Source organism: Prinia subflava, chromosome 5 (genome assembly GCF_021018805.1).
Source record: "Prinia subflava isolate CZ2003 ecotype Zambia chromosome 5, Cam_Psub_1.2, whole genome shotgun sequence".
Classification (NCBI taxonomy): Eukaryota; Metazoa; Chordata; class Aves; order Passeriformes; family Cisticolidae; genus Prinia; species Prinia subflava.
In genome coordinates, this window is record NC_086251.1 from 37,920,952 (window position 1) to 37,993,040 (window position 72,089).

Sequence of the window (72,089 nt, forward strand, 5' to 3'; positions counted from 1 at the left end):
CACCACCCTACCAGCTTGAGCACAGAGTGGCAGAGTCATGGCAGGGCAACACAGGACACAGAACTCCACCACAGTCCTGCCCTGCATACATCTTTCCTGGCTGGCAGTGCCAGGGATACACTGACTTGCATGGGTGTGAGCACAGCGCAAAATTTCCAAGTACACTTCGGGCCATTAAGGTTAAAATCAAGTTGCTTAAAATATGAAAATTCATATTACCAGAAATCATACCCTGAAAACAATTTCCCCAAACTCCATAAATATTAAGTTCAACATTGGCTTAGTAACAAGTTTAAAAAGAAGAATAAAAAGCTCAAAAATGCTTGCATTGCTTTAAAGGCATGGTGCTGAGGTGTGGATTGCCTCGAACATGATTGCCTCAGCTACATGATGCTGCAATGAGACACAGACTTAGTCACCTAAGGTAATGCATTTATTTCCATTACCTAAATTCATGTCCCAATGCAGACAAGAGGAGTTTTCTTGAAACTGAATGAAACCACTACAATATTATAGACCTTTGCTTTGACCATGAACACAAATCTTCCTTTTTTACACAGACTACATAGGGAAAGATATCTCCCTGTAGTCAACACATCACCCTAAAAAGTGGGAAAACCAAAGTGCCTCCTTTGAGGGATTATTGTTTTGGCTCAATATACCTTTTCCTCATCTATTTTGGTCAGGTCCAGAGGACGATAAAACATTTGAGAGAGCGATAAATAAATGGATCTAACAAAACAATAACTTGTAATTCCCTAAAAGTGTGTTGTGATATTACTTAGTAGCACTACTGAGTAACGATACTGCTGCTGTTAGCAGCTCTATTAGCATCAGTAGTAACGTGTTGTAATATTATCACTTCTACATCCCCCAGTAGTGATAGCAGTGTTACGAGGATAAGTTCAAAGTACTGCTGGATTTTCCTGTGCTTATGAAAGTGCACTTAGCTGGGAATGTTTGCTTCCAACTTCCTTGACCCTCTCTGCTTGCTTCTACCCATTTTGGTCACTGACAGACTCATTTTTTTATTTGTGTACAAGATTCCACACTGTCTGAGGTTAGAAAATTAGGCACTTTGGAGTCTTTATGTTAGAGTATTATTTGTCAGTTGACCTTGTAATACTATCATTTGATAACTGCATATGACACCAGCATTTAATACTCTGTCTGGGCTGACAGATAAAATTCAAGGCACAAATCAGTAACTGTCCAAGGGCCTGATCACCACAAAGATGGCTTGCCTTTTCATGCCATGCCCAAACTAATGCTGCCCAAAGAAATCTGCATCAGCTACCAGGAGCGGTTCATCATGGTGGGTCACTGGCTCTCAAAACTAGTTACTTTACAATTTGCCACACTAGGAACTTGACAGCCTTGTAAGGAGCATGCAAGGAATTTTTCTTTAGTTATCTCAAATAGCTGATAAATGCTGTGATGTCATATGTCAGATATAACACTTTTTTTGATGATATGGGTGGGTCTGGGAACCCCTGCTCCATACTGTAAGAATATGTTCAGACCAAGGCTCAAAGAGTATTTAAGTGCTGATGACTAACTCAAAACAGCAGGATAGTATTAAAAATAATGATAATAAAGATGAACGGTAGCAGAGTCTTATTCATAATTGTTCATTACAACTGAAATCTGATTAGCTCTTCAAAGACATCCCATCCATACACCTGACAGCCCTCTGCTGAGCTATAAAGGTGAGTGGCACGTGCTCAGTGAGGCTGACCCATACAGTGAAATTGCTGATGAGAAATGACGAGCTATGATGAGAATACAAAACTTGATAATGGGTTTATTTATTGATTGCAAATAAAATTCATGAACTGTGAAGCTGGAAACTGCACCAGAGGGAATTGGTCCAAGAGGACATTACGGGGGGAATGGGAAAGGGAGAAAGAGAATGTATTACATGTAAACTAAGTTAAAGGTTGCCTAAGGGCTTTTGATTCCACAAGCAGAGCCTCTGAGGATAGGATCTGAAAGCCTTTAATGCTACTAAGGCTTTGTCAGTAAGATATTTGCATATTTTGCCTAAAAACCCAAAACGCTGTATTAATTCATTTTTATTTACCTTTCTGCACTTCTAAAAGAAACCTTGCAGGAAGCTATTAATGACACCGCTTCATAAGAGATAATTTTCAGAAAGGCTTTGCAGGTAGTGACTGAAGGGGGGGAAAATGTGTGTCAAATTTAGGTTATTAACAATATAATCCTTAAACAGACAGTACCTCAAAGACTAATTCATCTTCAAATTTGTCTGTAAAAACTGCATAATCCTTCACTCTATGTGCACATGAATTTATATGGCATGTCTTTTTTCTATCATGTTTACTAGAGAGGGAAGAAGGAGAGTTTTGCAGCGCTGGGCTGCAGGCTGGAAAACAGTTTTGCTATGGCAGCTTCATGCTACAACACCTTCCATTCAAATTCAGGTCCCTTTCTCCACAGTCCACCAGCAAAACCAACAGACAAGAATCTTTCTCTCACAGACCATGTGCAAAGCAACAGGGTAGCAACAGGGATGAGGCTGATGTATTTTGTTGTAAGCTACACAATTTTTTTTGCTTAGTGCAATACCAGGTTCTTGCTGGACAAAACTTCAGACAAAGTAAATGAGAAGCAATTGCTCTTAAATCTGTGGCTACAAGAAATCAGGAGTCCCATTTAATACAATTTTAACAACATGATTTTTTAACCATAGTATGGCAAAAGGAGTCTTGACCTTTTCCCTACTTAAGCATAAAGTACTGAAACCTTTGTGTCTTCCCACACTGAGAGAGGTAAAGACCTTTTTCTCATGTGAATTTATAATATTCATTACAAGCTTCTTTTAAACTTTCCTATTGTTGGAGGTACATTTTTCCTCCCTCTACTCAGATCCTTTTAAGATATAATTTATTAGAGGTTTACTCTTCCTTCCTGTACTTTTCTGCTCTGGATGTTCTATTTATAGTCTTTGTAATGTCAAAATTATCTCTGAGGAAGAAGACAGAGTCATATATGTAGGCAACATAAATGACCCCATTCCAGAGCCCTTCTGGGTGCCTCCACAGGCCATGGGCCAGCAGGGAGGCAGGCAGGGAGGGCAAAAGGCAGCTGTGGCAGCAAGGACACACTGAGTGGAGAGGCCTCCGCTCACAGCAGAGCCTTACCTGTGCTCTAGGAAGGTTTTCACGGCTCTGTACTGAAAGGCTACAGGGAACTGCAGTTATATTGGTTCCTCGCAGGTGCTGTTTTGATTTCCTGGGGCTTTTCCACACAAAGTGAGGAAACACTGCATCTGGAAAATTACAAGTTCTGCTCATGCCAGTAGCTATTGCTGGAGCAGCAGTCCTGTGACACCATGAACACAGTTAATGAGTAGCAAACCCCAAAGATGTTTCTTAGATCACAGCACAGAGAGATAGTAAAGTAAGAAAAAGAAAACTCTGGGTAGGGGTCTTCAAAATGGGATATCCCCTAAAGAAATTATTATGAGGGAATAAAAATAAATAACTAATTTTTAGCAAAGATCAGCAATATAAGGATGTCACACAAGCACAGAATATACTGAGTTGGAAGTGACCCACAAGAATCATCAAGTCCAAATCCTGGCCCTGCAAAGGACCATCCCCAAGAGTCACACCACATGCCTGAGAGCATTGTCCAAATCTTCTCAAACTCTGCTAACACAGACTTTGTGCTATGACCACTTCCCTGGGGAGCCTGTTCCAGTGCTCAGTCACCCTCAGGGTAAGGAACCTTTTTCCTAATATCTAATCTAACCTTCCCCTGACACAATTTCAGGCCCATTCCCTCGTGTCCTGTCACTGTCACAACAGAGAAGAGATCAGTGGCTGCCCCTCCTCTTCCCCTCACGAGGAATTTGGAACTGCAGTGGGGTCTCCCCTCCGTCTCCTCCAGGCTGAACAGACCAAGTGACCTCAGCCACCTTCATATGGTTCCCCCTCAAGGCCCTTCACCATCTTTGTTGCTTCCTCTAGCACAAGGGCTTGAGATTCCTTTGAAAACTTGCAGCAGCTCTGTGTGACAGCATCCTTTCCTGCCCTGTGTTACCCTCGGGACATGGCAGGACAAGATGCCACAGTGGTGAAATCTCATGTGTGGAAACAGGCTTCTCCAATGTACCTGTCCACTGAGCGTGCAGGAGTAGTGTCTAGAAAGGTCTTTTGTGTTCACATTCATGCCCTGTAGTTCTAATACAACAATTATTTTATAATCCTTTAATATATTTTTTCCTAATTTAAAGTTCAGTGCTGAAAGAAGATTAGCCATACAGCTCAATTACTTAAATGCTTAAGACTCTTCTTAAACACCAAAAAGAAGTTTAGGTTTCATCTTTCATGCCCCATGATAATTTTCCCCCTTCCTTCAAAAACAGCTGCAAAACAAATAAATTAAGAGAAACATTCAGGGCCAGAAACCTTCTCTTTGCTGCTCTTCAGAGGTCATTATCAAGGTTTAATCATCATTTGCAGTCCAGTAAGACAAGCAAACCACAGGCATGCTTTAGTGGCAAACGCAGTGGTGCTGGTTGAACTCTGTGACCTTAGAGGTCTTTTCCAACTTAAATGGCTCTGATTCTTTGACCTCCAGATACCTGGAAAGGTTAGTCTGGAAGACCATGTACCTAATTCTGTTGCCATGCAAGTCAGTAGCTGCAAACCCAACCGTTCACCCCCTCGTCCCTGATGGATTGAGTGCATCTGCTTCCAGAGGCACACAGGTCAGCAGGACTGGGATGGGTCCAGAGGATGATCCTGGCCCTTGGCATGCTGCATGCTACATCTGTCACCTACTGCCTTGAAAAAGCAGGACATGTCTTTGCTGCTAGTGCACTGCCTATTGGTCATGATCGTTTCAATTTGGGCAAATTGCCTCCAAATTTGTTCTCACCCCACTATAGCTCTATAATACTTGACCTAACACTTTGATCAACAAAGTATGCACAATCTGCTCAAAAATATATACTTGAGCTTTTTGGTTTTCCTTTACTGTTTTATTTCTATTTTTTTCAACAAGATACAGAGATTCACTAGAGAGATTTAACAACTGCAGAACAGGCACTGTATCTATACCATAAGGAAAAGTAGAAACAACTAGAAAGCTTCCTGGACTTTGGAAAATGTTAATAAAAATAAGATGGTTCTAACTAGTTGTCTCATTGTCAAATAACTTGCTTAAAACTATTCTTTGTTGATGAACAGAATGATAGTTGAAGTCAGAGTTGTCCAGTGGCTCCTTTGTGTTTCATTTTTATATGTTTCTATAACAGTTTCTATTTAAATGTCTCTCTTCAGTAAGAGAAAGAATTCAACAGAGGGGCGAAAAAGTATATTTTTTTACTAATATAGATGCAACAGATATACAACAGACATAGGCATCTACAAACTCTGTCTTAATATTTGGCCTCTTCCATCTGCAAAACCTCATGGGAAAAGAAAAAAGAACTTAATTCTGCTATAATATTTTCCAAAATAATTACTTCATCTACTAGCGAATTTATTATATTAAATTATCTGCTTATTTATTTCTATTAATTGTTTATTAAAGGAGCAGTAGTAAAAATAAGAAGTGGAAGAACTATATGCAATTGTGATGTCTAAAGAGGAGACATCATGTTGGAAAATAATTAGCTATTCAAAAATGATCATGTTAAACTTACTCTGTATAGCACACTAAAATGTAAGCCATTTTAGGCAAATCCCCCTGCTCCTGTTAAGGAATATTTTATATAGATACAATCCTAATTTTAATCCTTTCCCTCTGGGTAACAATGCTAGGTGTTATTGAGGTTAACATCACCCTTTGCATTTATTTTAATTCTCTTTATAATGTCAAAAAATAAAATTGAAATATACTCACACTTGTAAGAGCTTTGGAAATCATGCAGCAAGATTTTTGGAGACCTTTTCTCCTGCTAAATTTCAACAACACACATTTACTAATTCCCTTCTAGTGGTTCTTTCAGAGGATCAGCTGCATTAATTTAACTCCTCTGCTGTGATTTGTAGTTAACGAAGATCACACCTGGGGATAAAAGGAGCTGGGTGACTGATTCTGCCTTTTGCTATCATTTGCTTGGTCTGAAGATAATGGAGATAATGGTGGCAACACTGACAATGTTAAAAAAATAATGAGTACTTCAGGTTTGCACCCTAAGAAACACATTATACAGAGAAAGGAAGAATTGTTGAGGAAAAAAGCTGAGAAAAGATGCCAGCTTTGAAAAAGCATATTTTTTACCTAATTATTTTCATTGGGCTCCTGTTCCAGATGTTTGACTAATCCAAGCAGCCAATCCAGCACTGCACTATCACCACTGTCTATATTAGGGCCCACCACAACTTTCTCCACGCTCCTGCACCACCCTCATCTTCCCACCCACCAGCAGAAAGGACAGCTCAGGTTGCTGGTGCCAGAGGCCACATTGCACAGGAAGCAGAGGGGTATGAGACCTGCAGAGCCTCTGCACCCCTGGCACATGCTGGGATTGAAATATGCCTGTCCAGAGATGGGACCTGTGTGTGCATGTGCACAAGTCTCTACATCACCCCCTATTACTGCCTTTTGCTGCCTCGTGCCCCAAGTGCCTCTGGGGAGCCCTGCTCCCATGGAGAGACATCTCTCAAGAGTGTTATGTGTGCCTCACAACATAAATAGCAAAGAAGCAGCTCAGTCTAGTTTCCAGAAAAGTTTATTTTCTTTTTTTTTCTTTTTTTTTTCTTTTTTTTTTAATAACCTAGGCTTTTTAAACAGCAGGGAAGCAAAGGGCATTATTCAGCTCCTGCACAGTGATGAAAAATATGTGGCTAAAGTGCAAAGTACTTAATACTTTAGCTGAAAAACAAAACACCTCAGCACACACATAAGCATCATTAAAAAATCACGGATGATTTCAAAAGTGCCCAAATTCTTCAGGATGGGTTGCAATAAAAATGTCAGAGGAGGGCTGGGAAATTCCTCAGCCAGTCTTCAAGACCTGAGGGACACATTCTGCTGCAGAGCCACTCTCTCTGCTCACATGTGAGGCTGAGGAGGGGAGATATCCCACATCCCAAAAAGGCAGGGGACTGCAGTGAAGACTGCTGGAACAGTCCCACACATCCAGAAGGCTCTTTGTATTTGCCTCTCCACTGCCTGCATCTCCAGAAGCAGCTGAAAGAGGCATGTCATACATTCTCTGACTCCATGGAGAAGGGTGCAAGCATCATCCTTTAACATCATGGGAAGTAAAATAAATCACACACCACTCCCCCCCAAAAAAATAAACAAAGCAAAAAGGAATCTTTTTATAAAACATCAGAGCATTACAGACACATCGCTGTGATCTAGAAGTTATGAGCCATTGCCTAATACAGCTTGTACCACTTGGTGGCAACACTTCCATGTTTGATTTATTGAACTTTTCTCATAATCTTTTTTCTGATACTTAAAAGGACAAGTGTAGGCTCTGGTATGTGCAATTCATTACTGCAGAGAATAAAAATAAAAGGTCTGAATGGCTTTGGTACTACTTTCTGTCCAGGACTTATACTAAATTATTTTAAAGATTATGTTGTTTTATGTCCTGACATTTCTAATAGGAAAATTTCACATTCCTCAGGCATCAGTGAGAAGCCCTGTACAGTAATTTCATCTTAAATACTGGCAGAAAATAATTCCTTTCAATGTGCAACCACAACCATGACAGAAAGTGTTGACCAGCTGCTGCCAGAGCACCAGGTGCTCAGAAAAGACAAGTTAGATGGCTACCACTGTACAGGTTTCTCCACTGCAAGTCTATTTTAAGACTGCAGGTGAAAAACTGAAGGGTATCCAAGCTGTAGTCTTGCATGGTGCACAAGCAACAACCATGTCATGGCTCATTCTTGCAATTTAAATTTGATCTGCAAGACTCATTCTTCCAGCAAAGGTTGCTCAGTGTCCCCACCTCTTCAACTCTGGGCAGCTCACTAAACCTAACAAGCACCATCAATAATGTCAATAATTTCTAAATTAAAGCATGTGCAAACTCACTGACATTGGGTCCATATGCCTGCAGTTTGTGGTGTCCTGTTCTGCCACCTGTCTCTATGCTAACACGTCACTCCAAGGGCCAGGCAGGATAGCTTTGGGAAAAGCAGCCCAGAGTAACTCAGTGGCCCAGGGGTGGTACTGAGAATGGGGATGCTCCTGGGTCTCTCTTCACAGTCATGAGCAGATTCTGAGTAGCAAAGGAGTCCACAGACAACTGTAGGTGAGGTTCCTGTGCTGCAATACCCTGCAGGAGTGCTCAGCAGCCCAGACCATGGTAGCCTCAGCAAGAGCAGGAACAATGCACACAGCTCTGTGATGATCAGGTGACTGGCCAGGATTTAGCAATGCTGAATGTCTGCAATCATTACCAAACCAGGCAGCAGCAGCCGACTGAATAGAGCACCAAGGCTGCTGCTGGCCTCCCTGGGTCCTGTGCTGCATTTCAGCTTCCCTCCATGAGACTCATAACAAGCCCCCTATGAGACATAGGATTTAAAAAGGGTTCTTAAAAGAATAGGCTTTTCCACCCCCACTGAGCCTGTAGCCTGGGCTGCAGTGGCACTAGAAGGAGCTGGAGGTACTGACGCAGCTGTGCTGGCAGCCATGCCCCTGCTCCACACACGGGTCCACCTGAGCAAGGCAGAACAGGACTTAGATCAGTCAGACACATGGGACCCTGGCTCTGGCACTGTGTCCTGTCACTGCAGTCACAGCCACCAGGACAACCCACACAGCCCCTGCCCTTCCAGCCCCAACACCCACCTGCTGATTTCCAGTGCAGACATGGGAACTGTGCGGGGAAGGTTTCTGAACTGCCCTAGCTTTCTAATTTACCCAAGTGCTAAATCTTTTTGCTTATAGCTTGAGCTGAGCAAGCATAAGCCTGAGCTCAGCTGGAACATGCTGCAGGAGCCAGGTCTGAGTGTCTGTGCAGCCAGAATCCTGTAGAGCCAGCGGGAACTGGGCAGCAGGGCAGGCAGGAAATGGGCAGAGCATTGGAGGAGAAGGCATCAGGTGCAGGAACGTATCAGGGTCCTGGGAAGCGATATCTTGTCAGCCTGGAGTCCCCTGACCCAGCAAGCTGAGACTCACCATGGCACTAGAGCAGTCCCTGGCAAGAAAGCACTGCCTGTAGGAGGCTGGCAGCTGCCTTCTGCCCTTCGACAGATGCTGGAACAGATAAGGTCTCACCAGACAGCTGCAGTGCCAGGTCTCCAGCAAAGCCTGCCAGCGTGGTGAGGGACAGACAGGTCTCGACCTGTGCCAGAGCCCTCATGGTGCAAAACAAGCAGCACCCTGGCTCACAGCCAGGCACTCCCGGGCAGCACCACGTGGCCAGGGATCCCAAATACAGACATGCAGTGGATGCCACGCACGTGTCTGCATAGGAGGTAACCCTGCTAGAGCCACATTAAAATATATATGGATGTGAAATATATATACGGCTCTGGGATGTGTCACCCAGCCCTATCACACCCAGGGAAACCAGATCTACATTCCCTGCTCTTTAACTTTTCCATCAGTGCTACCACAACATCCTGGCTCGGGCCAGACGTACTCAGCACAGGTGAAGAAAAACACACGCTTGCAATGCTTGCAAAACCTTCCTTATCTCACATCAGGAAAGGTGAGCAAGTCCCAACACCTCCCCTTTGGGGAGGTTGCTTTCTTGTCTCTGTTACTCGTAGCAAGGGCAGCCACCCCAGACATCACTCTGAAGGTCATCTTCTAGCCCAGGTGAGAAGTGGGCTCCCAACACTGGCAGCTCTCACGCGCTAGTGAGTTTCTCCTGGAACTGTTTCCTAAACTGCCTCATGAGCTCAAAGGCCTCCAACAGGAAGACGTGTTCTTCCAGCAGCTGAGGCCATGGCCCACAGTGAATTCCTGTCTGGCAATGCAGGGGATCCCGCTGTGCAGGGCTGCATGCCCTCCTGCATGGTGAAGGCCAGGTTCACAGTGTGCTGCCAGCCCCTCATAGTGCCCCGGGTCACTGGGATGCTGTCTAAATCAAAGGAGCACACACTGACAAACCAGAAGATACTGCTTTGGGCAACTTTCCCGTTCCCTCCACTGCTCCAGTCTCCCCTGGGTTTTGCTGAATTTTGCCAATTCCTGCCTAAGGTTAGGGCTTGCCTTCTTGCTTGGATTTTTTTAAGGGCAGAAGATAAGACAGTTTAAAGCACAACTAAGATCACACACATGGAGGGGATTGAGCCAAAAACCCTCTTTGCACATATGGATGCTACTACTTCCAGTGCAAACCGGGAGACTGTTTAGCAAGTGAAATATCAATTAACATATTTTGCTTGACTTAGGTGTCAAGTCAAGTCTGGGATAATTTGGCCCTAATGGTGAGCAAACACTTTGAGCCCCCTTGGGATGCCCAGTCCTGGGCTGTTTTCTCAACTGCTCCAAAGGTCTTCAAGACATACCCACTACTTTCTCGTTTCTCCATTTGCACCAATGGGGTTGATATAAATCTCTCTGCCCTGAGAGGAAAGAGGCCAGGGCCCATGGGTTTGCTTTGCCCTTCTGCCCTAGGAGACTCACCTAGAAAGGTTCCACCTCATGCCTGTTAATTACTGTCCAGTTTCCCTAATGTTTCTGTAGCTGTATTTAGCTCTTTGTAAAGTCATTTATTAAATAATGGGGAGAGTATTTACCAAACCCACATAGACTTTCTGGGCTGTGCACCAACAATTTAGCACTTTTATTAGAAATACTAGCTTTGGATTAATTTTTAAGCATTCCTTTGGTGTTCAGCAGCTGCTGGGGCTGAGGAGTATGGTGTTGTGTTTCCAGATGGCACCAGGATCTGGCAGAGGTGGTGCTTGGAGATATGCCTTCAAGGGAGGAGAAAAGAGTAAGATGTAAGGCTTGGATTCGGCTTGAGAGAAGCTGGGAAGGAAGAAATCCGTCTGAAGAACTTTTGATAGCATGCAGAAAAGCCTAAAATCAGTTTCTATTGCAAACTCACAGGTAATAATCAAGAACAAGGCATTTATGGGCATAGAAGAGCCTGCAGTCCCAGCGTCACACTCTGCTGAGGGTCCTGTAGAGCCATCCCATCCCACATGGCTCATGCTTTTCTTAGATCACAGAATATTCTGAGTTGGAAGGGGCCCACAAGGATCACTGAGTCCAGCTCCTTAGTGAATGGCCCATACAAGGACTGAGCCCACAGCCTTGGTGCTTTTAGTGCCATGCTCTGACCAACTGAGCCAGTCTCATGGTGGCCAACCACTCTGGCCACCAGGAAAAGCACTTTGTGAGCCTCCTCCTCAGGCAGCAAGCCTAAGCTGTGCAATGCTGTGGCAGATGCTGCATTTTCCAGGCTGGGCAGGACTCTCCAGTCTGTATTTCCTGGGAATGGGAGGCCACATGCTGACCCTACATCTGCAGCCCTGCGTGGGTGCCAAAGGCACTGAGGAGCCTCAGCCTGCCCAAGGGAGCCCTTATAGAAACCCACCATGGGGTTGCTGCTGCAGAAGCACAGGTCTGGCTGATGAAACAGGAGCTCTTCAGAGCTGGGGTGCTTTTATCTATTCCTCAACTCTCAGGAGACAGAGCATGAATAGAATAGCTCAGAAACCTTGAAATCAGCAGTGGACATAGCAAATTGAGACACTGAGTCTTAAGATGGGAGGGAGAAGACTCCTTTGTGCTGCTGCCCAGGGTGATGCTGGTCAGGGTGCTGGCATGGGTGCTGGGGCCAGTGGGGATGGCAGAAGGATCCATCCCTTCTGAACTCCAAGCCAGCCTGGGGAAGACATGCCACCTGCAGAGGCTGGGGACACCCCCATGTCCTCCAGCATGGCCTCATCTACATCTTGTGGTCATGTTTTTCTGTCAAAGGGAATGAAAGGAAGCTGATGTTCCAACAATTTCCATGTGTTCCCTGGGCACAGTCACAGAGGCTAAGCAAAGGAAATACACTAACAATAAAGGGAAAATGTTTAGCTTATGATATTGACATGTTTATAGCAGCAACAATAGTATAGGTTCCAACCGTATATAAAATTTTGATGAACTGCCAGTTTTAAAAGTGAAAGAAAAGTTTACAAGAACTATTCATAGTATTTAATATTAATAATAAACACACGTAGGCTCAAGTACTGATATTCAAAGTGGTTGAATTTATGATCACATTAATTAACTTGAGTGAATTAATGACTCAGCTGAGAATTACTTAAAATATACTTGGAAAGCAACATGGGTTTGCAAAGGGGAGAAAATGCTTAATGGACGTAGCAAACGCTAACTTTCGGACATGAATTTGTGAAAAGAGGGGAGATTCCTGCCTTTAAAACCATATGCCCCCAAAGGCTAACTTCTGATACCTCACTGTATATTTCTTCATCATTCCCTTTTTTCTGCCCCAATATTATTCCCATTACTAGTGAATGATTGAAGATGACCTATAACACATTTCCTAGCAAACAAAGCACCCAACCAGCTTCAGGGCTGTTCTGGACAGGAGAAAGTTGCTTACGACTGTATCTTGAGTCTAGATACAAAGGGGCATCACTCAAGATTGCAGTTCTTGAATTTGAGACAGGAAAAAGCAGATGAGCAGAATGCACAGCTTTAGGTTTGGATAGCAAATAGAATAAGTGTAACCTGTGTGAACTATCTTACAAGCAGGTTCAAAAGGAGATACCAATGCCTGGTTGCTGTGGAAAATGTGGGTTCAGCTCTTTGCTGCCCAAGCAGACCAGAGGTGCTGCTCAGCACAGAGCAGTGCCGGCAGCAGGACCCTGCTGCTGGGGCACTCACCAGGCCCAGCCTGCTGTGCAGTGCGTGCCTGGGGTAACTGCAAGTGCATCATGACAGAAATAAAAGGGCAGGGAGAACAACTGCTCATGGCAGGGCTGGGCTGAACTTCACTCCTGGGGAAGGGCAGCCCTGGTCTAGTCCTGCAATAATGCATGGTAGTGGCTTCTATAACCTTTACTGGAAGAGGACACCCTCATATCTCTTCCATTCATGGGATGCCTTGACCATGTAAGCTCCAAAATAATGCTTACATTGCCATGACACAGAACATGTCAGTTAGCCTGCTTGGTCCTTACTCATTGCTCCAAGAAAAAAAAAAGTCACTTCTACTTACCTCACTCCTGGCAGACAGTTCTGCAACCAAATCTCTGGTAAAGGCAACTCCACAACACCTTCAGGCATTCCAGTGGTTCAGCACCCCAGCCATAAGAAAGCTTTTCCAAATTACTTGTAACTTCCTTGCTCCAGTTTTAGCCCATTATTGGTGTGTAATCACAGGTATAGGGAACAAACTAGTTCCTTATTCTTTGCAGTAACATTTCCTGAATTTTGAGACTCTTATAATGCTTTTACTTCCTCCTTCACTTGTCTTCCCACTCTCCTTGTCCCTGGAAGGAACAGTACCAGACCTTTTAGCTTGTCTTCACAGGTTAGAGTTTGTAGGTCTCTGATCATACTGACTTTTTTGCAGTGGACTGAGAGGGGAACATTTTTTTCCACATCTTTCTTGAAGGCAGAAGTCATAATATCTGAGTTTGCACAAATTTCCTCTTGAATCAATGAAAATATATTAATTCCCTCAGAAATGTAACAACTTCAATGGGTTCAACAGAAAGGTCACACTCCTCCCTCATCACATGGACATACTGTATAGCCTAACACTGAGGATCTTCTCCTGTGGGATAAATGAAGCCAGTCTGACTCTCCTTGGGTAAGCCTGGTGTCTGACCTTTGGCATCCTGCATCCATGCACTGACAGAGAGGGGTCAGAGAAGTGTAGAGGAGTCAATTCCTCTCCCTCCTCTTTTTGTCTCAGTGCTGGCTTTGGCTGGGGTAGTTAATTTTCTTCACGGTGGCTGTTGTGGATCTGTGCTGAACACAGGGCTGATAATACAAAGATGTTTTTGTTATCACTGAGTAATGCTCACACAGAGTCTAGACCTTTTCTGCCTCTCATACTGCCACAATGGCAAGGGGGCAGGGGGTATGTGGGAGATTGGGAGGAGATACAGCCACAACAGGTGACCGCAAATGACAAAGGGATATTCCAGACCATATAACATCATGCTCAGTATATAAAGCGGGGGGAAGAAGGAGGAAGAGGGAGGCATTTGGAGTCATGGTGTGTGTCTTCACAAGTCACTGTTACACTTGATGTGGCCCTGCTCTCCTAGAGATGGTTGAACACCTGCCTGCCCATGGGGAGCAGTGACTTAATATTTTGCTTTGGTAGTGTAGACAGCTTTTGCTTTCCCTTTGCCCATGTTTATCTCAACCTATGAATTTTCAAGCTTTTATCCTTCTGATCGTCTCCACAGTCCAGCTGGTGAGGAGTGAGCAGCTGTGTGGTACTTGATTGCTGGCTGGGGTTAACCCACAGCATCTACATGGGATTCAGGCCTAGTAGATTTGTGTGTGCTCAGCCCCATCAAGACTCAGGCAGCTCTTGACAAACTAGCACAAGATCTGGTGGTGCTCTGGGAACTCTGCTAAAATAAATGTGGATGACTGTGGTTGTAGGCAGGAGGTTGGGAAGCTCTGTAGATCTTTGGCATGCAGTGCAGCTCTTGGGTACCCACGGCCACATGGTTATTACAGTTTAAGAAGCTGAGCTGCTTAACTGATGGCAGCTCAGGTTCCTCCACCTCCTTGGCCCTGCAATAGACCCAAGCACTGCACTTGTACAATTGTACCCAAACCCAGCACTGGCTTGGCTCCATCATGTCCATTCATGCAGTGCAGGGAGCCAAAAATAAAGTAATCAGCCTCTCCCAAATCAAGGAAAGATATTGCAGGTGAGAATGAAGAGACTGGAATCTAAGTAGAAGGCAAAATAAAACATGTGAAGAAAGAAAAATCAAAACAACTTTCTGTATTGACACTTGTTTTTAAACTAAAGGCATAATTATCCTGTAGCAAGCTTGGCTACAGAGAAAAACATCTTGCTGGGAACTAATTAAAGAATTAGCCAGTGTTTAGCTTCTCATAGATAAAGGAGCATAAGCTTTGAAACAGAAGCATTTGCAGTATGCTTTTGAAAACTCTCTAAAGACAGCCGAGCTTAAGTCTGTTAAGACTCTTCCTTTGACAATTAAAAGCCTGTTCAGATGTCTTTTTTCCTTCTTCCTTGATTTTTTTTTATCTTCTTATAAAAGAAGTGGCTGGTACCTCTTAACAGCAGGCATTTTGTCCCTTGCTTAGGGCAGGGGGTGGTGTGTTACCGTGTATCAGAGTCAGGACACAGGTCATCCACTGCACCTCTGCATAGGCGGGACAGCTGTCAAAGCTGGCGTGAAATACAGTGTTTAGTAAATTTAAAGCAACCTGCTAGCACTGCATGTGAAATACAGTGTTTAGTACATTAAAAGCAACCTGCTGGCCCTGCATGCCACATCAACCCTCCATGATCACATCTAACCAGACCTTTCCCAGGCACAAGGTCGGTCAGCAGCGTGTCCTTGACAGACAACCTCTGGCTGCTGCAGAGGAATGCCAAGTCCCTTTTAGGAAGCTAATCAACTTTCTGGTTCAGCAAGAGGGCAAAATGACAGTAACCATTTTCTCTCATCCATTTTAACAACTCAACATCCTCTGCCAGGGAAGGGGTAACCCATCATGAAGAGCAGGAGTGACCAGACTCTGCATGGGCTCCCATGGTGTGTGCTGAGAACTGGGCACTCTTCTTGGGGATAACTTGGGCCTGGCTTCAGAAGCAACTTCTCTGCTCTGCTCCCTCTGCCCAGCAGCTGTGAACCCATGTAACCACAAGGGATTTTTCAGAGCTCTACTGGTTTGGACTACAGGGTCTTCCCTTCCACGCTTCTCACCAGCCCCACACACAGCAGGCTTTTAAGAACCAGCTCCTCTTGACTCCTCTCCTGCCAAATCAGGTCCAGGGTGTTAGCTAAGATCAGAGATACAAACTTCCTCCTCTCTAGCAGGAAGGCTGTGGGTGCCCAGCACAGGGGCGCTGGGCATGCTGCCATTGACTCTGCCACCACGTAAGAACTGTTGTTGACTGCAGTTGAACCAGTGGGGTTTATTTAGCATATCCAGCTTTATTTAAAATAAGCACACATGCAGATGAAATTATCCCTGCTTTCCACAAGACAGATAACAAACTATGCCTTGTGGAAGAGAATGGAAGTTTTAACCAACTCTCTGAAGTGGAAGTACTTCATAGAGACAACATTATGTGGGAAAGGGGAATCAATTTTTACTAACCTCTCTTCCACTGTCCTGCTCCTTTGCAATTTTCAGTGCAACCTCTGATATCAGATGCATTCTCAAGTCATGAGAATTGTCAGTGCAAATATATTTAGCCATATCCCTTTGGGTAGGTGGGGGAGGAAAGAAACCCCTAAATAGCTGTAAGATAACAATTACTGCAAACATATTTGCTTAGAGAAAGTTTAGTCAGAGTTCAAAGTCTTTGGCAGCTGGATGGCCAACGGCCAGCTTCTTCTCAAGCTGTCCCTACAAACCTCTACTCTTTGAGGAGCATGCTCAGAGGAGAAACCCCTCTGCTTTCCATAGGTCTTCTCCCTATGCTCTAAGAACTCCTCAGGCTAAAAGAAATGCTTAAATAAATAGCAAATTATTTAGACATCTCTTCCCTCTCTAACAAAAAAAAACCCCACAAGTCACATCCAAGCCCTTCATATAGAAACCATGTTTTAAATAGGAAAAGGGAAATTCTCACTATTTATAAGATTGCAAAGGAATCAGAAAGTTCACAGCTCTACCAAATGAGTGAAAATGCCCTGGCATTCATTCAACTGCACTGTTAGTGGGAGTGAGGAGAAGTCTCCCACACAGCCACAGGAGAAAACTGTGGGATTCAGACTGGAAAAGTAGCAGGGGGAGGATGTGAACACTGTTAAAAATAAAACTTATCAGACAACAATTGAATCGTGAGAATGTTATCTGGTTCAACAGGAGCGTGAAAACAAATAGGCATTTCAAGAAGAGGGTCACCAGCAAGGTAAATAACTTCAAAATAGCAGGAAGTGACCAAGGAAATGTGCCAACCCCAGGGCAACAGAAAAAGGTCTCTCCAACAGCAGAAGACAGTCGTGGATACAGCTTTCAGTGTCACCCTACATGCAGCTGTGTGGCACTGCACCCACCCCTTGCACAGTAAGACACAAGACTGAAGAGATTTGCACAGGACAGTGTTTAACATGACCCAGTGTTTATTGACTCCTGCGACATTTGTTTTTTACTAGTAACAGGGACACAAAATGTGATGTGTGGTAAAATACTACCAGGGGTTTCTATATGAATCCAATGCAAAGTGCCAGCATTGTTGACCAGCATACAACCTGACAAGAGAAGATGCAGTCATAACTCACTCTCAGATGTCTGCTGGGAGTACATCAGAGTCAAAGCAGAACTAGTCATTTGCCTGCAAATAGACACATTTTCTTCTAGATGGAAGTGGTGTTAGAGCCAGCTATTTTGCAACAACAAGAAATACATATAATATATTCCAACATTTTAAAAAACACAAAGGACTAAAACTGTTTAAAAACAGAAGGGAAAAAAGGAACTCTTTAGACACTATTTTGTAGAAGTCATTCTTCATAGAACCAGAAGTAATCTAGAGAGAAAGATTTATTAGAGGCTACTTTCCTCAAAAGGCCAGTGATCTCAGGTTTAAGAATAAAAACAGTCTCTCGATTTTCAGCACTGTCTCCTGGCCTTTTTTCCTCCCTGCACAACAAAAACCTCCTGTTGAAAATTGCAGCTTAGTGGCTCTGCATATTTTTCCCATGCAATTGAAAAGGCAACCATGTTTTTTAAAGAGCCATCAAAAACTTGCATGACATGACACAACATGCATGCGCAGCATGAAACATCTTCACAGATAAGAACAACGAAGGCACATTACCTAAGATTAAAAAAAATAGAATTTTTTGAGGATTCAAAGTTAAATGCCTTAGAGAAAGCGTTCCTTTTCACAACTGGCTGACAAGTGCTGTTTAGCCATTTAATTTAAACAGTTTGCTATGAAGACAAAACACAAGGAAAAAGCCTCTTTGCAATACCCTCCCCACTGTAGAAGCCTGCTTCCCTCACACAATTTCACTCCTACAGAGCAGTTTGCAACAATTCTAGAGACAGGCAAGAGAAATCTATGTAGGAAACATCACACCTGTGTATTCCTACATGAACAACACCCCCTACACCCCACCCCCAGTTAAACTACAGCTTTTTCATGGAGATCATCCCACTATCAGAGTAGAAATCTGAAACAGAGGACTGAGGAATTGGTTTCAAATTCTCAAGCCCTCAACCTCTTTTGCACTTGATTACAAGTGTTAAGATTGTAATCTTTGTAAAGACAACACTCTCTGCCATAGAATAATTGCTCTGTCTACTATATATGTAATATAGATGAGGAAGATATTGGCTAAAAATGAAAATGTGTACTTTATTTAAAATAAATGCAACTATACTGCTCCATGCTCCATTCACCACACATGTTGCTGACCACTGCAGAAACGTGGTGGTAGCAACAGTGATAACTGACCTTCCTTTTTCAGCCCTTACACAAAACTTTTCCCCTTCCACATTGTTTTTCCACCGTTCCAAGCTCCAGTAAGATGTGTACTAACAATGCTTTTTAGTTCATTTTTAAGGTTACAGTTTCTAGAGGCAAAGCAGTATTTGCTCTGTTTTATCTGGTTTTCCTCCTTTAAAAATCATGTTGGAGTTTCAAATTTATGTGCCATTATCAACTTTGCATAGTAAGACAACAGGTTGCATTCCATCACCCTTTCTAAATAGTAATCCTACCTTTTCCAGCACCTCTCATATTTCAAAGGATTCCCTCTCACTCTCAAGGAGGAGCCCAAACTCTTTTGCCTCACACATGAACATTTCAGAATGAGAATTTCAAGTTATCACTGAGTCTCCTTCAAGTCTCTGGTGTGTTACTTAGAAGCAACTGTAGTGGAATAATGTTTTTCCTAACAGTAAAGGACATTTATCATGTTCTTCGTCTTTTTCTAGTCTTGAGTTGTAAAAATATTTGTCACACATGTTCCCTTATATTCCTCTCTTAAGGTGCACAGTGGTCAGGCCTATTGGACCATAGCTGGAACTCTGGGAGAAGCCAGAGAGAATAAAGGGTTTCTTAGTACTCCTGTATTTGCATTCAGCATTCATGGACAGGCTGAAGGATGCTCAGCTTTTTGCTTTTTTTTTCTTTAAGATACAAAACTGCTTTAAAAATGCTCCATTTTCTATTATCATTTTTATGTCATGAAAGTTACTTCTTTTCTCTCCTATGCAGCTGTTACCTTTCTGTCACTGATGTTTAACAGTTGCCATTGCACACTACTTTTCCATTCCCTAGCTCAAGGGCAGCCCCATCACAGCACAACAGATCAGCAGAGCCTGGAGAAGTGGTGCAGGGGACCTTCACCACCATGGGCAGGTGGCACAGAAAATATGGGACACTGAAGGGGGCATCTATTTGGAACATTTAATGGGATCTGACATACACACTGAGAGCATGAGATAAAGATGAACACAAGTAAGTGTAGGTTGAGAACAATTAGTGTGAGTGATAAACACATCCACTGCCAGCTCCCAGCTTCATTAAGAGCTATTTTGAACTGCATAGTAAGTGCTGGTTGTAGAAGTTTAGACAGATTGGAAATAGGTCACCAGTTTCTCATTGAGTCTAACAAGTTTAAAAAAAAATAATGGAGAAAAAAAAGTGTGCTTTGCCATTGAACAACTCTGATCTCACAGGCACAGCAGCAGTAGTTACCTGGCATCACAGATCAATTGACACAGAATTGCAGTTTCATTCAAATTACACATGCATGCAAAATTAAACAAGTGTGTTTACTAAGAATATGCAGCATAAAGATCAAGTCTAAGTTACCCATCTCATTTATCATAAATTTGTCAGACTGCCAGACATATCTTTTCCTTTCAGATTTGTGTCTATGTCACACAGGACATAGCAGATGGAGCAAACACCTCTCAACATATCACTGGCCTTAAGGGCCAATGCATTTTGTGCCTTATGCCTTCCAAATTTACCAGACTTTTGGGAGAAAACAGCTGCTTTACCAAACTGTGAAAATAGAAAACATACAACCCATCCTGCTCAAAACAGAAAAAAAATGGTTTTATGAAGTCATGAACTTTCCAATCGGTCCTGGGACACAAAGGGCAGTACAGCTGCACAGCTAGAACATGCCTCTTGAAGAGCAAACAAAATCCAGAAAATGTAACGATTGTGTAGACAAACATCTGGGAAGTCATGTTACTGAAGAGCTGAACCAATGCTCTGCACAGCAAAATGATGAACAATACATCAATAGGTCCATTTGGGACATATAAAATGACACTCTACAAATATCCAATTTAATTTCCCATGTCCAGTATCTCTGTGCCTGTTAACAGTCTGCCAACTGATTTTAAACTTGCAAGGCTTCTTCCCACTAGAAGAACTAGAACTTTTTTTCCCCATAAAGTGCAAATAAGACTCAGGTTCTTTTACCACTAGTTCCAATGACTATTATCTTATCACAAGAGCGATCAAAAGCCAATTGGCTGAGCAATTACCACAAGGCTTGAGTATCACATACTCTTTTTTAAAAAAAAACCCTGGTTATTTCTTCCAGCAAAAGGCAAGGAGTAAATAAGTCTTTCCTCTACCAGATGCAGCATGACAGGAGGCTGCCTTAAGTACCATCAGCATAAGATGCACATTCTAGACACAACTGGTGCATTCTTGTGCATAAAAACATTTTGCCCTTATTTGCTGGAAGTAGAAGTCATCTTTGGGATCTTATTTTCTCACAAAGAGTTCATGAACAGTTGATTAGTCTTCATTTAGAGGTGCTTCTCTCTTCCTTGCATCTACATCAAAAAGAAAAAATAGCAATAAGTGGTTAAACCAAGGGGTTCTGACTGTATTTATCTGAAAACTCAGAAACAGAAAAAAGTTGGTTTGTTTTCAGTGGACACCACTTTCCATATCAGAATTATGGCATGAATCCACTATGTGGACTGAACTGCTGCATGATACCACAGCATGTTAACAAGGACAGTCACACAAATATCTTGTACAATTATCATGTTCAAGATGACTCATACAATACTGACATAGCCCAATAAACTCTGAGACCCCAGATCAGTGATACTTTCCCCCACTGCCCCTTGGCCCCTTCTTATGATTCTCTTTAAGGGTGAAACCAGTATTTGCTTTGCATACAAGCTACAGAGATGACAGCAGCCTGTTCTGAAAATTATTTGACTAATTACAACTTTGCACACATTACAACTTTGCACACAACTAGCTGCACACATTTTCAAAAAGACAAGTGCTCTCCACACTGTATTTTGAGCCCCTGAAGACCAGATCTTAGGTGCTCTGAACAGCAAACCTTATATCATGGTCCCAGGTAGGGTGTTGGAACACACCTAGGTAACTCAGCCTGTGACTCATATGCCACTACTACAGCAGGCTGTGTGGCTGCCATTAGAAAGTAGGGTCACCTCTTTGTGGGGTTCTGCCCTTTACTAATACAGAAGACAGACCCTATTCCTTCAGAACATTTAGAGAACATAGTTATTAAACTGTCTCTGAAAGTCTAAATAGGGTACTAAACAGGGTTTGTAGGAGCCAAAATATACCTCCCAAATAACAAAAGAAGAGCTGACTCCTTGTGACTGGAGCAGCCACCCAGGGTAGGAAAAAAATCTCAGTCATCTGGGACTCAAATCAGAAACTGTGTCTCCCATTCTCCCCATTTTGTTCATCAGGGATTCCAGGGCCAGGCCTGAACCTTCTGTCACAACTTATCCACTTTGCATAAAACGACTAGCAATTAGAGGTGAAAAAGCTTCCTAAAAATGTATTACATATGCTTGTATCTACAGAACCACTCCTGGTCTGTCTCTGACTTTAGAAATATCAAAATGCATTAAATTCTCTCTGGGGAACATTTATTAAAAAATCATACCGGTTAAGTTCCTGAACTTCTTTTTGGCTTCTGCTCTTTCTTCGGCATCAAAATACCACACAGTCATGGCGTATCTATAAAAGAAAGAAACCTTGCATTTCTTTCCACTTTTGATATTAAAATAGAGCACTGAAGCTTTATACTCATGGAGAAAGCAAAAACAAAACTTTTAACAGACTAAAAAAATAGAATGAAAATTACTCTTCTTTACAGGCAAGCACAGACAGCATTTTAGTGTGTATTTTAACAAATCAGATAGAAATATAGGTGAGAATTTCTGCTGGAGGCACAAAAGAGAGCACAGCCCCTGGTAACAGAGGGCAAAAGTAGCTTCCAGACCTTTGCATGTTTTTCTGTTCTGGGATGCCTGTAGGCAGCTTGGGGGCTGCCCTGCGTCACATCAGCTTTTCACAGCCTGCTGACAGATGGTAGCCCCAACAATCCCTATAGTGTTACAAGGGCAAAAGAGTAACCCAGCACCTCCCAGCTAAATAGCTATGCCCAGCTTGGAAGACTTCTCATGTCAGTGGTTAAGGGCCTTTTTTTCCAACACACGAGGAAATGTATCGTTCGAGCTTGCTCCTCCTTACTTAATGAGATGATTCCCAATGACTCAAAACCAGAAAATTCACTCAACATCTATTATTTATGCACATGTATTCAAACACAATGGCTATAATTTTGGATAAAAATATTGGTAGAAGAGATGCTTTGGGTTTTTTCCTAGCCAAAACCCAGTATTAAATATGCTACTTACCTGGTTGCATAAGAAGGCTGGACTTCATGTGGGTTCCTTCGATCGGACCAAAAAAAAAGTAATCGGTCAAAAATCGGCTCAACATCTGCTACATAGGACTTTCCTTCCGGGAATATTCGAAGAATTCCACCATGCAGCTAGAGAAAAGGAAAGATTGTTTTTTGCACATATAAACAGCCAGACATTCACATGAAAAATGACTTATTCCTCCCTCCTCCACATCTAACAAACAGAGAATAAACATCTAATGATAAACATGACAGCTACGTGACAACACTGGAAAACCTTACTGTGTCTCTTGGCCACTCTGATTTTACCAAATAGATTGCAGTGTTTCAGCATAAGCTTCTGTCTAAAGCAAATTAACTGGGATGCAGTAAACACTGGCAAACTTCTGAGCTCCCAGCCACATCTCTAGAACCAGTGAATACTACAGGGCTGCTCCATCTGACCAGCCTGAGATCAGGCTCTCTCCCCAACAATTGTTAGATACTGCTTATGGTATCTACCATAAGCACAGGTATCAACCTGTGCCTGATCATTTAGGAATTAACTTTTACACCTTGGGAACAGTGAAGTCTATTTTATTATTAGATTTGTAAAACTTCTCAAATGCATGACAGATCCCAGCCATCATTTTCCCTACTTATAACACAGCCTGGTTTCTCTACCATATAATTTTCATCTTTCCATGTGCCACGATTTTTGGGAAAAAGGTCTGGTAATCTGCACACACTCTAGAAACTTCAAAAGATGAAGAGGAACCCTGCCTCCTGCTGCTGTTAGAGGGCTCTTTGGACACTTTAATGCTGCATCACAGTGTGCAGGCAAGGTGCTGTTTGTGCAGCACTGACCTGACATGGTACCTCCATGATACATATAAACCTAAGTGAGGAACAATTAAGCCAGGTTTAAAGCCACATGGTTAAAGCCCAGTATGATTATACTCTGATATGGCATGTCCTCCAGGATACACTTACATAAAAATCACTGTCACATCTACATAATAAACTCCATCAGTGTCCTGCATTTCAGTTAGCTTCTCTTAGTGCTCATTTGGGTGCCTCCTCACTATTTGGATAAAGGTGCAATGAACACAATAAACTGGATATTTGCATTTCCTCCCACATCTCCTCCTTCATTTTATTACATTGAGATGTTCCACTGTCACACTCTCTGTAACAGGATGTGCTTTTCTGCAACACTGCATTTTTCAACACCATTGTCTCTGTATCAGAACTCACTTACAGGTGTTCATAGTATTTACATGTGGTTAAAGAGCATATTGGCTCAAAAAGCAGTTAGAGAAGCAAAAAACATTGGACAATTCTCAGTCAGTAATTCTCATGAACGGTTTGTGATGCATTATGACAACAGACTTGCAAAGAGACATCCTGCAATTTTACAAACCCTTCTTTTGTTCTCATTTAAACATGTATGGCACATTCAAGGCTGACTTAACTGCCTTATAGTAATATAGGCAGAAAAAGAGTTCCATCCTGTCAAGAGACCCACTGGTAGAATCACACCATGTGTTTGTTCCTCTTCCTAAGCCCCACTGCTTCACAAATAAGGAAAGGGAACTGCCTGAATATCTTCTGCAGGTTAGCCTGAAGTATCAAGAATGATAAAGTCACAAATTTGGGCTGTCATTTTACTCTGCTCCCAGAATCCACTTATCCTGTAGTGAATTGATTTTCTTTTTCTGCTGTTTCCTCTAAACAAAGTGTTAAGAGCACACAGCCCAGTGCTTATAGCTTTATTCTGTAGCAACGTAACAGTATGTGCACAGAATGGGAGACAGAATGATAAGGAAACAGTTCGGATTCTTACTTCCAAAGCATTGCCAAAAACATCCAGAAAAAAAAAAGAGATGAAGAATGGACCAGAGTTCAGAAGTTCATCAGAGTTCACAGAAACAACGGACAGCTCTGAAGCTCTGTTTCCAAAGTAGTTTTTCCTTCCTGATCTCCTTCAACCCAATGGCTTACTCACCTTGGAGTCCCAGTTCTTATTCAGGTAATAAATACAGGTGATGCAGCGCCCATCTCCATTTGGATTATCCACATGACGAACATACCCAGTTCCATTTCCAGGATAGCAAGCAACCATAGCCTGAAAGATGCAGATCGTAAAAGAATTAATTATACAAGATGCCTATCTCCAGTTTTAATTTGCTAAGCATCCTCCCACCACCAGTTTGGCTCAGTATTTTTCAGCTAGAGCAGACATCACCTGAAGTTATCTTTGCACAAATGTCTTTCACAGGACAGACCAGGCAGTGTGAAATTCAAAACAAGAAAATAAAATTTAAAAGCGCCCTTCATAATTCACAACATATACACTAACATAAAAGGGAAAAAAAAAAAAGAAACTAGAGCACTAGTGTGCGTGTACAGCTTGTTACAAGCTACGTGACTTTGAGGCAGTTTCAGCTGAAATTTGCTTGGGTTTCCACAGATAAGCAGTCATTGCAAAACTGATTTTCCAGTCATAATGAAAGTAAAAAGCAATTCCAGGATGTCATGCTTTACTACCACCATCCTTCTCTATTCATATCTTCTAGTCATTGTCATATGCACCCCTATGTTCGACTCAAAGCGAGGTCCCCAGGAGGTGTTGTTAAAAGTCCATAGAGCAAAGTCTGCAAAAAGCTGCAACTCCTTTGTGCTGTGTTTGCACAGGGCAGTGCATGTTTGCTTTCATGGACTGAGCCACAGAACTAACCAAACAGCTTTCAGAGCATACTTCTCTCTTTGATCATCTTCAGACTTGCTGATACAATCGCTTAATTCAGGGTTTAAATTTCACCTTGAATGATGAGATAAGCCTGACATGAATTACTCCAAACCACATGACAATCAACAGGTCTTAAAAGGTTTTTTACAGCAAAAACATTATTAAACTTAGTTGACTCAATTAGCAGCCTAAGCAGAATGCAGGGAAGAGCAGGTGAGACTGCTGGTAGGGTACCAGATCTTTGTCTCAGTCACTCTTCACTCCTAGGGCTACTTGGCAGCAATACAGACCACCCCTAAAGCTGTTGCAGTAGAAGTCTTGTTCCCACTCCTCTGACATCTCCAGGTTGCTTGCCAGTATTAGCAGCAAGAGTGATGGGAAATGATGGACTAAATTCAGCTGGAAAACTGCAGACAGTGTTCAGTGGTTTTCACAGAGATGAGGAGAGAGCAATTACTACTCCTCAATTTATGAGCTGTGCTCCCATAGACAAGCTGTGCAGGAAGCACACCGCAGGGTCAAGTTCAGCTCATTGTCCACCAGGATGACCTGAGGGTTCCCAGGCTCCCCTAAGGAGCAGAGCTGCTGGCAGCCCCCAACCTGTACTTCTGCAAGGGGTTCTTCCTTCCAGGGGCAGGAGTCAGGTCTGCCCATGTTTAATTTCATAAGGTTCTTGTTGGCCTGTTTTCCCAGTCTATCTGGTTTCCTTTTAGTGCCAGCCTTGCCCTCAAGGGCATCAACTGGTCCCTCTCAGTTTGGTGTCTTCTGCACAGCTGACGACTGCACTCTGCCATCTGTTTCAGGTTACTGATAAATAAAGGTGTAAAGCACAACAGGTCCCATGACAGCTCCCTGTGGTGCCCCATTTGGTAGCAGCCTCCAGGTATATGTCTGATTGACCATGACCCTCCAAGTCCAACCATCCAATCAGTGTTTCACCTATCTACTTTTCCATCCATTCACACACAACAGCATTTTACATGCCTGTCCCACAGAACGAGGATATGATTGTGCACCATTTGCATGACCTGCTCCAATGATCTGATATGCACAGTTGATAATGTAATTGATAGCTGGAGATTGACAGTATAGGCTTTACTAAGGGCAACTGAAATTTTTATCTAGGAACCCCAGAACTCTTGTTTTCTTCTTCCAAGCACATGCAAAAGGCATGCCATTCTTATGGGACATGACCAGGTACAGTATAGCACATGCTGGTTTAAAGGAAATTTTACTGTGCCAACAAACATCAGCCCAGAAGCTACTGCCAGCCAGGGCAGTGGATCCCTTGAACCCTCTGCTACCAAGAACAAAATCTATCCACAGGAGTCAGCCATGTATGAATTAACTCTCCTCCCCACAACAGGCACCTAACAGTACCTGCAGGCAGCAGTAAGTCACCAGGGCCCGCTCTCCACACCTCCAGCCACAGGTGCCTAGGGACTAGTGGCCTGCAGGGTCAGGACATAATGCTAAACCAAAACAAGTACATCTAATCCCAAGTAATAAGTTTCCTCCCCCATCATACCTGGCAGCTAGGTAGATGCCTTGCTGGAGATGCTGTCTGCTCTGTTGTCATTCTGCTGTTACAAATGGCTCCAGAGCTGCACTACATTTCACCATCAGCCTGATAATAGGGCCAGCCCACAGGATCACGCTTGAAACAAGTTTGTTAAGGGCCCAAGTCTGATGGAATCAACAAGTCAGCTGTATCTGCAATGTAAAAATGACCTGAGGGAGCTGTGCCCTCACTGGTGAGGATAACCCACCTTGTGCATTTCCCCATCCCAGTTACTAGCATCCTAGTACCTCATGCAGGTACTTCACCCATCCCACACACAGTGAGCTGCATTAGGTCTAACAATTAAAATAGTAACCTTTTGCAAAATGAATCTTCATACACTGGGAAACACGACTCTGGTGGCCCTGAAGCTGCTCCATCACTCCCCTCCTCAACTGAGCAGGGAAAGAAAATGTAACGAAGGGCTCATGGGTTGACAAGGATAGGGAGAAATCTGTGAGTACCAGTTACTGCCACAGGCAGAACAGACTAGACCTGGGGAAACTAATTTAATTTATTGCAAATGAGATCAGAGTAAGATAGTGAGAAATAAAACCAAACCTTAAGAGCTTCCCCTACCTCTCCCTTCTGCATAGGCTCAGCTTTACTCCCAAGTTCTCTACTTGGCCAGCAGTGGATCCATCTTGTAGCTGGCTGCCATTGGCTCTGTCAGACATGGGGGAAGCTTCTGGCAGCTTCTCACAAAAACTACCCTGGTAGCCTCTCAAACCAAAACCTTGCCCTGCAAACCCAACAGATGCTGAGAGCTAAGGGTCCAAAGGAGAAGGGGCAGCAGCTCTGCCAGTCGGGCAGGGAGGAGGGCTGTGCTGGGGAGCTGGGTGCAGCACAGCTGCTGCCAAGGGCACGGGCACCTGCACCAGCGGCTCGGCAGAGCCCTGCTCACCACACCAAAGGGATGGTCCATGACAGGAACATAACTGTGTTAACCGATGCTACCTCGTGTTAAAGTCGATGTACAACACAGAATTATGGTGGCCTTAAGTCTCTCTTTGGAGAGTAGACATTATGCCAAGATTGCTGAATTGCCTAAAAATCAATCCAATATTACTACTATTTTTAATGGCACAAACAAAAAGCTACTGAACAGCAGACTGAAGGGCAGATCCTAAAAGGGATTTAGGTGCTTTATTTACTATGGAAATCTAGGCAAAAGGCCAGAGTTTTCCCTGGCCTCCCCCACATAATATGTTCTCTTAGCAGAACATGTGCTTTGTCTCCAACGTTGATGCATAATTTATTTATTTATAGTGTGCACCTTTTGCAACTGCAACACTCCATCTCTGGAGATTAAGTGGAAAAATTCCCACAGAATCCTAAAGCGTGGGCCACACTTTCACTTAACACCAAGTCACACTAGCTTAACTTTCAGAAAAACACAGAGAAAAAAGTTTTCTAGTAGCAGCAGCAAAAAAAGAAAAGCAGAAGTGAAATACCCTTTTTCCTGGCACAGCGAACATTTGAATGAAACCTTAAACAATGAAGGGAAATCATTCTGGTCCTCCTAGAGACTGTTAAAACGATATGAAGCTTTATCAGAGGAATTGCTGGAGCAACTCCAGAGCAGATCAAGCTGGCCTCAGTAGGGATTCCAGCTGTTAGGAGTACTTTTGGATTCATTTAAAGCAAACAAGAAACAGGAGATGAGATGCGTGACCCAGACTTAATTTAGGTAATTTGTGAACACTGCTCTTTGCTGGTTTAGTGCACTGGCTACAGAAGCCAGAGGCTCGATAACAATCATCAAACCATTTACCAGGGGTGCACGTGGAGAGTTAGTAAAAAATGCTTCCTGCACTTTTGGCTATTGTGTCCAGAAGAGTACACTCCATTTTTGGAAGCAACTCTTCATTAACCAACTCCAAACCTAAACTAATCAAAGTAACTATAGCAGGCAATAATGAGCAGGAATGTGCCTAACCTTTTCTTTTTCAATACAATCTATTACAATGGCTGTTGGTTGGCTTAACTTCCCAGCATAAGCACTCAGAAATTCTCCAAAATTCCCCTTTGCTAAGTTAAAAAAGAAGTGTTTGTCTTACACAACAGCTGAATTGTTAAAAACTGATATCCAGCTGCATGCCTTTGGAGTCACACATACACACCACCATATGAAGACCAATGCTCTGGTAGCCTAGTCAACAGTCATAAATTAAACCCTACAAAACTTGGAAACTGAAAAGCAAATCATCAAGACTGAAGCTTCTGCCCTGTTATTTTCAGGAATGTTAGCTTTCCCAAGAGGGGTGCAAATCAACCACAAGTTAAAGAAGCAGCAACTACCAGCTTTAGTAAGGACCCAGGAAAATTCCACATTGCAGAGAACCTTGCAAAAATAAGTTATCAATCATTCAGTCTAAGTATTACACTCAAGTCAGCCAGAGAAATCTGCAAGTCAAACTGCAAGACACTAGCAAAGTTTGAAGGCAGATAAACAACTGTCCATTGAGAGGATTTTTCTCTGCCTCCCAGTACTTTGAGCAAGCAGAAAAACAAATTCTCTCTTAGCTGATGGCCAGGATCATGCTGTGAGACATGATTTACAAAATAAGCAATGCTAGAGCAGCCTAATACTTGGAACAGAACATTTCAGAAAATATCTCAGATAGAAGATGTTTGTAAGTGAAAATGAGCAGTGCTTAATAGGAAGCAGTGGTGACACCAGGTCAGAAGAAGCAGGTCTCAGTGCCCACCAGCACTAGGCCATGGCCCCAATGCACTCCCACCACAGACTGTACAGATGGTATTGTAACCCCCCACTAATCTGTATTTTTCTCTCAGAATTAGCATGATCTTTGCAACCAGCAGAGAAAATCCTGACCTGTGCAACTCAATCCGGCCAATACCAGCCACCCTTGCAGATTAAGCTAAAGACTCCACAATATGCCTTTCCATTTTCTGTATCAGATTTTTACAGTATATTGCTGAACAGCAGCTATTTTGATCCCTTTTGTAGATCATCTCTCTGTATAGCTTGGACGCCAAATAGTTAAGTTCAGAAGTTATGTGTAAAGTTAGTTGAAAGGTTCTATATAGGCACAAAGCAATGCTGATCTACAATATCACCATGATGGTTGTCTAGAAACCCAAGGTATTAATAAAAATTAACAGTGGTATAAGCCACTGCAGCTTTTACATACATTTTTATTTGGCTGCAGACTTCCCAAATTTCAGCCCAATATGTGGTTCTCAGTTCTGAACTTGAGGGTAAACAAAAATCACTTTTGATCAGTCCTCTAAGAAATGAGGATGACTAGGATTCACTTGATTGTCTTAGTTTTGAATGTATACTGTGCTCAACCTGATTCTAGTCCATAGATGTGCACAGTCTTTACATCCAGCAAGGGAAAGGCACCAAGCATGCTCTACATTAAAAAAAAAAACATGAGCAGTCTGACATTTCATGATCAAAGGCAAGAGATTCTCAGTTGAGGATTGACTGACACACAAAGACTATGTGGTGTTTCTTAAGTAATTTCTCATTGCACCCAATTGCACCCAAGTGTTTTCTGCCACAGAGCTTATAATGGGTAAGTATAAAATATTCATTAACATTATTAAATATTAGTTTGTTTGAATTTATTAAAGTTAAAATATTCAGCTGCTATACTGAAGCATGAACTGGGAACATTGGTCTAACTTAATGCTCTATTGAGATGGGAAGGAAGAGAGGGAAAAAAAACATGTGGAAACACCAACAAATCAGAGACATTAGCTTATAGCTTAGTGCCTGTTGGAAAGGGAATCACCAGTTGCAAAAGGGAATAAAATTTTGCTCACTTCAGTCAAGCAACACATGAAAGGGGCTTCAGTGGCAGTATTGGATGAGAAACTGGTCCCTCAATTTCATCACTATAACTTGGTTATCAGTCTTCAATCTATTACTTGGAACTGTGTAAAAAAATCCTGTTTCCATAGATAGCACTTTCACCAGGTGGTCCGGTACTTGCAAGCTTGCTTACATGCAAGCTTGATCATCAGATTCAGATCTTCCAGGAGCTGAAACTTCATCTCTCCTTTTTTATTTTATTTAGCCTTTTGCATGCACCATTGCTTGGTTGTTGTTTGCAGGTGTATTAAAGCACTCTTTTAAGAATTGTTTGAGGAACAGCCTGAGAGTGGGAATTGTGGGAAAGACTATTCTCTCATCTGCAGGACAAAGATGCTAAGACACCGGTTTATTTTGCTTACCAAACAAAAGTCTGTTATTACCTGATAATATTCTGATTGCTGTAAGATGGAAAACTGTTCCTGCGTGTTAAATGTGTTCTAAGAACTAAGAGTAGAAACAAAGCTCTGTTCATGCATTACCTCCATCCCACACAGCTGCAGATGACTGGCATGTTATTTAGTTGTAGCTCAAGGAGCTGCTAATAAGCTTTCAGATCTATGGAAGATGTAAGGAAGGTATAAACACAGATTGATGCTGCTTTAAAAGTTAGCTCCCTGTTAAATGAATCTGTGATGGTGTTTAGGGAGCTTTCCTAGTGATTGGCAACAAAATTTAGTTTTTCACAGCCCATTAATATGAAGGACTGTTTCAGCCTGAGACTACTTTTTTTACTTTTCTTAACAGAACACACACTTAGAAATAAATCTGGATGCCTTTCAAGTTCCAGCTGGCTGCCAAGCAGTGCCACGGTGAAACGGGAAGGCAGGACACAGCCGAGCCTCGTGTAGGCAGCGGCCGTCTGCGGCTGCCAAGAGAACGGGAGCATCTGCGGACCAGGGTTTGGAGGCAGGGTGAGCTCTGCTGAGCTGCTGCTATCCCTGGACACTTCCTGGGATCCTACAGGATCCTAAACTCAAGGAGCGACTCAGAAACTCTGAAAGGATCTGACCATGGAAGAAGTTCTCCAGGTTTCCAAGGGCAAAAGAGTCTCAGGCATTCACCTAGCACTGTATACTGTCTACATTGCTCACATTTTTTAAAAAGTCGAGTAAACTAACACTGCTCTCAGACTACCACCCAAATTCTCTGTAGTCAGCCTCTGGGCACAGCAAGGAGAAAACAGAACACTGAAAGTTAAGGAAACAAATCTGAAACTGCCATAGGATCACAACTGTCCTTGCAGTGAGCATCTTTGCCTGTTGTAATAATTAACAGAATTAACCTCCTTTCCTTGTATGCTTAATTAATCTACATATGTCTGTGCGCATGTCAATTAACACTTTTCTCCAGTACTTCAAGTGCTTCTCTCATCTTCTGCAAACGCAAAATCAGGCAGTAGTTTTATTTTACATCCTCCTCTGACCCCAAGCTGCTCTCGGCTCTGTGCCGTTCCCGGGTCGTTGTGCCTCGCACGCACACAGCGGCAGCACGGCCCCGACGCGCCCGGCGTGCTGTGAGGAGCAGGCATACCATCACGGCAGCACCCCAAATCCCAAAGGCTATTGCCAGCGAATTAGTTCAGTCAAGGATATTCAGATTAAGCCTCCAATTAGCAGCTGTAAACATGCGCAGTGCGCCGCTGTATCAATAAAGGCTGCTCAGTTTAGAGGGGCCGCCCGGCGCTCGGCCCGGCGGGCTGGCTGCGGGCCAGCGCGGGGACGGCTTAACGACAGCGCTACGTGCGGAGCGTGAGGCCGGCGGCGTGCGGCGAGCCCCGCTCCGACAGCGCCCAGACACGGGAAACCCACACAGGCAGCCACACACGGGCGCTCAGGCACTGCTCCGCTCTCCTGAACGGGGCTGTCCCTCCCTCCCGCGCTGCAGGCACGGAGGCTTACCTCCCACTCTTAAAAAAATACTGTCTAATTACATTTAGGGTTATTTTTGCCTTTTGCTGAAGCCCTCTTTCATCACCCAGAAAACTCTTTGAGGCCTCTCCTCTCCCCAAAGAACCAAACCTGGCCAAGCTGCACTAATGAGAAAGCATCCCAAGCAATTGATGCAGATGGGGAAAGCATCCCCTGTAATAAGCCCTGGGGGACATCGTGACAAGCATCACCCCCGCAGAAAAGCAAATTCATAAATAAGTGCAAGCTCATTAAGGAAATCTGTAAGGACTGTCCCTGTATGCTCAGTTTCTCAGCAGGGAATAAAAGCCTGGTAACCAGCACAGACATCCTCTGAGGAACACTTCTCATCTGTGGGGTAGAAAGATAACCTCACAGTTCCTGAAATATTCCAGCCCTTCATTCTTCATCAGCATATCAGACCTTTTCAGTTCTGCTACTAGCCACCCAGAGGATTACACCACTTTTTTTTTTTGTTTGCAACATTTAAAGAACTGCCTATTTTGATGTTCTTGTGGCTGCACTAATAAAGGTCAGGAAAGACAGCCACAACACAGGCAAACTTTTGCTGCTGTTGTAGCTGCCAACATCTTTTTCTTATTATTACCCATTTATTTTTAGCCTGTGGGCCCAGGGAAAGTGAGCGACAGTGCCCACGAGGCTTTTATCAGCTCACATTCGGTATGTAGCACCTCCAGCGCCGGGGTGCTGCCCTGGACATCCTGGCAGGCAGAGGTGGCGAGCCACCACCTTGAAGCAGTGTGCCAAGGGGACAGGAGGCCCCAGCTGCCAAGAACAGCCCTTCCTTGAGGCCACCACCCAGGACGCCTCCGGTGACCCCGCATGATCCTGCCACACCAGAGGCAGCACCACAGGTGGGGGAGATGTTCTTTGCCCTGTGTGGCTCGGTGAAAAACACCCTTCACTGTCGGACAGGAATGCAGGGTTCAGAGCAGCGCCATCACACTTGGCGGGTACCCCAAATATGCCCCAATGGTCCTCCCTGCCAGAGCCCTCGGGGCTTCTGAGGCTGCTAAGACATCGCTGTGCTGAATAAACAGAGAGATCAGCGTTCTTAAGTGCTTGTTATCACAGCAGTAACACCAAATTAATGCTAATTGATGAGACCAGTTATCTCCTATGTTTATTTAGAAGAAAGCCGTCTCACTATCCACACATCTTCTGCTCACCCACACCTTTACAGAAGACCTTGGACTAGATAACAGTAACCTGCATAAGATTTTGAATGAATATTTAAGGGTAAAACCCATTAAAATTATCTATAAGAAATTACCATCAGAAATAATTTTTACTATGGTTCAATAATGTGTAGTCTTTACCTCTAAGTCTTTAGCTGCACATAAAGTTGTACTGCTCTGTCTACACATGCACTTCACAAGAGTGCAATCCCTCAGTTAAAGTGGACAGATGTGTATTCAGTGACACACCATCCTTCTGTGCAGGAAGGGAAACAAGATATTCAGATATAAGAGAAATTCATAATAATAAAACTGTGCAGCTGTTCTAAGGCTAGGCAATAAAATGTATTGGTAAAAAAAAAAAATCTGCCTAAGTGTTTTAGTGACCTCTCTCCACCATGTACACAGTTGGTACTTGCAGCACTAAGGTATGCGTAGACAGACACTCAGCAACTCTGAGCAAAGCAAGCATGCATAGACAGACGTGCACACACCACAAACTGACTGCCAGCCTTACATCTGCGTGCCTTAAAGATATTCCCAAAGGCTCTCAACTCCTGAACAAGGAAGTCTGCTCCTTAACCCAGCCATGAAAATTAGATTCTGGATTTTAACATGGGCTCCTGAATTCCCACTTCCCTTTTTCCACTGGTCAAGTGTCTCCCATGGATTTATGCTGCCACCACCTGACAGAAGAGATCAACCCAAAGGCCAGCTGTGTTGTGGCCACTGACACAGGCTTCAACACTCCTGCTGGGGCAGTGACCCTGCACAGGGACACAGCCATGCCTGACAGCTTTCAGCCTGCTCACACCTGCTGCTCTGCTTTGCTGTAGTCCCCTCTGGAGCCTTACTCAGTCATTCCCACCACTACAACTCACTGAAGCAGCAGCCCTTAGGAGATTTCTCAAGGCCTAGTTCAGGACTGAGTCTTATAGCAATAATGTTCTATGGCATCTAAGGTGGTTTTTGCAGGAAGCACTGCAACTGTTGAGCAAGGGAGGCAGTCTCCCTGGTGTGAGTTCAGGATGTTTCCTGAGGATGCAGAAAGCCTGGAGTGTTCTTTCTGGCTCACTTCCCTCCTTTTTCCTCTTCCCCTCCATAACCTTTCTTCTGGCAGGTGATGTGACAAGAGTGGTATGTACACAGAGTCACCACAGGGGAAGCCAAGGCTGAGCCAGGCTGGAGGCTGGACAGAGGCTGCTCTCCCAGGATGCCAGCTGCTTGGGCAACCAGAGGAAGCAGCCTCATCCCTGCCTGTTCCCTGGGATGCAGAGGAGAGCTACTGACTGCACAGGCATGACAGGCTGTGGTAAGAGCAGGGTAAGAAACCACCTGGTGGGGGTCCTGCAGCTGGCTTTGCTAGAGATACGGGGTACAACTGCACCTCTGTGGTGGGAAGCACAGAGGGGGAAGGCAGGACAGATAGTCCAGGGGGAGGCAGAGCTATAGGGTTACATGTGCCCATTTTGGTGTGTACTATGTCTGCCCATAGCTATGTTCATCATTGGCACAACCAGTGCCTTTTCTAACCACAGCCAAAACATTGTACTAATACAGCTTATAACTAGCAGCAGTAGCTTCTACAGATGGTAAGTACTGAAACACGCTTTTAACTAAGTGCCAGCAAAGAAAAAACAATGTATTTGCTTCAGTTGCAGACACCCAAGTGTAAAAAAACCAAAAAAAACCACATCAACTACATTTTTACTCTTGCCAAGAAATTATCAGTGCAAATGTGAGACTGCATTGAGCATTTAAGTCACAAGTTAAACATCAAGTTATGACCTAAAATATCTTGATAAAATGCACAACTCTGACACTTCAGTGTTTGACCACCATGAAATGTTGAATTACACCAAATTTGGCAATGAGGACCAGCATTCCCAAATCTTCTCACCACTCCTTCACAAAGACGAAGTCTGTAAAACAGTTAACCTGGCAGTGACCCTTCCTGTTGGCCTGCTTCAGAGACACCACGCACGTGCTCCATACAGCAGATGACAGAGGGTAAGTTAATTTACTGAGGTGGAAACATTGGTGATTATTGTCAAAAACAGAGTTGCCAATACATTCTGGGGGACTCTGTCCTGTTTGTGCACATCTACTTATATGACATGGCTTTTATGTCTTAATAGCAGGACATGTTACAGCATTTATGGTGAAGCTCATCCTTTTTCCACTTTTCAAACCACTTCTACCAGATTTCCTGTGGGAAATCAGAAGGGGAAGGTGCAGTTAACACATACAGTCTTCAGCAACAAGCACAACACCCTAGGACTGCTAACAACCCAGGAACAGGCAAATTGAGGACTAATTGCCACTGCCCCCCTCCCACCACTTCTTTAACACCTCCTCTCTCAAATACTCCTGGTTCTGCTCTACTTTTTCTACCCCCATGGTCCAGTGAAGGGCTTTGCAAGATGCTTTCTTCATTCCCTGGAGTCCCAAGGCAGTCAGGAAGCTCCAAGCTGACCTCCTCCACCAAAACCTCTCACACCCAGGCTTTTCCCATTCCATATGGCATTCCCTACTATACACTGCCTATCCCTCTGCATGCATTACTGGAATAAGTGCTACTATTAATGGTATTAAGACAAGTTTGCCATAAGACAGTCAGTTGCAAAGATCAGATAAAAATCATAACTACTATCTGCTTCATCTAATAAGGTTCCTTCCTGCCTCGCAAGAGACCACATAAAAGATGACCTGCATTTCAAACATAAGAAAAAAAACTATACAAAGACCAGGGACAGCACAAGAAATGCAACTTTTCCTGGTGTTTTCTAAACAGTATTCTAGTATAGTCTAAGCCAAGCACCAGAAGATGTGCTTCAGGTCCCATTGATCTGAAAGAGCCTTTAATAAAAAGCAGTTAAGTAAATTGCTGAACCAGAGCCAAAATTTTAAAAACATTTGTCTTATCACTTTGTATAAAAAATTACAGTGCAAGAACACATAAGCAATGATTAATTATATTATGACTTACAGACAGGAAAAATGCAGACATATATCTTGTTTGGATTTTCAGGTCCAGAAAGAAAGCACAGAAAACAGACTATTTTGACCAAAGGATTCCCATGAACTAGATAGACAAAAGATTCAAAATGGTTATCTTTTTTTGCTACAGAGTAGGATCCAATTCTCTGATGTTTGGCAAAAGACATGGCTACTCTGCCATTTCCAACTGCAAAGCTTTGGACAAACTGTCCTGTTTCCAGTCAATGCAGATAGAGTGCTATGTTGTACTCCTGTAATTTACACTACTCATTTTTATCTGGGTGGCTAAACATGAACATTTAGTAAGCCTCTGTGGAACCACTATGGTCAGCAAAAATCTCTTGCATTTCTTTATTTGTGGAAAATCAGAGCAACAAGTAGGTTGTTCAATCAACTGCTTTCTACTAAGTGCTTTGCATGTTGGCACTAAGTTTATTCACCTACTAATCTTATCAAAGCACAATGTCAAGAGAAAAATGACTGTAGGGGAAAATGCTCCTTTCTGTCACTGAGAGATAGTAGATGCCTATGTGTGAGTGATGGAGGGGAAACAGCTTACAGCTCTCTCCAGATCATTCACAGGAATGATCATGAGTGGTGTGCTGACGGGATGACGTGCCTGTGAATAGTTTAAACAGTAGAAGATAGATGATTTACTTGGCATGAGCCTCCTTCATGATCTTACTTCACCTCACTGACTGAACAGAGACCGTCTTGCTTTTCTGACCAACTCTGTAATCTCTCCTCAAAGCAATAAAAGGTCTAAACCAAATTGTTATGTGGTGTTATGCATCAGTCAAAATCTTCAGTCAAGCCCCACCAAGTTCTGTACCACTGCATCAATTATTTACCCTGGAGCCCACCACAGCAGACGTCAGCCACAGGCACAGGTGTCAGAAGCAGTTTCCAAAACACCTCTTCCCAAGACATCCTCTACTAATAAACCTTACCAATAAAGCCTTCTCACAGAAGCTTAGGGGATGTATTGTTGGCATCTTTCTAACAATGTTCCTTCAGTTTTCAGCTTTGTGACAGAAGGATTACAGTCATGAAAATCCAACCTAGGGCTTTAAATTCCCTCCAGCTGGTATGCACACATCCTTTACATCCTTCTCCATAGACATAAAACCAGTAACACTTACTCCTAAGCTTTCCTTTCTAACCTCCTCATTCTCTCAAGCCATCCCCTGCAAGATGGGTGAGTGCTATGGGGCCTGCTGGTGCCAAGGGACCACTTGCCCCTGACCTGTTACACAATGGGAAAAGGCAATCCAATTGCAAGAGGAGCAGAAAAAGTGAATACCTCAAAGAAAAAAAACAAGAAAGTACCTTGTCTTAGTAAGTCATCTTGAAACATTTGATAGAAGTATTGATCTCTTCCAAGTGTATCGAGTTTGTTCAGGAAACATCAAAAGCTCAGCTAATTAAAAATGCACTCATGCTTGGAGCATGGTGGTTTTATCTCCTCTCTCTCTCATCCCTTCCACACACGTATGGGAGGGACTTAAGTACTGTTGGACACTACCGCCTCAGGGAAAAAAAAAAAAAAAACAACCTGTGCAATATGGAAGAGGATGGGGAAAATACTTCCATGCAATAAATCAAGCAAATTTCTCAGGAAGCAACATGCAGGATAAGTGTGTTGACATTGAGCCACCATACAGATAAATTTGGAAGTCAAAGAAAGAAGAGTTTACAGTGAAATCAAATAAAGACATTGGGATTAACACAGCTGGAATCCTTAATGCAAAGTAACAGGGACTTTTACTGTGTACCTCCTGTACTGCATCAGTGTTATGAGAATCAGTGTCCATTTTAACATATACTGCTATTAGCAATGAACTGTATGTAATGGACTGAATTATTCATTAACAATTACCTTGGGAAAAGGCGTACAAATATTAATAGCAAGGATCATTAGGAATAAATTCTTCGCAGAAAGGATGATTAGATATTGGAATGGGCTGCCCAGGGAGGTGATGGAGTCACCATCCTTAGAGGTGACTGGATGTGGCACTTAGTGCCATGGTCTAGTTGACATGGTGGTGTTCAGTCACAGCATGGACTCAATGATCTCAGAGGTCTTTTCCAAACTAATTGATTCTGTGATTTCATGGCCAGCTCTCCTCCCTCCCAAACTGCAAGCTCAGCGGGACAGGGCACTGAACTCTGAATCTTGTGATTTCCTCAGTGGCTTTCCCAAGGATACTCCACCTTGCAGTGCCGCACACACCCCCGTGAGTACAAAGGACAAACACTCCCCATACACAGAGGCCTTAATGCCACCTGTATTAAGTCACACTGGCATTCAGTGAGCAATGAGTCCTCACATGAAAGCAAACTGAGAGGCACATACTTATTTAGGGCTCGCAAGTGATCAAGCTATTGGCCAGCACACCAGTAAGGCAACCTGTGCAGGTCCCTGGCAGTAAGAGCCCACATGGTAGCAGCAAGAACTGCTGCCAGAGCAGGCACGGCAATGGATAAGAAGTTACTGTAGAAAATGCATGACCAGTATAGCAGAGATTGTGGAAAACTTCACTGCTTCGCCCCCACCGTGTAACACCAGAGTCTGGCAAGACTCATGAAGAGCTGCTGGACTGCTAAACTACAGACAATAACAACAAAAAAATTGCCCTGATGCCACAAACAGATGCACAAACACTGGATAAACAGACCATTCATACTTTTACATTGCCTGTGAGCACAAATTTCCTGTCACCTATAGGATTCACCACCTTCTGCCTCTCTCTGGGACTGTGGCTATAAAGCACGTGGACAGGCTCCTGGTACAGTGTGATAAAGGTCACTGGGTGGATACAGACTTCTCTGGCCAGAGGGAGAAAGGACGACCAAGAGAAGCCACCTGGCTGCCAAAGGCTCTGGTGTAACACATACTGAAGGCAGCATGTTTTTGCCACTGCCTACCATGAAAAAAGTTTGCCAGTGCACTGCAGTCAGGTTTTTGAGAGGTTTTTGAGATGATACATAACAGCTACTGAATTCAAGCTGCTTGCAACTTCAACACCTGAGCATTAACTCAAACACCATTCCCTAGAGGCTTCCCATGCTTCTGAACCTGCTTACAGATATGTGCATCACTGTCTGTAAAATATTGATCCATTTCTCCAATACCCTGTCCCTGCTGAAAGAAGAATTTATCTGAAAGATTCTCCAGGTGCCTCTTGCAGAGAAGTAGTTCTTTTGAAAGTTTCAAAAGTCATTGAGAATAATTTGATGAAAAACAAAAACAAGTGTTAATATGCCCAAGTTTATACTCATCTGATTGTCAAGTAAAAATTATACATTCCTGTGTATAATTAACCAGGCTAACTAATCTTGCCTGACAAACACAGATATAAACATCAGCTTTGACACTGAGCCAAAGCAACCACACTAGGATCTGTGCCAATGCTGAATTCTTCAGTCTCATATCATAAAATGACTTGTCTGCTGTATTTACAGTTCCAGTGGCTCTGGACTCTGCCAGCAGCTGGCCAGAAGAACAGATTTGAACTTACACATTATGCCAGAACATGTGCATTTGATTAGAAGAAAGAAATGATGCATATTTCTTCTGGATGGTGGTATTCATCAGACCTCCCATTGCAAACTAATTGCAAGGCACATTGCTGCCCAAGTATCAAAAATACTTTGTAACATACAATAAGCCAATATATCTCAAGAGGCAGTACCACTCTTCAGCCTACTACAGTTATAGGTTTCTCTTATCCCACTCTTCAAATCAGTATCTCAAATCAGAAAATTCAGCATTTCACTGTGTTTTAATTGCAAAGGATAGAATTTGAATGTTATAGAACAGCACTTATCTTTCTTCATATATAAATGCAAAAATACCTTACTTCATTACCTGAGTTATGAGGAACTTTGTAAAACTACTCCTGTGACATCTCATCCATTTCTTCAATCCTCAGGAACAGAAATCTTGATAACAACCTGCTAGGCAGACCGTATTTCAAAACCTAGGAACACCCTATCATGTGATAGGCAGGAGAACCCACTCTGGTTTCCAGCAAACACTCACTAGCTATGAACTGTCACCACAAAACACCTACTTCTCCTGTGACTATTACAGAGGGTCCACCAGGGTGGGATGAACAGGGTGGTGTTATGATAACAAGCAGAGAAAGCAAGTTTTTGAAAAGGTTTACATCCCATAGGGTCTTCTAAATTAACTAATCCCACCTTGAAAACACTTTTTTTTAAACTTCAGGCCATACACTTGACACTGAATGTGAGCAGTTCTGTTCTGAGCTGAAGACATCAGCCACAGGCTTCCTTCAACACAGAGCAGCTCTTAAGATTATGAATTCTTGCTCTATTTTCTGACCAGCAGGACTCAGTGGTGTCCAGCAGGTGCAAGATGGGCTCAAGGTCCCCAGTGGCAGCCCAGACATGGATTCAGCCCTTGGTGGTACCCAAGAGGGTATCTGTGACTCAGAGCAGGACGGGTGCAGAGTCCGCTCAGAGTGCAGCCACACCAGTTCAAAGTACCTTCCACCCTGCCCTGAGGACCAACGCAGCGCTGGCAGCACGTCAGGCGCTGACTCAGCCGAGGTGGCCCAGGGCAGCAGGCACTGGTGGCATTGCTCTGGGACCTGCCTACTCACAGGGAGGGCTGCCCTTCTCCAGCAGAGGCACAATGAGAAAAGGGGAATACCACAGCCTCCTAGCAGCAGATGAGTTACCCAAACACCCCACTGCAAACACAACTTTAACATTTCCACACATCAGCCAGCCAGCCTGGCTCCTACCATACTCTGTCCCCTGCCTCCTCACATCAGGGACTTCCAAGATCTCATAGGCTCTGCAGAATCTTTAAAAAAAAAAAAAAGGTAAAAAGCATCCCCTCAAGCCCCTGCAAGTGCCAGTTAACCCCAAGAAGGAACTTTGGGACCTGGGGAGTCAGAAGCTGCTGCACATCACCCTTTCACCTGCAACACATCACCCTTTCACCTGCAGTCCCTGGAGCACCACCTGATCCAGAGGGCACACCGGGTGACTGGCCTCACAGACCAAGCTGCAGCTTTGCTTCTGACCCCAAACACCCATCAGCTTTTCTCCATCAAGTAAAGCTCCAGCAGAGTAGTGACAGGTCCTCAAAACCAGAGTGACTCCTGTCCTCAGGCCAGAACATCCCTCTGCACAAGGACATCAACCTTCTCACTCTAAGGAGAAGACTGAACTTGGGTCAATAACGCCTCAGTGATGTCCTTAACCACGTACCTACTAGAAAAGGGGAAGCATTGTATTGTCTTACTAGAAAATAGAGATTGGTTGATGAGAATGCAAAAGCCAACAAGCAGTGCATTGGGTCTGTCAACCTTTAACCAGCTAGTATTTTAAAATATGACTTACACCAAAGATAGGTTTGTATCACTGGTCTGCAAAGATGAAAGGTTACATTTCACGATCAGCTCTCAAATGTCAACCAGCAGCTTCTATGAATATCCAGCACCCTTGAAAATTTTACTTCTGTTCATTCCCTTTGATGCAATCTTAACTTTCTTGAAATGCTTCTGAAATTAATTTGGAAACAGCACAATCCTAACTGTCTTGTTCCTCTCATTTAGCTGAAAGGAAAATTTCCTTTATTGGACAAAAGTTGTTCAGGTCCTATTATGTTTGTGTAGCTGCAAAAATATGAAGCACTTCACACTAAACTGACATAATCTGACATAAATTCATTTACTAGGCAAATCTCTCCCCTTCTTCCAATACTTAGGCTGAAGACTAAAGTCATACTACTTATTTAAAAATATAAACCTTTAAATATTGATAGGCTGATATAAGTACATTTTCACGACAAATTGGGTTCCCATGTACCTAAAGGCTTACATTTTACACAAATTGTTCTGAATTCTTAGTTCTAACTAATAACTATATCCCAAAACAATAAATTACAACAGCACATGTCCCACAAAGAAGTTCTGGTCCAGTTGCCCACAAATACCTCACATCCCTACGAATGTTAAGCTGTGAAAGTTTTGTGGGCATTCATTTACATGTATAATCCGCCAGATAAAATGAAAATATGTTGAATTTAAATTTGGGATTTGTGTGTATGCATTCGTAAGGCTTCAGATGGTAAGGAGAATGGGAAGGTTTAATGGTGGAGGAGAAATGTCTTACACTGACATGGGAACCTGCATGTACTGCAGTAGTCATTTGTTAGTCACAGCAATATTCTTCCTGCTGAAGGCGTCCCATATCTCAGTTACAGACAGCAGCTGCTATTCCAGGCCTCACATATCCCATAGTACTTATTATTATAACAAGGGGATTGGCTACTGCTAATGTCTGATGAAAAATTCTCTGCATTTGGTTTTACAAACAACATTGAGATGCTGAGTCCCTTTCAGTCCTGGACTGTTGTGTAGCACCTCCACGCTACACTGTTTGGAGTCTGACAACTTTCACATCAAAGCACAAGAGCCAGAAGTCTTTATACCAAATAGCTTGCTGCCTATTTATAAAATAAGTTCTGTTATTACTATTTGTCCAAGGATGCCTTAAAAACCACCAAAAACTCTATTTTAAAATAATCTCTACCATATAAAGTCACTGCCCAAAAGACCCTTCTTCCCAGCCAGCACCAACATCCTTCATTCATCCAGCTGATTTGTTTTTCAAATATCTTGAAAAAAGGCTGGACAGCCTCCTTTCGCTCTAATCCAACTTTTAAGCAACTCCCCTCAACATCCATCCCTACACAGAACCCTTCACTCCCCATACACTCTCTTAGCCAGAAATGCACTTTCAGTAGCAAACAGGTGAACAGAAGTCCCTCAGAGAAAGGATGAGGATGACCTTAAAGGTGTGCCAAGGCAGGATGGTTATTTATACCTCCTCATACTAGGCTCTCAACAGGAATAAGTGAAATCCAGTCTACCCACATTTTAAAATATATCTACCCAAGCTTTAACTGAATTGATGATCAATAATTATGCTGAAGCATAAGGAACAGTGTTTCAATCTTTTATTATTCTCACTACTGTATCTAAATGTGTTGGGGTGCATGCACAGGTTTCAGTGTGTTCCCAAGCAAACATCATTCTACTTTTTTCTTCATTTTTCAGGGGGAATCTCAGTACCACTCACACATTCCCTTACTTCAGTGCAAGTTAGGATCAAAAGAAGTGCCTAATTTCTCCCTATTGTCATTTTTTAAAGGTTTCATTATTTTTGTTTCTGGCATATCTCTAAAAGCAGTGGACCTTTTGAAAATGTACCATGTCAACTCAGAAATAAAGAAATAAGGATGTTTTCAGCATTCAGGACAACACAGTAAACTTAGTTCCAAGCTAGTTAACTTTGCCATAGCAAAAGAGACAAGAAAAGAAAAGTTATCCTCAAACTAATGTCATTGCAATTGCAAATAAACTTCACTGGGAAAGAAACTAATAATACAAGTGCCCTCTCCATTTCTGAGAAAGCCTAGAAAAAAAATCCTTTCTCTTTAAAACAAAAGTTTGCTGTGCTCGAACTAAACATCCTGCTGTATTCCATGCATATTCAATGCAGTAACGATAACCTCTTTAGCTGTAGAACGGCGACAAGAGTTGGAACCTCGAAACTGTTTAGGATACTTCTACTACATGGGCGAAAACATCCAAATAATCGGATCAGAGCCGGGTACGTTGGCAGGGAGGGGGTGGAGAGCTTGCTCACCCCGAAACTCAGTCAAGCTCAGACGTTTTCGAGGGGTACGCCCGCACAGGTCCACCTGTCCGCACCTGAGGTGAGCACAAGCAGAAGCGGGGGCAGCCGGCTCCGGCCCACCGCGAGAAGCGAGGAGCCGCCTGCAGCCCCCGGGACGGCTGCGAACTGACGGCCGCTGTCACACAGGCGAAAAGGCGAGGGACTGGCCGGGCTCCGGCAGCCGAAGAGCGCGGCGAAAACCCAGCAAGGGTAGCCGCGAGCAGCCGCCCCGGAGCGCTGCTGGTACCGGCGGGCGAGGGACCCGCAGCTGGCGGCCCCGCTGTCAGCGGGACTCCCGCCCCGGGCCGCAGAGCGGCTGCCGTCCCGGGAGCCCCTCAGGCAGCGCACGGCGCCTCCGCCACCCGGGGCGGTGCTGCGGGACAGCCGGAGCCGCAGGCACCGCCGCCGACAGCGCGGACGCGCCACGGGCGAGCGCCCGTGGAAAGTTTCGGGCCGGTCCCACCGGCAGCTGCGAGGCGGGTCGGACCGGCTGCGAGCCGGTGCCAGCGGGCGGACAGGAGGTCGGGGCCCCGCGGACCCTTACCTTGGATCGCTCTTTCACGTAGTACTTGCCGAGCCGGCTCCCGCAGTACATCACCAGCCGGTCTATCAGCGTGAGGAGAAAGTTGATGGCCTCGCAGCCCTCCTCCGTGCCTCCGATCCACTTGATCTGGTCGCCGCGCAGGTGTCGCTTGGCGACACCGCGGCTGGGGCCGGCCAGCTGCCCGTCGGCCAGTTCCCCGTCGCGGTGCATCCGCTTCACCCGCTCCAGCACGCAGTCCCCCACCACCTCCCCCAGGAAGTTGTCCAGGTAGCAGAAGCCGATGTCGTGCAAGCAGGGCACGATGTACTCCAGGGCGATTCTCTCCAGGTCCAGCCTCATGATGTGCCCCAGCGGCATGGCGCGGCGGGAACGGGCACGCCGCCGCTCTGCCGGAGCCCGCGCTGGGAGGCGATGTCCGTGGAGCCGCCGTCCGCTCCAGGCCGAGCCGGGCAGGGGCTCCGCCGCGGCGCGGGACCGGGCGAGGCGCGGTAAAACTTTCGCCGCTGCGGGCTCGGCTACGCACCGCGGCCCGGCGCTGCGGGAGCGGCGGTGCTGCCGAAGCCCTGCGCTGCTGCTGCCGCCGCTGGCGCCCGGCAGTGTGCGGGAGTGCCCCGGGGCGCGGGGAGGGCGCGGCAGCCCCGCCCGCGGCGCGGAGCGCAGACGGCCCCGCGCGGTGAACACGCCGGCTACGTGCGGGATGTGTGCTCGCGCCGCCGCACGTGGGAGGGGCGCCCGCCGCGCCGCCATCGCCCCGCCCCCTCCCCGCCCGGGCAGCCAATCGCGTGGGGCGGGGCGGGGCCGGCCCGCGGGGAACGCGCGGCGAGGGCTCCCGCACGTGCGCGGGGGGCGTGGCCCGCGGCCCCGCGCGCCCCCGGAGCGGGCGTGGGCAGCGCCATTGAGGAATTCTCCGCCGGCATGTCGGCTGCGACCCCCGCCGGGCCGCGCCACCGCGCCGCGCCTCCCCTCGCCCTCTCCGCCGCTCCGGAGCGCCTGGAATAGTCCAAGCGAAGTTTGCTAATGCCGCGCCGCGGCTCGCCGGCCGTCGCTTACCTCCGGCTACCGCAGCGGCAGTTTCAGCACCATACGGAACAGTTGCAGTAAGCGGCAGATACAGCTTTTCTGGGCGACGAATGCACTGCTTTATAAAAGGTTTACACAGCAAAATAGCACTCCCCCGAATTATTTATCCCAAAGGGCCCGCCAGGTTGCTTGGCTCTGGTAGCAGGAAACATCCCCCGGACCGTCGGCGGCTTCGTGCCGCGGCGGGACAGCTGCGGGCAAACCGAGATAAACTTCGTTCCAGACCAAACCCGCCTTTCCCCCGTGACACCTGCCGGTAGCACCGTCCCTGCACCGGCGGCCACGAGGATGGTCCCGCGTCGCTGTTCCCACCGGGCAGCGTGCTTTCACGTGAAATGCCTCCTGAGAAGCGAACGGCGGAGAACCGCTCAGCTCCGCGCACACACGCAACGTGCCCGGGATTTGCTAAACAAACAAGAGGAGCTTCCACAGAATCCAAAGCCAAAGCAAAGCCACGTTGCGGAGAGGTGCTGCCTGCGGCCACGCCGAGCGGGACACGGCGGCCGTGCCCGAGTCTGTGAAATTACCGATGCCACACGCAACACAGCCCAGCCGAGGGCATCCGTCCTGCTCGGCCCACCGTGCTGTCCCGCGCGGCCCGGGGAGTCCGCACACACACACACACACAGACGCACAGACACACAGACACACAGCCCCTCTGCCCCTCCACGGAGGGCAGCGCGGGCCGAGCTCCGCCCGGCAGCCCGCGGGGCCGGGTCCGTGCTGCCCGCCCGTGGGGGACGCGCCCCGCGGAGCGATCAGCGCCCGGCACGGCGGCACGGCACGGGGCTGACACGGCCTCGCTGGAATCCGGCACATTTCACCCCCAAAAAAGGCAAAATCTGTGCTGGTTCTTTTCTCCCCCTTCACGTCGCGAATCCTGACGGGATTACAAGCAGTCCGTGCTGCTGATGCTGCTTGAGCTGCAAACTCCAGGCCCCGGCATAGGCAGGAGCGGGTCACGTATTCCACGTTTGTGCTCCTTAAATCCAGTGGTATCTACCGCTCAGTGCATAGCACTAAGCACAGGTCTAATCCTCTGAAGTTATTCCCTGACAGCTCTGTCGAGAGCCGAGCAATATTACATCAGATAAATTCGTATGTTGTAAGATAGGGACCGTCAGAGGACCTTATTTGATTTAGGTACACACTTCACATTAAAGTGGGGTTATAATTAATAAGATACAATTCTGAATCTTATTAATCCCTTAATGCTTATCCGAAAAATCAGTCATGTAGGATAGGTTAAGAGCAGCTGTCATAATCAGCAAGGGATGCAAGATTAGTTCAACTGCAAAATCTCAATGTTACGAAATTTGGATACACTAGGAAATTAATGCATTATTGTACTGTTCACACATTTTTATTATGTCAAAGCTGTTATGTGCCAAACCCCTTTGATTTTTCCCCTTTTCTTGTTCATACACATATGCAAATATACAGTCCTGTACCAGAATCAAGTATTTGTAGACGCTGAACTTCTAGCCTTTGTATCAAGTGTAATGATGCCACTTTGACAAGTCAAGGGCAAAGAGGGATGCCTTCTGGCAGTAGCTGAATTTGGTCATTTAACTTTATTTCACTCCTTCAGAAAGTTTGAAATGATGAGTTAGACTGATGCCAGATCTGCATCAGAAAAAGTCACCTTGAGAGTTAGAGATTTGTCTGAGAAAACTGAGTCCACAATCCCACTTGCAGAGTGATGTTCACAAAGCTCTAAATACTTTTATTCCTCCAGCACTGATGTCCTGTCTTCCTCAGGAGGGCATTTGCTGCCCTTTGTTGGCAAATCGGGTTTTCTGGTGGATAAAGTGTTTTCTCCCTCAAAGCATGATGTGCTTTTCATGCTAGCACTTGCAGTAGCAGTGAGATGCATTACTGTTCTACGTGAAGATAAAACATCAGGAGGAACAAACCCCAAGAGTAGTGATTTTATTTAGTTTTATTTACCGGTGCTTTTTTACTTCATCTCTGTCCCTTGATGATGATAAAGCCCCTTGCATGATGGTAATGAAGGTGTGTTATAGAGACTGTGATTGCTCAGGTTAGAAACTCTCCATGCATACAGACTGCACCCATAAACAGTTTTCCTTCCATTGTTATACTGGAACGAGTTTGTAACCTGAGCAATCACAGCCTCTGTCATGCATCACCTTGATCATCACCAAGAAAGGACAAATTCCTGCCTAGCCCACTGACATCCTGCAAGAGCTCTGTCATTCCCTTAGGGGTACCAACGCTGAGTTGAGAGATGCTGAGCTGCAATTGCTGTAATCCCAAAGCTAAGACATGAACTTTTCAATAAAAAGGCAAAGCAGTACTCCGTGTATACTATAGTGTATGAGAACAACCCAGAAGAATAGAAGAGCTGGAACAGGACCAAACATTGAACCTTCCACAGCACTTCTTGTGACCACTCCACTGTTCTCCCAACAAAACTGTCACAGCATGTGCAATGTCAATGTTGCACAGAACAAAAACAAAGGCATGAAGGTGTGAAATCAGGATTCACAATGTCACCTGCACTTTTGGACATGCACAAAGTTTTTTTACAGTGCTGTGTATCACAGGCATGAAAGGTGTCACCACATTTTAATTAAAAAATCCTACATCATTCAATTGTATATGACCAGTCCTTCTGCATGTAAAGTTCTGTTCATTCTTACAATGCTGATTTTTTTTTCTTCTAAAATTAATTCTGTGTTTTCTTATTTTCCATTTCATCTAATTTTGAAAACTCCTGGGTCCTGCATATTTGTTGCTTTCACTAGCAGTGTGGCACACATTAGAGTTCTGTAGACTAAAACAGGACATTAGCATGCTGGCAGAATGATTTTAAGGAGATTTGTTTTAGAGGATTATAATAATTGGTGTCAGTCAAACCTGGATATTTGTTATACACTAATGCTATTTTTTTGACAAGAGAATTTACAGATTAACTGCTTCAAACTTTTTTAGAGCAGAGAGTTTTAAACATTTTGAGTCTTGTTTTCCGATTTTTCCTGCTGGAAAGCCAGACTACTTCAGTGCCAAGGGCTGAACTGCAAAGGCCCCAGCAAGAGAAAGGGAAGAGAAGATTATTCTTTATATCAGTGCAAAACTGTAAAACAGTACTGTTAATATATCATAGCATGATTTGTAGAGCTGATGTCTCATGATCTAGTGAGACAACAGCTGAAGTCCTGCCTACAGAAGGTGCTTTTCTGACAATGTTGGTATGGTTATACAACCCCTCTGGCCAAGGGGCAGGTAGTGTTTGTACATGGATGACACACCAGAGCTAGCACACCTTGCCATGACTTCTTAAGAGGTCACTAACCCCACCTGCCCTTCCCATCCCTCTGCTGCAGGTTTCAACCTCTCCTCTGCAGCGTTGGCAGAAGAGAATGTAACTTTCTGCCTCAGCCCCTTCAAAAGTGCCAAGTCCAGAGCCTTACATCCACCTTCATTGGGGGCTTAGTTTTACACAGAAACAGCTGAGGCACCAGCAGCTGTACCTACCATTCCTTTGCCTGCTCTGGCAGGAGGTATCACCTCGTGGCACAGCAGCCGTGTTTCGGTGTGATGGCTCCTCCAACTGCAGCCACAAGACTTGTCAGAGCTCCTTTGTCAGCACTCTTAATACTATGTCACACTGAAAGCAGGAATGAGGGCAAAGGTGTCTGTCATGGCTTGTGCTCATTCAGCTCATTCATAACAACTCATTCAGCGCCTTTGCCCCTCACACCTCCCTTTGCTTTGGCACATTTTGGACTCCTTGATAGATGATTGCCTTTGCTAAGGTGACAGAAAAGCAATTATGAGCAAAAAAATAAAGAGTCATTTGGGGAGTTAAATTATCTTAGGCCCAGTGAGATACACTGGAAGGGTGGGAAGCATTGGGACTGACCCCTTTGGGCAGGAGTGAACAGTTTGATAAACAAGAAGGAGCACCAGCGTCTGGCTGAGGTGGTGACTGCCCCTCAGCTCTGCCCTCATGAGACCCCACAGGCAGTGCTGGGTCCAGATGTGGAATTTTCAGCCCAAGAGGTACATGGACCTCTTGGAGCAGGCCCAGAGGAGGGGCACGAGGATGATCAGGGGCTGGAGCACCTCCCTTATGAAGACAGGCTGAAAGAGCTGGGACAAGAGAAGGCTGTGGGGAAACCTCATCGTGGCTTTCCAGTGCTTAACAAAGGGCTTTTAAAAGAGAGGGAGAGGAACTTTTTATATGGGCAGATAATGATAGAACAAGGGTAAATTACTCAAACTAAAAGAGAAGGGATTTAGACTGGATATAAGGAGGAAATTCCTTACTGTGACATTGCTGAGGCACTGGAACAGGTTGCTCAGAGAAGTTGTGGATGCACCATCTCTGGAAGTGTTCAAGGCCAGGTTGGATGAGGCTCTGAGCAATCTGCCCTGGTGGGTGATATCCCTGCCCAGGACAGGGTGTTTGGGACTAGATGATATTTAAGGTCCCTTCCAACCCATCCTATGACAGCTCAGTCATTGGTATCTTCCTTTCCTTTCCAGCCATCCAGTCTGAACGAGGTTTGAGTTGATTAACGGGTGATAAACTTCCAGGTAGGGTTTGACTAGTCTAAACATCTGCTGAAGATTGCCTTGTTTGCAGTGGGCTGAGTATCTGATGCACCAGTATCTTCCAAATCCTCATCTTGGGAAAAAACAACGCTATAGATGTTGTTATGGCTAAGGGAGCTCAGCTAGCTATCAGCCACAATCAAGTGTTTTATCAAAGTTTTCCTAAAGCAGTCTGGGTGTAAAAATGGCTCTTTGGGAAGTGAGATTTCCAGCTTCCTGACTGAATTAAGTGCTTCTATCTCATTATAACAGCTCCTGAGGAATGCCAGACCTTAAACTTGCAGGTTTTAGTGGCCTGTGGTGTATCTCTTGTTGAGCAATGGATTTTTGTGGCATGTTGTCAGCTGCCTGAGGAGCCGTGGGATGTTCAAAACCATCCTGCAGGGGAGTTAACAAGTGAGCAGAATGCAAGTAAAGTTGTTTAGTAAATGCACTTCATGCACAGTCTGACAATCTTGCACTAGGCAGTTAATTTTATGGCTATCAAGTTGCATACTATCAAGAATTTAGGATTAAGTATGGCTATGAGGGTAAAAAAGGCAACTGTTGAGACTTTCATTATGTAAACAGAGAAGTTCAATGTGGTAAATAAATAGCACAAAGAAGGGAAAACAATAAATTTTGAGAGTATACTATTTTGTAAAACAATATTTCAATGAATTTTAAATTGTTAACATCTTTGTAGGAATCTGAGTGTGAAGATATCCATATGTATATTTCCATGTTTTACAGAGGTTTATCTTACCTTTTTGATTTGGATTGATCAGTTAGGAACTGTATCTGATGCAAATACTTATGTTTGAATTTAAATAGAAATTACCATAGATAGCATTATGATTAATTCAAAAGTTATTTCCTTTTTAGGTAGATGTTCCTCCCCGTAAACCATATCCCCTTCTCCCAAGTGTATCTCAGTATTTCTGGAATTAAACAGTAAATCCCGATACAGAGAAATAAGTCTGCCCCAAATAGTTCATTGTAATAAAACAGGGGATCTGTCCAGGAAAACAGTATTCCACAATCCTTTGATCAGAAGACTGAAGCCATAGATGTCCCTACTGCATTGCCAGGGATTTCAAGCCAGAGAATTATAACAGTCAGAAACATAAATTCTGACAGACAAGAAATCAAAGTTTTCAATATTAAAGAGACTTCTACTGATAAAACCAGATCTCAAAATCGTTTCTATGTCTTTCCTTTCTCAAAGACATTACCTGATCATTAATACAGCTAAAGAAGAATACCAGAAATAAAGCGTTTAAAATATCTTCCCTACTGGTTTGCAGTTGTTGAGTTTTCACATTTCTAGTTTTCCCATAGCTTCCAAGGAAAACAAGAAATCAGTATGTGAGGTAAAGAAAAATCAGAACAAGAGGATATTTGAAGATAGACAGTTTTAGGGATCAGACTTGCCACTTTTCCTGTTCCATTAGTTAATGAATGAGCAGTCATTTATTATCTGGGTTTTATAATTAAAGTCGCCACTGTGCAATTTGTCAGTACAGGCAAATTTAATTTCTGAGAAATCTCTAGCTGGCAAGAAAAATTACAGTTGACTTTCAGAAGTTACTGAAATGCCAGTAAGACAGTAGAGCTGTCTGGGTTGGGTTGATGACTTTTCTCTTTGGATGTGTTTTTTTTTGTGTGTGTGTGTGTGTGTGTGGTTTGGGGGTTTTGATTTTTTATTTTTAATTTTTTTTAAAGTTACTGAATCAGAGACAACAAAAAACCTTACAAGGGAATAAAATCAGAATTCTGGTTCTTCTTACCTCTTTTGGATCAATATTAATACAAAAATAGTCTTCAACATGGGGGAATGCGATTTTGCTTTATCTCATTTCATCTCCTTTTTATTTAGGAAGTCTTTTCCTATGAGTGGAAAATTTTTAAGCAACTTAGTGAGCATACATTTTAAATCTTATGCCTTATCACTCAAGAATTATGGTCCTCCATTTTGTCTTTAGATTAAGATATGATACAAGTTAAAGAAATAAACAGAAACCAAGATTTTTTTTTTAAAGTGCCTGAGTGATAAGTAAAATATTTCCAGACTGCTTAAGATAATTAAAGCAGTGTGCTTCTGCCCTTTTATTCCTGTCCTACAAGTAGAGGTCCTTTATACTAAAATACAGACTTTTTTTTTACATCAGAAAGGTGATAAATCCCATAAAATATAAGGCATTATATTTTTTTAAAAAATAAAATTCACATTTTTACATAAAGATCACAATAAAATATTTTGGATTTGGGTTTCTGTCATACAAAATTAATACAAATGTAAGCTTTTTCTATATTGTAAGTTTGATGATTAGGAACAAATGCTCAAGGACTTGGACATCTTACTCTATATAAAATTACTAAAGCTGTCCTCATAATCATAGCATGCAAAATTGATCACTTACCATACGTAATTAAAGCAAGTTTTTCTCCTAATGCAGAACCATGAAAATAATGTTCCCTAAATTCTCTTCTGAATAGCTTGCTAATAAAACTTACACAAAAGATTTGTTTTCCTCTCTTAAATTATTTTTTCTAGTAAAACTCATCTATTTTGTAGGACATTTGCCAGATGTTACTCTGAGCAGTATTGCCTAAGTTTTACTTTAGCTGCATAAAATGTAAAATACATGTTCATGTAAAGTTATAAAATTACTAATTTATATATATAAGTAATTGTAGTGCCAGCCTTATAAAAAACCTGCAGTTAGTTTGTCCTGTACACAAATCTAAATGCCCCCATGGCAGGGCATAAGGTTTGATCCATTTAAAATATGACTTCTTTTTCTTTGTAAATAAAATTGAATCAAGATCTTGACATTCCTGTATTTCTGAGGATCTTGGGGATGGCTACTGCTTGTTCACACATTTGATTTTCTGATCAGCAATTTTTTTTCTTATTGCGATTTTTTTTCCTGGCTCAAGCTCTGATAGCAAGCTACCCAGCCACATAATAGCAACAAAAATCAATGCTATTAGGTGATTTTCATAAGTTAAGGGTTAACAGCAGAAGCCACAGTAGTTATCAATCACTCTTGCACAGCTTTCAGCTCATGTTAGCTAAATGCTGTGCTATTCCTCTGAAACATGAAAGTCCTTGTCCTGGAGTTTAGAACAGTGTGCACAAGGCTTTTCCATCTTCGACATGAGGCTCCAATCCCCTTTGCTGGCCAGATAACATTTTTCACAAATGACTTACAACTCAGCAAAAAACCCCAATACTTGTAATTAAAACCTACCTTTTCGAACATACTTTGGTGTTTCCAGCTAGCCAGTAGTGTCTTTCCCCAGCAAAACTTTCTAAAGGCAATGCAGAAAAGAAAATTCAAGCCTTCATGTAATGTATTAAAAAGAGTAGACTCTTAAAGGAATTGTAAATATTGTGGAAAATACTGCCCATATCTTTTTTCCTAAGTGTTGAAATTATTTTTGTGTCCTATGGGAAAACTTAAACACAATTTGTGTTACAGGCACAAGATGGTGACTTAAGTGATAGATCAGGAGGTTTAATAGAGAAAGGCCTTGTTTAATGACTTTCTTGCCTAATTAAAGCAAAAAGAGTGAAAAATATCATAACCAAAAGAGCTGACCATTTATTTAATTCATATATATTTAAAGCATTGATTTTGTAGACAAGCCAATGTTCCTAAACTCAAAGCAAGGATTCAGTTACTCCTAATTTATTGTCAGAATGGATTAATTTACTTTAATTCATGTTTTTCATCATTCCTCATCAACAGAGGCTGATGTTAATGCTTTTTCACTGTGTTTGACTGTGAAATGTTAGCATATCAGGATGCTAGGATGTTCAGGTTGAACCTTGGATATTGGAACCATCATCTTTCCTTTGAAGAGGGACATTCTTGTCACCAACTTGTTTTTCCATGAGGGATCTTTTGAGCTGCCTTTCCTGAACAGACATTGCAATAATTAGATTCAGTTCAAAATGTCATTCTTACTTAATAAACAGATCAATCTCACTTTGCAGTTCCTTCATTGCCCTTCTAGGGATTTCCAAGTCAGAGGGTAAGTAGCTCTTTACTGCCAAAAGCCTAATGGGGGTTCAAAAGCAACCTCAAGGAAGTCAAGCCTGGACATCACAGAGCAACACCACCATTGGGAACGTGGGTGCTCAAACCAGAGAGGAGCAGCTCGTATCTTCAGTGGAGACTTACCTACATTAAGATAATTTGAGAAGATACAGGTAGCTTCCATACCCAGAGACTGGAGCAGCCAGGCACATCTTCCAGGCTGTATGTCTGTGCTAAATGAGCTTTCTCTTGATTCATTCTTTAGCAATTTTCTGAGAAAAATATCTATTTTTTCTGGATGTATGGAAGAAATATAAATAAAGATTACCCATGACTAAACTTGTCTTCCCATTGTGTGGTTGTGAACGGAAACTTCATCTGGGCTCTTATGTGCAGTGCTGTGCTCTGAATGATCAGACTGTGTGATCCGAAAAAAAATCCCATCTTTAAAACTGTTCCCTTTCTCCCTTCCCTAAGGAAGAAACAGGTGTTTATGTTTTGCAAAGAAAGGCTTTTGGCAAATGACTGCACCCTTACTTAACTAGGAATTACTGAGGATGCCCTCTGGCTTGGGGCTGAGGAATCACCTGAAGAGATCTGTGCCACACTGCGTTGTAATTTTAGAGGCTGATTACACTCTTTGCCTAGGCTTGATCCCGGCATGAGTCTATCCTGCAGTCCCAGGAGAGTGTTCTTAAGGTCATGTTATATCCCAGCAGCTACTCTGCCATTATAAGTAAGAGCAAACTGCCTGACAAAAAGTCCACTGAAATCTTGCATGTGACCTCAGTCAAGTCTTGGGGGAAAAAAGAGATCTCTTCTAGCAGATTTATTGCTTTTATAGAGGCCAGATTATCAATAGGTTACAGTGTATTGATCCTAGATTGGATTGATTCATGTTCATGTTTTTTCTTGACATTTTTGTAATAAACTTCTGTCTTTTCCATGAAATGCAGAGAAGATAAATCAACATTTTAAAGACGGTCTTTACAGTAAGTTGCTGTTTCATCAACAAGCTGTCTGAGTGTACGTATATTATTAAATATATGACCAGGAAAAGATACAGCATCAATGACAAGGATAGGTTGATTTTATAGAGAAAACTGGATCATCCTGTTAATCTGTCTAGGATCAACAACACATCTTAGTGCAAATGAACTATGCACTAAGAAGCAAAGAACATAGATAAGATCTCAGCGTGCATGTATGTTTAGATGTATAATAGCTAAACTGTATACTATTTTATGCTCTGAGATCCACAGTGGTTTTCAAAAGGTCTTAAAAGTCAGGGAAAATAAGTTTGCTTTGCAGGATCATGGCTGAGAAAGTAATGCAATCACAACAGAACTGTCCATCTGAGCTTGGAAATTATGCCATGAGAATTTACTTTGCTCCAGTAGAAATGTATGTGCATCTCACTCATATCTATCTGGCCCTGACACATCCTGCTGACACTTTGGCACACTCTCTTCTGGTAGTGCAAACCCCTCCGAGTGGGCCACATCAGAGCACTGGAAATGGTGACACTGGTAAAGCTGTCTCAGGGCAGATCACATTCCACAGTCAAGTGTCTGGTAAATGTTTTGAATGCTGCTATCCATAATTCAAGGACAAAGTGATATTAAAAGACTTTTTACATTATGAGATGCTACATCCTCACTTCTATTTCCTGTCAATGAACATGAACTACATGGTCAATAAGGTGCAGAGAGGAAGTCATGGATTGTCTTGGACAGAAAGGCAAAGTACAATAAATTGAAAGCTCAGCATTGGTCCATGTCCAACCCTAACACAGAGACAGAGCCCAGAATCTTGCTTAGATGCCTAAACTTTTATTACTCTACAAGAAACAAACTCAACTAAATATTTGGTACTCATGCTCTCTGTCAAATTCCTGAAGAATAACCTTGAATTCATAGTAAAGTTTACTGCACTGAAATTCTGAGTAAGCATCTCTGCCCCTATCTTCCCAGCTGATGAAAACATGTATGAGTGAAAATGTGGGAATCCTAACTTTCTTCCAGCTCATTCACATGCTTTCAAATTATCTTCAATTTCCTCTCTGAGAAGATTTTTTTTTCTGATTCTCCACTATCCAAAACAAACAAACAACCTCCAAAACCCCAAAGATTTTCCCAAAAATAGATCATAAGTTTCCTCAAACTCACTAAAATCCTCTTTTATAACAGTTCAGTAATTTTCAATAAGTGGTCTCCTCTACCTCATATAATACCCAAAGGCAGCTAATTATTGCCAAAAGCTGAATGCAAAACCAAAAGGCAATGCTTGGGGAGGCAGCATTTTCACCTCAGTGATATAGTACACAATAATCTGTTGATCTTTTTAAAGCATGTGATTCAATCCATTAATGAAAAATATTTAAGTCATATGAAACATACTATTATATAGTATTTTTATAACAAAACTAATTTTCAGTAATGCCATCTTATAGAAAATAGAGGAATAAATTATATGATAGATGCATGCAAACTACGCATTGATTATGTTACATGTGGTGTGAAATGTGATGCACACATATAAGCAAATAAGGGAGAAGACAGCTAAGACTGCTTACAGAAACTCAATTACATTATTTCCCAGATAACAAACGTGGCTTTTAAGTAGAACAGGATTTTTTTTTTCTGCTACAAACTCAGTCACAGGCAGAGGGAGAAGGGAGGCAGCTACAGAAGCCTCTTGGCAGAAGCCTCTAACAGCTCACTGGAGGTAGCCACACTCAGTCCTACAGTTTATAGCTATGGAAACCTGTTAGCACTCATGTATTTAAAGGCAGTATTTCACAAGATGCTTAACATTTTGCCAGCACTGCACACAGGAGGAAACTGAATGTGGCAAGAAAGGAAAGAGTTCCTTGTATTATTCCACCAGCTCTTCAGAAAGCTGTAAAATATATTGGCTTAATATTTTCTCAGCTTGTCTTGCCACTTAGGGATTTCTCTTGAAAGATATTCCCTCAAGGATTCTCTCTGGAATAGTTTAACATCCTTCACTAAATACTTCTGCTTACCCTTCCCTGTCCCTTTAGATCTGTATTCCCTGGAGTTTTACAATATGCTGATCTTGCACAGTAAAGGAAAAAAACCTCAACACCCAAGGCCTTAAATGGAGTGTTTGCTTCAAGGCTCTAATAAAGGTTTAAATGTATGTTTTTAAGTGGGGAAATAAAACCACTAGGAACAATTATCTGTTCTTTGTTTTTCCAGTTCACCCATAACCTCAAGAAGCAAATTTCTGCAATCTCTTACTACCCCTCTGAAAAATTTCTGGTCAAGGCTGTGAACCATAAGAGAGGGGAAAAAAAGAGTGGTGAGCATATATTTTGTAATCTTATGTCCAGAGGCCAACAGAAATGGTAAAACAGTATATAGAGCTTCACAAGGAGTGGTAAGGAACTGGATTTCTTCTCCAACCTAGTATGGCCATTCAGCTGGAATGGCAAAAAAATACTGAAAGACATGCAGCTGGATGCAATCTGGATAAGGAAACACAAGTCAGAACTACAACAGGGAATATTCTGGCAATAGCAGGAGATATAAGCCCAGACCTATAAGAGCCAGACGTGCAAATCATTGCCACCAGCCAATACATACATCACACTCTGTCAAGTCACCTCTGCTTTCTTCTATGGAACTCTCATTTGACTTCATCATCTTACTACAATGCCTTTGTTAATAAAGTTCGAGTGTTTTGTAAATCAGTGCCCTTTTTTTGCAAGTGATAACCATAACAATAGATAGGAGATGAACAATAGAGAGAGTAGAGATAAGCACCAGGGTGCAGCCTTACAATCACTTTTATATCATGATCATCTACTCTCAAATTAGCGCTGCATTCCCCATCACTACCCAAAATGGCAGTCCACCCATGTGCCAAAAGCAAACTTCACAGATTTTATGTACCAAAAACTAAACAGGGGTATTAGTCTTGTGTACTTTCCTTGTTGAACTTAAGCCATATTATAAGCCATATTCACTTTCCTGTTGACTTTTTGGTGAACAGTTCTACACCCTCTGTGATCACCTTCCACTTGTCTTCCTTAGCAGGAAGAGAGCACTGCATTTCATCAGACTGGAAAAGTAGAGAGACGAGCAAGGACAGCTATTATCTTAATTAGGATCATGAATATCAACAAGGTGATTAGGGGAGGGAGAAGTCCTTACTAACAGCTTTGCCAAATGCTTCCTGAATTGCCTAATGCTCTTCTCCACCCTAGGCTGATGGTACTGAGGCACTCCCAGTAACCTGCTAACATGGGAGTAACTAGCTCCTGGTTATCTCCCTGGCAGGTGGGTGAGCATGTCTAAAAATAGCACCCACAATCAATTAGGAACTTGGAATTAGTGCTTGTGGGAACTCTAGTCTCCCTGTTCTTTTTCTTGCTGAAAACCCACAGCTCCAAGAACATGACGCACCCAGGGGTTTTTGTTTCATTTCTGGCCAATATAATAACCAGATTCACCAAATTGTTCATCTGCCTTGAAAACAGAGTGCTCACAAGCAGTTCTGCTTCATTCCTCTCTGGCCCTCATGTGCCCACCCTGGGCATAAACACTCCTAGAGTCCTTCCCACTACAGCAGCATATACGCTGACCTCTTTCTGACAGGAAAGTGCTTAACTATTCAGTCCTCATCCATGCAGGTGACGATACACCCAGGAATGAGACAGTCAAATAAAATAATATGTTAAACAAAGCAAAAGTCAGTGTTTGAACCTCAGCTCCCACTATTCTGAGGAGAGCTGGTATACTGACAGGGCCTCAAGACCACCCCTGCTCCCAGAGGACTGGCTGCAGGGTGCAGGGTCCCTTTGTGGCTGTGGGGAGCCCAGGCAAGACTGACTGGGTAGCCATCGTATATTTTTGAAAATGACATTCCATCACTATTTTTTGCTTGTATCAAAGGTGTTTTTTCCTCTGTGGTCTGTGGAGCTAGACTTTCCTCTGAGTTTTATCAGTAGAGACTGAAGCCAGATTAGTCCAAGGAACTGGTGATATGTTGTCCTGCTAATCAAAAATTCATCTTTTTAATATGGTTCCATTGATACGTGGGAACATAATGAAAGGAAGGCTGTGTGAATTGTCTGGTCAGTCTGTGCCAAAACTCTTTCCAGGTAAAAGCACTAACACCTTGAAATTAATTAAATGTTTAATATAAAGCACCATCTCCTGTCCCTGTTCTAACACTAAAAGGGTTAAGCATTCTATTCCATTATATTAACTAATGCACTGTTACTATTTCCTCCTTGCTTGCCAACGTGGTTTCCTCTGCAGTGACATCTGTGACACCACAGAATTTTTTCAAGATCTAGTTAGTGATGTTAGAAGAAAATGTTAGTTTGCCAGATAGTTTGGGGAATAATATAATTTTTATGTACATATATATATATATATATATATATATGTTTGTTTGGCATCTTGAATCTTCCTCATGTCCCCATGAATCTTATGTGGCAGCAGCCCTGGAATGCAAAAATAATCTAGGGAATTTCTGATCATTAAGTTTAGAGCTAAAGAGACAATGTTTTCAGTATGCTGCATTGTTTAGACGTGAGGATAAATTCAGATATCAAAGTAAGTTGCTTTTCTGGAAAATCAGTCTAAATAGAGTTAGGTTATGCAAGTTCCATTTCTACTGCCTGGCACTGGACTGTGGAGGGAGGACCCTTGAAAGTGCAGAACAGTTTATTTAGGAGAGCAGTATCTTGGCTAGGAAAGAAAAAGACATTAAGTCAGTTTTTTATTTCTAATTCCCCAATCATTAAAGTATTTCCTGTCACCGGAAGGAGAAGGGTTAAAAAAGATCACTGGCTTTAAAGAAAATATATTGATTGAATTCTTCAGAAAAATAGTGTTCATATATGAATTTCATTCCTACATCTTCAAAGGAGTCAGCCCATACAAACTGTCTTATATAAATCAAAATGTTCAAAGGATCTAGTTCACTGTAGTTCCTGAAAATCAAATATATCACACTTCAGTTTTACAAATTGTTATATCTAGAATTTTCTTTTCAACCCATGTTATTGTCTCTCTGGTTCAACACTTTTTGTGTCCTGACCTATTTTCAATGTAAAAGAAGTTGACTTTTAGTCATATTCTAACACCATTAAAGTGATCTTAAAGGTCTTTTCCAACCAAACTGATTTTATGATTCTTTGGTTCTGTGATTGCTGAGCTTAGCCAGAAATCTGTGGTTTTAGAATACAGGGTCAGAAATCTGCTGTTAATGGCTGTAGCTATGCCTATAAAGACTGTGAAGTAAAACCAGAGTTGTGCAATCTGCTAGACTTAAAATACAAATACATTTATTACTGAGACTGGAAACAGCAGCCCACTACAGGGAAACAGAATTTAAAATAATTGATTTTACCTGTATTTATATAACCAGGAAAAAAGACAGGCAAATCAATAATTAAAAATAGATTACTCAAATGCATTAATCTATGACCTATGCCAGACTCCAATAATGAGAACAGTTTAACAACAAATATTGTCTCATGAGCAACAGATATCAACCCACATCTCCATCTGCTTTCTTTTACCCAATCTTTGTAATCTCACCAGAATAATCAAATATGATGAAGATAATCTGGGAGTTATAGAAAAAGGCTCCCATAACACAGCAGTACCAATTACTGTACACCTATTCCAGACCAGCTAGTGTTTTAGCTGGCTTCTCTTGTGTAACCTGAGAAGGTTCACAAACCCATAGTACAGAATACTGTTTTCTGATCTTTCACGCAAGACCTCATGATGCCTTATATTTACCTAGCATAACCTTTGAATATGATTCAGTAGTAGATCATAAGTTTTCTGCAGGCAATTTTCAAAGCCCTGTATTTATGAAGCTGTTGGCATGTTTATAAAATTGTATAGTATAGAATTAATATTATACATAGAACTGATGAATGAATGTGTTTGACAAAGACAAGTTTTCTTACCTATGCTATTTAATTTGTACTGAGAACAGTTACAGTCAAGCACGGAAAAGCAGAAGAAAATAATTGAGGTTTTCCAATGCAATACACCTGGCTTATCATTCCTTTCTCTAAGCAGATTTAGATAGACATAGTGCAGACTGTGAACTCCTATTGACAGTAAGCAGAAGTATAAAATGGCAGTGAAATGGGTAACTTAAGCATTTCCGAAGAAATTTCCTACTGTTTAAAGCAGGATATTTTCAACAATCAAAGAAAAATCTATTCAAGTTTATTTTGTTAAAGATACTGTAATTTTCTACTAGCAAGATGTACTGCATTTTGCTATTTTATGGCCACTGGTGCCATTCCATCATTCTGTAGTAAAAATCATCTACAGAATTGTCCATTTCTTTTTGTGGTAAGGGCAAAATAAGTTTTCCACATAAATTAAACTAGATTGAGGTTGTATATTTAAAAAACCCAAAACATTCCCTTCTGATGCTATCTGAAAACAGCAGCAGGCTGCATCCACTTTTTTTACATTGAAAATATTGTATGTATAAGAAAGGTAGCTGACAACAGTAAATCAGTTATGTTTTATACTGAAATGGTAAGTAAGAATTACATAAAGAAACAGAAACCAACAAAAAAAAATCCATAAACTGCATTTTCATATGACAATAAAAGATTAGGCTTATGATGACAAAGACCAAGCAGAATATGAATACCAGAAACTTTTTAGTAAATGTGCACTAGGGCATAACATGAAAGTTGCTTTGTAATGACAAAATTTCTCTCACCCCAAGGTGAATTTGATGCTGAGAGACATTTCTATGAAAAATATTGTTTTCTTGAAAAATATGAGAGAATCATAATGACTCTTTAATTATTAGCTGAGACTTATGACAGAATATATCTGCACCCAGAGCTGCTAATAGCACCCGGCTGATGTAGGTCTTTGTTCCTTCCACACAGCTCAAGTCACATGAGGATAACATTGACCTTATTTCAAGGAAGAATTATTCATGTCATTTCTTTTGGTTATAGAGGTTGTTCACCCAGTCATGCCTGACTGAAATAGTAAGCATGGATTTACAAATCCAGTGCCAGACACACTGGGTCGGCAAAGTACATCACTGAATGTGTAAAATTAGTTCCAGAGCTATGAAAGGCAGAGGAAGAGACAGATCCAGCATGCCCACTGAACTCTCTGATATGAACTCATCCGTCATTTAGGACCTCAAGCAGCTGACATCTTCTATAGCCTCTCCCCTGCAGATTTTCTCTCTCTATCCTTCTTAATACAGTCCATGCACTTGTCTAGCCACACTGCTTCATTAGTCATTTGTTTTCTATCCGCTTCCACTATCATCTCTGCACTACCATCTTTCACACAACAGAACCTCCAAAGTCCTGGCACTCTTGAAGATGCCTTTAGAGGATTTCTCTCTGAAAAGTAGACTCATTTCCCACCAACAGTCACCAATACTTCTCTTTTCTTTAAAATCCAGGGAAAGAAAACAGAAACTCTGATATGTCAAGGTGACAAAGAGAAGCTATGTTAAGCTGACAATTAAATTCAAATATCTACAGTCTTCATCACAGTATATCCTTCATGTCTTCCAAGTCCCCTTTCCCTCTTCCTTAAGTCCACCTTTACTGCTAATTGGAATTTAGCCAGGACAACTACTTGTAAAACAAATGGCTACAATTACAAGGAGTTCTTTTTGGTCTTACATGTGAAATGAAAGATGTCTCTACCTAGCAAGTAATGCTCCTTACACTTGGGACACAGACCTTGGGATAATTCAGGCTATCCCTAAATCCCTGCTCAAATCTGGCCCCAAGAGAAGAAATTGTATTAACTCACTTTCATTTTGAGTAAAGAGCATCCATGTAGTAGGATAAATAATGTTCAACCACTACACTTTGGAGTCTCATTAAGAGTAGACAAATATTCCTATATACAGAAACTTTAATGGATTTTCCATGTAGGTACTAGTCCAGTCAAGCCCTGTTCAGCATTAGAGGTGTGCCTTATAAGACACCTTATTCTGCAGATGTATGTTCTGTGTTGTCCATTTTTGGTAAGATGTGCTATGGGGCACAGCACTGGGTGCCAGTTGTCTTAATATTTAAGTGACTCATAAAGGCCAGCAAATGACAAGAATTTCTTGTTCTGTCATACACCATTACTTGAATGGGCATTACAGCAAGCAGCACTTCTACTCCCATTTTAGTCCAAGGTCGCTGCTGTTTTCCACAATGATACAGGAACAGGTAATTACCTCTTGACAAGCTTACTTTGTGGAACTTGAGAGCCCAAGCAGTGAAGGGATTAGTAGTGCTGCTTTTAGAGGTCATTTTGATATTGGTAGGGAAAGTAACTAAACAAGATGGCATTTTTTCACTTGAGTATCTTTCTATTTCATCTCTTTTATGTAAGTGCATCTATTTGTGTGTTTATTCCATCATCTCACTAATATAGAAAATAAAATTGTGAGACTCTTTCAAATAGAGCTCTGCATTTTGATTCTATTTTATCTTTGCTGTAGTTAGGCTAACAAAAACAATTATATGAGCTGTGAATGGTCTTGTCACAGCCATTCTCTTTCTCCTGATGGTTTTTTGAGTTCAACATGAACTATTTACACGCAGCTTTTGGAATCACAGAAACAAGGGCAGGGAAGGACCTCAGGAGGTCACCCATTGCCTCTGCCTGCTGCAGGGCAGAGCCAAAGAGCTAAACGGACCTGAGCTCTCCCCAGCTGTTACTATCTGAGCCGTGTCCACACAATAGCTGCTGGTGGCTGTTTACCTCCGCTCCCAGACCTGATCTGTTTATAGCTGCTTTAAACTGAATAGAGGATGTGATCCATACTCTGCATTGCATATACAGCCCTTTTCATTCCGTGCTCTTACAGTCTCCTTTCACAATGCTCTCTGTCCTCTGGAAATCTAAACATTGCAGTGGAAAGAAGGGCATTCCCACTGTCCCTGTAACCACCCTATTATCTACAAATAGTTTCATCACTCTCCGTGTCCTCAATAAATCCTCTGCTTACACAAGCCTGAGCAGTTATAAATAACAAGACATGATATCATGTCTAAAAAGCCACAAAATTTCCCAAGAAAATTATTTCGCAAGCAGCAAATGAAGTAAAAAGGGCAAAACTGACCATAATGTAACAGGTAAGCAAAATGAGTGAGACTCAGTTTCCTGCTTCCTTTCAGTTGCAGATGGCTCAGACACAAGTGTCATTTTGAGAGCTGACAGGTAACACATGACATAACACAGCTGATTGAAGAACATATTTTGGGAAAAAAGAAATTAAATATTGTGAATTAACTTTACAAATTGAAAGCCAGCAAAGCACAGGAGGCCTACTAAAGAGTAGATATTTTCCTTATTTAATTCTTCTGCTAACAAGACTATAACATATAAAATGCACAATAAACTAAATTCTTCATTACTCAGGTCAGAGTCATTAACCTCATCAAGATTATTTCTAAGAATGGTAGTCTTGGATGATTCAGGAAAGTTTAGCTGAAACTAAAGCTGCTTCTTAGATTTTAAGGACTAAAATGTTGGTTTCAGATGGGGTAGAGCAAACATTTTTCACAGTGGCTGGTATAGGGCTATGTTTTGGATTTTTGCTGAACAGAGTTGATAATACAGAGATGTTTTTCTTATTGCTGGGCAGGGCTTACACAGAGCCAAGGCCTTTTCTGCTTTTTGTACTGCCACGCTGGTGAGGGAGCTGGGGGATTGTGGGAGGTGACACAGCCAGAACAGGGGATCCAAAGTGACCAAAGGGATACTCCAGACCACACATCATCATGCTCAGTGTATAAAGTGGGGGGAAGATGGAGGAAGAGGGGGGCATTTGGAGTGATGGTGTTTGCCTTCACAAGTCAGTGTTAGACAAGATAGGGCCCTGCTCTCCTGGAGATGGCTGAACACCTGCCTGCCCATGGGAAGCAGTGACTTAATTCCTTGTTTTTCTTTGTTTGCATGTGCAGCTTTTACTTTCCCTGTTAAACCATGTTTATCTCAACCTGTGAATTTTCCATCTTTTACCCTTCTGATTTTCTGCCCAGTCCCACTGGTGGGGGCTGAGTGAGTGGCTGCTTGGGGCTTGGTTGCTGGCTAGGGTTATGTCATGGGTTGGCACTGGCCAGATGTTAATGCACCCATGAATATATGTTTTTTCTCTAACAACTCCTGTGGGATGTGATCAGGAACAGAGCAGAGCAGGCTTAAATCTTGAAAACAAAAAAAACCCACCAAAACTTTATTAATTACATAAGAACAGGGACAGAAATACTCTTAAACACACACAGAGACAGCAATAAAAACTTCTTAGAACATTTCTTCTCCCAGTTTCTACCTCCCCACCCATCACTTTTCACAGACCAACCTTTGGGTTTTAGATCAAACAATCACCACTCAAAAAAAACTAATCTTCAATTCAGCAAGGGAGAGAGGAGTCTCTCTGGCACCACAGACTGTTCTCCAGAACACACGGGTCTACTCCTTATGTGTTTCCATGTCACCCGTGGCACCGCCCGGAGAAGTCTGCTAAGGTGACACTCTCTTTTTCCTATGTCTAGCGCTCTCACCGCTGTCTCATAGGCCAAAACTACATACAGGGCTTTTTAAGGATGCTGCATGCCGAGCTCTCCCCCTTTTTACCCAGGGGCCGGGGTTCCAGGAGCAGGTCTGCCCTGAGGGCAGAGGGCACCACCTCACCCTCCCCCTCTCTTCTCTGCTCGCTCCACTCTTCAAGTGCCAGTCACTGTAGCAAAAGCAAGGGCAGCTGCATCCACCCAAAAATGCAGTTTATGTTCAAAAGAGACTTAAGTTCAGTCCATGGCTGACATTATGCAAGAGAAGTCCAGCTCAGAAGGCTACTCCTCTCATTCTTCTATCGGGTTCCTTCCAATCATGCTTTATCATCTCAGTCTCAGGCCGCTTCCCTCTCTCCGAAACCACCAGTCATGAGAATCAATGTCTAAGAAAAGTTTCTTTCTGCTACACAAGGGTTAACAGTTTTTTCTCGGCAGGGTGCAGGCTCAGGCACTCCCAGGCTCCACAACTCCCACGTGGCTGGGCACCTTCTCCCGGAGTTTGGGGATGGAGGGGGGTGAGCACACACAGAAGGCACTTCCACAGTTTTCCACCCCTCCATCCTGGACGGGGCAGCTCAGTTCCAGTCCTGTCCCTTCTCTTCTCCCCCCCCCCCGGGGGGCTCCGGCTTACCTGAGCCGACCACGTGTTTTCCCCTCCCCCACCCAGCCTCATGGCTGGGCAGGGAAAGGAGGCCTGAGACGTCTCTCTGCTGAAACCGGGATCTGAAAAGAGGCCGAACCCCCTTGGGGTCCTGCTTTTAACTCTTTGTGTCCTCAGAGGCGTGTCCAAACCTCCGAGTGACCAATCTAGGTGCCAGCAGAAAAGCTGATTACTGATTGGACTGCCCACATCCCCCTGGAAAAAAAATTCACCTCCCTTGCAACCACGACAGGTTAAAACCATGACAAGGACCCAGAAAACTTACATATAGCAATCCTAAGAAGAAGTACCTAAAACAGCTAGATAAACCATCTATAACAAATGTATGCTGTGAAAACAGAAGCAACCAGGAAATGCGGCCACATGATGGATTTCCAGGTCTAGAGTTTAGGAAGCTATTTGCCAGGTTAAGCACATATAGTCTGGCTTCCAGAAGAGGCTAACACCAAGGGCACCAATGGACATCAGTGACAAGTGGTTTCCTTTAGGACTGCTGTCATTTAATATCTTCAATAATGACATAGACAAAAGGGTCAAGGGCATCCTCAGCAAGTTTGCAGATGACACCAAGCTGAGTGGTGCTGTTGAAGCACCTGAAGGACAAGGTGCCATCCAGGGGGACCTGGATAAGCTTGAGAAGTGGGCCCAGGGAAATCTCAAGAGGTTTAACAAGGCCAAGGTCTGGTGCTGCACCTGGGCTGGGGCAATCCCCTGCATCAGCCCAGGCTGGGGATGAGCAGATGGGAGCAGCCCTGCCCAGAAGGACCTGGGGGTGCTGCTGGGTGAGAGGCTGGACATGACCCAGCCATGGGCACTGCCAGCCCAGAGAGACAAACGTGTCCTGGGCTGCATCCAAACCCCGTGGGCAGCAGGGCCAGGGAGGGGATTCTGCCCCTCTGCTCTGCTCTGCTGAGACCCCACCTGCAGGGCTGCAGCCAGCTCTGGGTGCCAGCACAGCAAGGCCAGGGACCTGCTGCAGGGACTCCAGAGGAGGCCACCAAGATGATCAGGGGGATGGAGCACCTCTGCTACAAGGAACGACTGAGAAAATTGGGATTGCTCAGCCTGGAGAAGAGAAGGCTTAGGGGTGACCTAATCACTGCTTTCCAGTAGCAGAAGGGAGCCTACAAGCAAGACGGAGTGGGACTTTTAAAAGAGCATGAGATGGCAGGACAAGAGGGAGCGGATTCCAAAGCAGAGGGAGGGGAAGCTAAAAGGGAGTAGGTTTATATTAGATATTAGGAATAATCTTTTTACTCCAGGAATGGTGAGGGACTGGAGCAGGTTGCCCATAGAAGCTGTGGATGCCCCATCTCTGGAAGTGTTCAAGACCAGTCTGGATGGAGCTCTGAGCAACCTGGTCAGTGGAAGGTGTATCAGCCCACAGCAGGGGGTTTGGAACTAGATGGTTTTTAATATCCCTTCTGACCCAAACCATTCTGATTGTATGACTACGAGAAAACCAAAAGGGAATGGAACTTGTTGGAAATATGTCTAACAGTTTGTTTGGAACAGAACTGTGCTTTTATCTGCTGCCAGTGGAAGACTTAATTAATGCTGTTCTTTCTTGTTCTGCAGCTATTCACCTGCACACAGATATGTATATACCAGTCACAGCAGCACTGCTCCTAGGGGGGGAGACTAAGGCAATGGTTCCTGAGTGTAACAGAGTCTGGTAAAAAGTTAGATTTATGCAAAAAGTATTTATGATTTTCAGAAGGAAAAGAGGTAACAGCACAATATCTGCAGAGGATGCTCAGCTTTGAAATGGTAACACCAGAAGGGACCATGATCATGCAATTTAGCTAGGGATATGCAGTATGATGGACCAGGTTACTCTTCTTTCCTTGGCTGTACCTGTCTCACAGGATGCAGATATCTCCAACACCAGGGTTTCTACCCCTGCTCTGACCAGGTCTCATCAGTAAGGATTTGAAAATGCCTATGGCATCCAGTGATTCAACTTATATAATGACTCAGTGTTGCAAGCTCATGGAGCTTAGCCAGACTGAACAACAGTGGAAAGTTTTCAATTCTTTTTCTTTTCCCATACAAGATTTTTGCATCTACCATCTACTTCTCTGCTCACAGATACCTGTTCAGAGCCCACTGACCATCCATCCAGAGTGCTTCAGTTTTGAAAATTGCTCAGTTCCCACAGTTATTGTATTCCTAGCATGTGAACAACATTGTTACAGATTCTTCCTGGGGGACATCCCTCAGAGCAAGACCAGAGATCATAATCAAATTATCAGATATACGCTTACAAGATTGTCCTTATGAGGAAGTATGATTCAGGAAAGCAATTGCTGGCTTGAGAGCAGTAAAGTTTACGTATGATATTTGTGTTGCAAGGCAGAGCTCCACATAAGCAGATGTTGGGTAATGAAGGTTCAGTGGGAGCTGCACTACCCGTGTCCAACCTTTACCTCCCTGTCACACTGCAATGATTGTGTTACGCAGGCACAGCCTCCTGGAAGTACAGGCAGGCTTTGTGTGATAGATTGCTGATATTCATGCAGAAAAGCAAGACCACTAAACCTTTGCACTTGTCAATATTTGTACTCTAGCAGTTGGTGGCTAATGGCTTAACACATTGATTCTTGTTGCCCTCCCCCCTGTATTCCAGGAAAAATAAGATTCAGTTTCCCAACTCAGGGATTAGAAAAAAATCGAAAATGCAACCCAGGCCCAGGCTCCAAAATAAACATCCTCTATTCTCACAGAGTCCTGTACATCCAGACACACTCCAAGCTTTTCTTAAAAGGAAAACCAAATTAAATAAAAAACCAAAACCAGAATCAATCCCGCCCCCTACCATCAACAAACCCATCAAGGACTGTGATGTATAGTTCAGCTGCAAAGCTTTAGTATTTTGGCTGTGCAAAACAAGAGATTTCTCGTTGACCTGGAACTAGAACGTAAGGCTTACCAACTCACATTTCAGTAGTCCATCAGCTAGGTCAGGATAACCTACTTTGTGCTTCCCCACCCAAATCCTGCCTGCAGGTATTTGCATCCAACTTGCAGCCGTATCTTGGTGGAGGTGGGGACAGGAGGTTCAAGCATCCTCAGCAGTGAAATATCACCTCCTACATCTCTGAATAGCATTACATCAACTTAGAAGAGCTGCCTCTCAAAAATTCCACTTAAGTAAAGGGTGAAGTAAACACAAACCAAATTCATCCTCTGCAGGAGCATGGTCAGCAAAGGCATACCTCTGCAAAACAGCCTGCAGAGGGTCAAAGACCTGCAGGTCAACTCCTTTGTCTGCCAAGATCAGGCATGGTCTTCCCATCCACAGAGCTCAGCATAGATCGTTACAGATCATTTTACTCCTCTTGTTTAAGAAAATCGCTGGTTTATTAACTGGGAACATTCTGCTTGGCAGAACCAGACGGATTTGTACTGCTTTAAGTGGGCAGCCACATTTCATTCTGTGTCAGGGTGGAACTCACCAGTAATTATAGTTTGATTTCCTTAATGAATCTCTGAAAGTATTTGGTTTCAGTTTCACGTTTTGAAAAAAAAATGGAGATGGGAAAGGGAAAATAAATATGGCCCAAGGAATCCTCAAACTCTTTATGCTGTGAGTTTTCTGCCAAGGCTATCCACAGAAACAGAAGCAGAAGAAGTTTACATTTATAATAAAGTAGTGCTTTGGCAGACTCTCCCTTTAAAAAATTTATTTTAATAGAAGCTTTAACACAATTTTCTATTTATAGCAAGACTGTGGCAAGATTAGAGGAAGAATACAGGGCACTCCTTCAAGGACCCCGTTCTTAAGCTTGGTGTTGCCAAGAGATGCTGTGTGAAACCTATTCCCACTGCCTGTACACAATCCTAGGGATGGCTGATGCATTTCACACAGCAATAGTCCAGGTAAAATCCAGATATTAGAAACCAGAACTGAAACTGAGAACATCCATCTTCTTCAGGAGTATTTTCATTAAGCAGCAGCACAGCAGATTTTCAGCCTACATTTATTTGTTCATATGCAATCACCTGCTTACTTAATTGTCTGTCATAATTACCTTCATATATTTGTAAAGGTAATTATGACAATGACACAAGCATTATCCAAAAAAATACTTATTTTTTTAAAATGAAAGCTTCTTAATTAAAAAAAATGGTATTGCAATGGAGATGTTGTGGGTTTGGAGTTTTTTTCTTTTTTGGGTTTTTTTGTGGGTTTTTTTGTTGTTGTTGTTGGTTTTTTGGGTTTTTTTGGGGGTTTTTTTTGTTTTGGTTTGGTTTTTTGTTGGTGGTTTGTTTTTTTTTTTTGTAAGGTTGTTGTTTTTTGAGGGGGGAGAGAGAAAAGATTTTTCCATTTTTGCTGGAAATATTTTTTTCCAAGTTTAAGTGAAATAAGTTTACAAATCAGTATTTTGGCTCAACACTTACTCAAATCTGATAGGTTTTGGAGGATCCTTTTACAGAAAACTACCTGAAACACAGGATTGTGGGTTCGTTTGTTTTCCTACTATTTTTTAAAGCTTTTTTCACAGAAATCACTTGTGGTTTTGCCAGAAAGATAATGCTTGTAAAGTATATCAGCCACATTCCTCAGGGTGCGACAAAGACATTAGTATTCCTAATCCAGGGCGTTGGAACCAGATCTCTAAGGTCTCCTCCAAGCCAAACCATTCTATGACTGTAGTGCTAGTTTTCTGGCTTTTAGGATAGACATCTTAAACTAGAAACAGCAATGTTTAGCTAAAAGTCACCTGCATTATTTACAAAAGATGGTCAGATAGTAGAGTGGAACAGGTAAGTTCTAAAGTGGCAGAAAGCTCCAGGTGAGGCTCCAAGATGATAGGATGCTTCAGTTAAAAGAATAAAATACCTGACCACTTGAGCTGCTAC

General features: G+C 43.1%; 1 protein-coding gene across 1 annotated transcript; it reads right to left on the reverse strand.

The window, feature by feature from the left end:
- Positions 1-17,202: 17,202 nt before the first annotated feature.
- Positions 17,203-46,105, reverse strand: EGLN3 (egl-9 family hypoxia inducible factor 3). Its single transcript, XM_063398893.1, has 5 exons — positions 45,299-46,105; positions 24,772-24,891; positions 22,777-22,913; positions 22,020-22,093; positions 17,203-20,913 (listed from the first exon to the last, which is right to left on the reverse strand). The coding sequence occupies exons 1-5, from the start codon at positions 46,043-46,045 to the stop codon at positions 20,876-20,878; spliced, it is 1,116 nt and encodes a 371-aa protein (XP_063254963.1). The 5' UTR covers positions 46,046-46,105; the 3' UTR covers positions 17,203-20,875.
- Between the last annotated feature and the right edge of the window lie 25,984 nt (positions 46,106-72,089).

Excerpts from the sequence above, each read along its gene's own strand:
- EGLN3 (XM_063398893.1), bottom strand. The coding sequence starts at position 46,045 with ATGGCGGCGCGGCGGGCGCCCCTCCCACGTGCGGCGGCGCGAGCACAC. Across the intron at positions 24,892-45,298 it reads ACGTGAAAGAGCGATCCAAG|GCTATGGTTGCTTGCTATCC; the intron begins GTAAGGGTCCGC and ends TGCATCTTTCAG. Across the intron at positions 22,094-22,776 it reads CAGCCTTCTTATGCAACCAG|ATACGCCATGACTGTGTGGT; the intron begins GTAAGTAGCATA and ends TTTCTTTTATAG.